At 43.3% G+C, this 71,820-nt stretch overlaps 1 protein-coding gene across 3 annotated transcripts; it reads left to right on the forward strand.

The window, feature by feature from the left end:
- The first annotated feature begins 1,507 nt into the window (after nt 1-1,507).
- WNT11 (Wnt family member 11) lies at nt 1,508-29,021 on the forward strand. 3 transcript variants are annotated; one of them, XM_041422380.1, is made up of 7 exons: nt 1,508-1,761; nt 5,335-5,555; nt 14,399-14,634; nt 15,186-15,299; nt 15,384-15,463; nt 16,929-17,221; nt 27,630-29,021. In XM_041422380.1, exons 2-7 carry the CDS (start codon nt 5,473-5,475, stop codon nt 27,802-27,804), a joined length of 981 nt encoding a protein of 326 aa, XP_041278314.1. In that variant the 5' UTR covers nt 1,508-1,761; nt 5,335-5,472; the 3' UTR covers nt 27,805-29,021. The 3 variants fall into 3 exon arrangements, with proteins under 3 accessions (XP_041278314.1, XP_041278312.1, XP_041278313.1); XM_041422378.1 differs by having other exon boundaries at nt 15,186-15,463; XM_041422379.1 differs by lacking the exon at nt 1,508-1,761 and adding an exon at nt 2,131-2,204 and having other exon boundaries at nt 15,186-15,463.
- The last annotated feature ends 42,799 nt before the right edge of the window (nt 29,022-71,820 follow it).

Here is a 71,820-nt window from a genome sequence, read left to right on the forward strand (position 1 = left end):
TAATAATTCAGAGGGAGGGGGTTTGCATTTTCATTTCAAGGGAGGCTCCTGCCTTCCTTAGCAAACACCTGTCTTTTCAAACCAAGATACTACTCCACACCATCACCTCTCAGCACCTATTAAGTTACCTCTCAGCACCAATATTAAGACCATGGAGATCCTATGGAAGGACTCATCTAGCTGTGTTTGCACAGTTCTGAGCACAGCAGGTGCCTACTGCATAATCATGAGTATTACAACTGCCACAACAGACTACTTCTACACATATTGACTAATAACAACTGCATTTTCCCTATTGCCCTTTAAAGATTAAGGTAATTTGGAAAAAGACTATTTATGCAGAAATCAGAGCATTTGCATAGCAATCCAGACTGCAATAGATATACCAGGTAATTTCCCCATGTAAATAAGTCCTCCCTGGAGAACACTGACAAAACCTTCTCCTTAGAGGTACACATTTTTGGATGTCAGTGGGATGGGAGAAGGGCCAGGGAAATGGAAGTTTGGAGCAGTTTGAGTATTTCTGGGCAACTGTCACACAAAGAAAAATGGACATACCGAGCAAAGCTGCTGGCAAAACCTGGTATTAAACAAATAATACAATGGCTTTGGGAATTTGGGATTGTGTACACAGGGCTCTTTGCAGTTCACACAAGACTTGTGTCTATGTATGCAATCAGCAAAGGGACAGAGATACAAAAAAATTATATAAGTAGCTGTCCTGAAAATAGACCATAAGGAAACTGTTCTGAGTGTCTTGATCCAAGGACTAAAGCATTTATTCTCTTCTTTCCTTTCACCTGAAACCCACAATTAAACCAAATGAAAAAAAATGCACAAGTACTTTTGCAACCAGCATTCGTTTTTTCAGAGCCCATAGCTGACAGATGTCTTAAATTCAGACTCATGAGGCCTTAAGTTCAGAAGCCAGTTGTGCTTTTCTTTCTTACAGGGTTTTTATCTTAAGGATTTTCTTATTTTGTTTTTCCAATTTTCCTTTTATCTTCCTTATTTTTCCTTTTTTTTTTTCTTTGCTCATTTGTCCTTTTTGCTGTTGTTTTCTTTTTTTTAAAATTTTTTTTCTTTTCCTTTTTATTAACCTCTTTTTTATTTTTCTTTTTTCTTTTATTTGTTTGATGTTCTCTTCTCCTTTTCTTTCCTCCCCATTCCCTTTTCGATTTCTTTTTTTTCTATTTTCTTTTAACTTTTAAATTTTATTTTTCTTTTCCTTTCATGTTTTTCTTTCTCTTTTTCCTTTTTATTTTTTTCCTCTTTTCTTGTATACCTTTGGTTTTTCCTTTCCCCTTCTTTTTTCTACTATCTTTCATCCTTCCCTTCCCTTCCCTTCCCTTCCCTTCCCTTCCCTTCCCTTCCCTCTCCTTTCCATTCCTTTCATCTCCTTTCCTTTCATCTCCTTCTCCTTCTCCTTCTCCTTCTCCTTCTCCTTCTCCTTCTCCTTCTCCTTCTCCTTCTCCTCTCCTTCTCCTTCTCCTTCTTTCTCCTTCTCCATTTTCCTTCCTCTTTCTCTTTCGTTAGCAGGCAATCACTAAGCCTCCAACTGGAAAGGAGTTGAAGGCAAGAACTGACCTGAAAGCAAAAACCAGACCTCAACATCTCTTTCTGCCGATTACAGACAGATCAGAAAAGAGGCTGTGGAACCCGCGGGCTGACAGCAGGACGTGCTGAGGCTCGACCTGAGCTGGGACTACCCGGGCAGTCCCCTACCCGCGCAGAGGAGCCAGATCTCCCTGGCAGCGCGCGGTAAGTGTCCCCCTGTCCTTTTCCGGGGCAGCGCTCACTCAGCTCCGAGCGCCGAGCACCCCCGGGAGCGCTCGCCTTCCCGCGGAAACACCGACTCGCTGTTTTTGTCGCTAATCATTGTTAATCATTAACCGCTCATTAGAAGGACACCGCTGAGTCCCGCCGGGTCCCGCCACCCCCGGGGGCCGCGGCCAGCCGCCTCCCCCCGGCGCGGCCCCGCTGCCGAGGGCTGTGCCGGGATGGGGAGCGGGAGGGGATGCACGGAGCCCCGCGGGGCCCGGGCCTGCCCGCGGGGGCATCCGCGGGCCGCGGAGCCTTTTGTTATGCTAATCCGAGCTGACATCACTCCGCATATCAAAGCAGAGGGGGCTGCATATAAGGCGGCTCCGGGGGCCTCCCCGCCAGAGCGGCCTCGGTCCCCGCGCAGCCCGGCCCGGGCGGAGGTAAGCGGGGACCGCAGCGGTGTGCGAGCCACTGTCGGGAGAGGTGGGAAGGGGACAGCGGCTCGGTGGAGCCCCTCGAAATGCCGAAGGTGCGGGGCTGGCCAAGAACTGGGGTTTGCGAGGCATGGACAGAATTCCAAGGAGAGGGGATGCATCCCGGAGGATGGATGGGAGTAGGGAGACGCTGGGGGGTTCGACGGAGAGAGGATTCTTAGAGGCTGCAAAGCAGACCGAGGAGATGCCAGAGAGGCGGCTTGGAGACTACAAGGAAGAAGGGAAACCCGGAGGATTGCAAGGAAAAGGGAGACCCACAGGATGCATGGGGCAGGGAGAACCGAGGGAATGCGAGAGAAAGGGGATGCTTGGAGACTGCAAGGGAGAGGGGATACCCGGGGGAAAACAAGGAAGGAGGAGACTCGGAGGCTGAATTAAGAGACCTGACACCCGGCATGGGGAAGTGTGAGTGCAGGAGCAGGGGAGGACCTGGGAGAGAGGGAGACCCAGAGGGTGGAGAGACCCGTGCCTGATGAGCTGCAGGGGAGAGCAGACGCCCAAGAGTTGGAAGGGAGACTGGAGACCCAGGGGCTGATGGCAGAGGAGGGATATGGAGCTGCAAATGTGCAGGGCAATGCAAGGAGCTGCAGAGGAGAGAGGAGTCCGGGAGGCTGCAGGGTAGTGGGGACACCCAGGAGCTGCAGGGAAGAAGGAAGGTCCAGAAGGCAGCAAGGGAGTGGTGAGACCCGGCAGCTGGAATCAGCTCCACCACCCTCTCTTCCTTTTCTCTTCTCCCACTCCTCACTGCAGGTCATCTGGGGATGTGCTACCCCTAAACCAGGCTACTGTGTTTTTGGAGAGAGTTGCAGGCTGGCAGCAGAGTCAGGTGGATGTCTTTGTTTCCTGGATTGGAAAACTGGAAAAATGTGAGCTGAATACTCACACTTCTATGTACAGTTAAAATCGCCTTTTCCCATCCCTGAGTCCAGAGTCTTGGAAGTATCTGATGGGAGTGTTTTCTGTGTGCCAGAGTGTGGCTGGCTGCAAACAGCCTTGAGGTGAAGAGAAAAGAGAGGTTGAGTTAAAAGCAGCTCCTGTTTTTAGGAGTCCACAGGCCACTTGCTGTTAGTTTGATCAGTGACCCAGAGCTCACCAGAGCTGTAAACATCACATCTGCCCCAAAGTGTGTCCTGCCTGTCTCCTTGCAAATTGCTCTTGAAAATGTAATCTGTGTTGGACTGAGTAGAAAAATGCATTATTACTTCTCCAAATAAAAGGGGTGCAATTGCATGCAAAGCTTGCAGTTCTTTGGGTAGGTAATTTCCCTTCCATTCCAGGGATCGAAAAAACCCCAGACTGTGGCATTTTCAAGGCGGGGGGAAGAGTAGAGAATGGTGTTGGCTGGTCAGTGAGAGTGTTTTAGATCATCTGAGACATTTAACACCCAATTCTTGTGTAGTCCAGCAGTTCACAGGGGTGAGATAAGGGGTCTGAAATATCTAAATAGACACTGAAAGGCATGGGCAGGACTAAGGGCTGAAAGTTTTCCAGTGTGCTTGTAGAGCAGTGGGAAGAAAAGGGCTCCCAAAGAGTAAAAGATGCAGAAATACTCTGAAACAAGAAGCAGGTATGCCTGGATGCTCATGGGAGCACTGCTTTCAAGGGATGCATCAAACCCAAATCCAAGTGGGCATTAAAGAAAAACAATCCATGGCAATGAAATCTTGCCTCCCTCGTAGGCAGTCAGTTTTGTCTTGGACTTCAAGGGAGCCAGGAACTTGCCCCTAGAGGTTATTAAAATCCTTTGTAATAACAGCACTTCTCTAGAAACCCTTTACACCAGGCGCTGGGGTTGGGACAGCCAAGAAGCAGCCTGAATAGAAAAATATGCTGCAGATGGCAGAGAAAATACTCAGAAATATTAATTCCCCCTAACCCAATTGTTCCCCAAATGGGAATATTTAGGCAGAAAGCTGCAGCTGGGCAAATCCAGAGCTGGAGATCAGGTAGGATCTCTTTTTCAGGGTAAGAGGTTTCCCAAAGTGAAGCTGACTGCTCCAACCATTCCCAGTCCCTTCCCAAACCTCTTTGAGGGGGTGTTATGGGGGGATGAACAGTTACAGTTTGGGTATGCCAGTGTGCTGTGCAATGAGTTGTGAGACTCCAGAGATGCAATGTGGTGGGCAGGTTTTTCTGTTTATTTTACTGTTGTCTTTCTCATGGGATGGGAAACCACTGCAAAGACCACAAAAAGCAGCCTGGAGCAGTGTCTGAAGTGAATAACTGAAGGGAAACCCATTTACTGCTATTAATACTGCTGCTAAAATAAGCAAGCCATGCCCTGGAGACAGAGAGGACTTCTCTAAGGATTTAAGTCCTGCATCTGGTTTGTTTATCTGTTTGGCCTGAATAAGAAAAAAACCCAACAAAAATAAAAGGGATGTAGGGGTATCCTTGAGAGCTTTTTTGTCTCCTCCAGGCTGCTCCCTGGAGACAAAAATGGGATTTTATGTTTACAAAGTTGCAGCCTTTTCTGTGAGCTCCAGGTGCCAAGGACTTAGAAGAAGTGAGAGGCAGAGTTAATGAGGTGAGAAGAAAAGCAAAATGTAAAGAGCAAAACACATTTATTGTAACAGATCAGAGGGAAACATCTGCAGGGCAAGGGCACCTGCATTAAGTAGGGAAATGCAGTTTTTATTATTTGTCTTCTCTGCAGATAGAGATAGGGAAAAGAAATCTGGAGAGATGAATAGCTGTAGATTTGAGCTAATCTAAAGATCTATCTTTCTTTTTCCTTCTTCCTCCTAAGCAGTTGCACAAACTTTTTGGAGAGGGGAAGAAAAAAAAAACCACTGAAGTGAAGCAGCAAATGAAGTCTTGCCATGTGCAGGGTTAAATGGAAACACACAATCAGACCATAACTCTGTGTAATTCAACCCATACGGTTTGTCTGTCTCTTGACTCGAAAGGTTGTATCAAGGCTTGGCAAGGGAGAGGACTGAGAAGGGATAATCCAAACCTTTTCCTGATTCATAAGCCACTCCTTTGCAATTTGGATAATAGATTTCTCTCTTCCAGTGACTCGCTAAACTTCAGAGTTAACCGTAGCTCGGGCTTTTTCTCTTTCTCCTTTCAGGCTGATCATCTTCAAGAACGAGCAATACCCAAACTGAAGGAAAATACATTGCACAAAATATTAAGAAAACTCCTTTTAAAAAAAAAAAATTCTTTGGAGAAGCTGATTTCCTTTGGCTAGCAGGAGAAAGCGGAGAAAATGAGGCCAAGTCTGCGATTTTTCTTAGCTGGTTTTCTGTTGTTGGTTCTGCAGACAGGGCTTTGCTATGGGATAAAATGGATGTAAGTATCTGGCTCTATCTCTGCATTTTTAATGTTTTTGTAGAAATTGCTGGTCTCTTACCTGTTTGTACAACTGCTGCTTGAGGCATGCTGTAAACTGTTTAAAGAGCGGCAAGCACTGCAATTCTCCAGGCACTGATTGATTTCAAGTGTGTGTACTGGGGGCTTATGCTAACAATGTCTCCATCTTCTTTCTAAAATATGCATGATTTAGGCTCATTTGGGTTTTTTTCTCCTCATTGATACCAAGGGAAAGGCACACACTTGAATGCTCACATGAACCACTTAATGAAGCTTCTAGCATTAGCTCCTGCTAATGGGGAAACTCTCCCACCAGGACCACTGGTTGTGCTGAGTAGGAGCTGAGAGCAGTAGGGATGGCAGCTGAGATAATGCTGCCCATCTCCAACCACAAGGGATGCTTGACAGATAACATGGTGTTTTTCTGGACCTTTTAACCTTTGGATTTTGTGAAGGGTGTTAAAAATGAGGTGAGGAGGGGGGAGGAGGGTGAAGAAATACCAGGGACTGCGGTCAAGTCAGGATTGAGTTTCCTTGGAGGCAATGTACTGCAAAGTGAAAACATCACCATCTCATTTCTTTGCTTAAACAAGCAATCAGTTAGTTGCTTGCTGCAAAATAAACAAACAGGCCACTCCAAAGCCAGTCTGGTTTCACAACCTTGATAAGTGATCTGTCTGTTCTACTTGGGTTTGGAGCTGGGCACAAAATAAGTAAGGGAATATGGGTTTGCCTCAAACATCTTTGGTAGGAAAAAAGGCACAATAATATACAATGTCAGGAAGACTCTGTAGTGCGTTGAAGCAAGAATCTTTGGGGTAGGTGGTGAAACTTGGACAAGAGGTTCCTGTTTTGCTGCTCCTCCTGCCACAGACTTCATGCTATGTCTAATTGCCATTCTGCTGTTCCAGTCATTGTCACGTGAAGCTCTACTCATGCCACCTTTTTATAAAGGCTTAAATTTGGATATCTGAAAATTAAGGTATCCCACTGGAGCCAGTGTTTTTATTCCCCATCATGCAGTTAGGGAAGAGAGGATCTTCCAGATGGCGATTCATCTTCTCCAAACAGAGACATCCAACAGAAATGTGATAGCCTCTGCTGATGCTGTGTACTGCAGGGAGATGCTAGAAACCACACATCTGCCTTTTATATCCATAAAGAGAAACATATTGAATCTCTCCATAGGTGTTTAAATGCATATGGTCAGGTGGGAGGAATAGTCACCTGCTCTAGGGCATCTTTCAAGGTGGCATGCTTGCCTATGGCAGGAAGATAGGAACTAGATGATTTTTAAAGTTCCTTCCAACCCAAACCATTCCATAATCTTTCATCTGCTGTCTCCATACTCTAAGGACCATCTTGGAAGTAGAGAAGAGTAAGGATCTGGTTTGCCCTTCACTGCCTTCGATTTACACCTTGTAGTAGTCAGTAAGAGCTCAATTACATAACCCAGCTGTTTCTTTCTGCCAACTTCCTCCACTATTTGGGCTCTCAGCTCTGCCTATATCCAGCACCAGGAAAGGCAGGCATCTCCTTTCTGAAGGACATTTAGCAACATGTCCATGGGACTCCTTTGCAATGTTTATTTCTATGCAGCACAGAAACAAAGCTGTTTTGTGGCACCCTGATTCAGCAGGGCTTTTATGTGTAGAACCATGACTGACTGGAGGGACTTGTCCATATGCTTGGCATTGGTGTCCCACTTAGTCAAGATACTTAATCATGAGTGAAGGGCTTGGGTTCCTTTGAAGGGCAGGGGTGGGATGAGCTCTAGAAGGAACCTGATAGTATGGTGACAAGCCATAGACATGAAAAATGCTGGGAGGCAGGGAAAGGTCCCTAATAGCTTTGCTGTCAAAAGCAGCCTTTTGGCTGCTAAGTGGTTAAGCTGCAAGGGTTGCTTCTGGGGATGAGTGGGGGGAGAAGCAGTTGGAGGCAAGACACCACAGTTGCTGCTTCTCTACTTCCCAGCAGACATATCCCCACTTTTTTGATAAAAAGTGAGTGGGAAAGATGAAAGCTGGGATTAAAGTGGTATTTGAAGCATGAATGGCGTGCAGATGCACTACTGAGCTCCCCTCACCTGTTTAAAACCTGGCAGTGATCTGCTCCCTCTATCCACAGCACTTTGCAACTGGGATGCTGGCAGCTGGAAAATCACAACATTATGTTTGATTTTTCTTTTGTTTGCTGTTTCTCCTCATTTCCCCACCCTTATTTTTCTATGGAAACACAGGCTAATTTTTCTCACTCCCCATCACTCTTTTTTTCTTGGGGCTCAGGGATTGCCCTGAGAAATTGCATGGATAAGTTCTTGGCAAACAGAGTACCAAACACTGAGTAATACCTCAGACCTGCTTATCCCAGCTCTGGGTGATGTACAATTGAAATCTGCTCCTTCCTTCTCTTGCTCATGAACAGAGAGGTGGAGAAAAAGAACGGGATGAAGAAGGAGGAAAGTCCTATGTGATGTTTTCAGTTGTGGCGTTTTCTCACTGGTCCGCCTGCTGCATCATTTTTGTACACATGGTGCCAGAGGCGAGCTTCAAAGAGGATATGGGAGGGGAAGGGAGAGATAAGGAGCTGGGTTTCACCAGCCTAGAGATGAGGGAGTGACTGATAAGAAAGGTGATAGGAAATTTAATTTTTATTCAGTGTGTGATGTAATTGCAGGGGGAGGGGCAGAAGAAAAGCACAGTTTTCAGCCATTTAGGATTTCTCAGTAACACAAATATGCCCTGAAAATTAGTAAAAGCAGAGAGAAGGTAAAAAAAGAAATTATTTATTTTATTTTATTTTGCTTGGCTTATTTTTGTGAGTTCTGTTGGAAGTTGGTGCTGGGCCCCACCAAACATCCAGCATGGTGTGCGGACAGTCAGCATCTTGTACACATGCTCTTGCTCTTGTATATATTTCTCTTGCTGGAGAAATTTCATATCTTGTGCTCTTTCATCTAAGCTCCAGAGAGCTACTCAGGTGTAAAGCCAGAGTATGGCTCCAGAGTATGGTTCCAGATCTTTGCTGGATCAGGACTGTTGTGGAGATACAGCCTTTCTGATCAATGTATATGAGACCCTGCATCTTATTTTTGCAAACATTTTCTCATCCTTAGAGCAAAGAAGGTATGTGGGGAGGTTACATCATTTTGTGGTGCCCAGCGTCGTTTTGTCACAGTGTCTGGGAAGGTGAGGCAGCCATTGGTTTCCATGAGATATGTCTTAGGGCCAATGCATCTAGTAATTCTATCACCTTCCCCATCTGCTTTTGCAATCCATTTAGCTTTCCCAGGAGAGTTTGGCTTTGACCAAGCAGGTGCTGGAGCAACTTATTTGGGTAGAACTGAAAAACAGATGAGCATTAGAGGGAGCTGCAGCCAGATGTGCATGCCCCAAAGGTGTGTGGTGTTGGGATGTCCAGGCACAGAGTAGCTTGTGAGGCACTTCTGCCTTGACAGACGGATTGGCATCTCCTCTGTCCCTGTGTATCGAATGTCCCCTTCAATGTGATTGTAAATACGCCAAACACAGCAAGTGATTTGTGCTGGTTTGCTTTGGTTTTGTTTTGGAGGGGGGTTTTGTGTCTTCTTTTTTTTTTTGTTGTTATTGTTGTTTTTTGGATTTTTTGTTTGTTTTGGTTGGTTGGTTTTGTTTGTTTGGTTGGTTGGGGTTTTTTGTTGGTGGTTTTTTTTTTTCATGGCTTGCAGAATTTGCCCAGGACGACAAGTGCTGGCTTTAGGAATACCATCATTTTTAGGTGGAGCTTGGTCACTTCAGGAAGTCTCTGCCTGTCCCCATTGTGGTGACCCAATTATGTCTCATGTGCTCTGGAGCAATCCCCAGCTGAGCTCCATTCCCAGCTATTGCTGCACAATTCCTATGGTTAAATTGCAGCCCTTCAGAAGCAAAAGGTAGCTCAGTCACACCTTTTGGTGATCATAGGATGTCCCCCAGCCCACAAACCTTGAGCAGCCCTTCTGCAGCCAGCAAAAAGCAGGGGAGAAAATGGAAAGATTTTGTGCTTCCTGGCAGCTCCTGCTTCTCTCCTCCAATAAGTGTGGGAGGGAGCTGGGATGTGGAGACACGGGCGCCTGTGAGGAGACTGTCTGCCTGGCAAGGGACTGCTAGATGAGCTGCTGTGAAAGAACTGCAGGATGGGGATGGCAGGAGGGGAGTAGGCTGGGGGTGAGGAAAGGGGAGTACCATGCCTTTGAAGTTTGCTCTTTGCTCCATAGGCAGCTCAGGAAAAGTTGACAAAGCTCCATGGCCTTCCTTGGCACTCAGTGAGCCAACGCACTGCTGGGATTGACTTCATTCAAGCTTGGGCATGAAGTCAACAGCCTTGTGCCCACTGCTGCCAGCACTGAATTTGGCACCATATCTGAAAACAGCTCTTATTTTAAGCTTTTAGTTCAGAGTTGGTTCCCCCCACACACACTTCTCTCCCTCTTCCTCTTCTTTCTTTCTTTTTTTTCTTTAAATCACATAAATCCTACTTGTCTGTTTGAAAAACCCTTGCAGAACCAGGGGAAGCATTTACCAGGGGATGTGATGTCTTTCCCAGGACTTGTGGTCCTCAGATTGGAACTGATGCAGGGCAGGGTGGCAGGGCCATGGACTGTCTTTGACTACCAGGAGTTTAGGCAACATTATTGTAACACCCCTGCAAGCCTTTTCCAGATGAAAACCTGAGAAAATGAGGCTTCTGAAGATTAAAAACCTTAAATGAGATCAAATACAAAAAGAACCCTCAATCTCTGCCTCTCTTTTTTAACTTTTACCACATACTTCACTCTCCACAGCCATGTAATTTTGTCTAAATCTTTTTGTGTCATCCACATCCCTGCAAGATTAAGGAGTTCAGGAATGGGCATTAAAAAATGCCTTTTCAGAAAGCAAAGCTGGTAATTTGGAGTTGAAGTCCCTTTGTGAGACTTTCGCAGATAATGTCATACAAGGGAGGGTGGGGAGATGCCTTCAGAGAGATTCTTCCACCCTTCAAAGGTGTTTTAAAGGACACCAACGTTTTGCTGCTCAGTTGAAGGAGTTTTTCTCCCTTTGGCTTGACCAGTAGTGTCCTACTCACAGGGTACCTTGTAAACCAAATAATATATGACTTTCATTGATATCTGCTAGCATCTGAAGGTGCTTCTTCCTAACCTGCACTTTCTATGAATAGTCTTCTCAGGGGGCCCAGACATGCAGGAATGGGCCCATACCTCTCAAAGGACCTAACACTGCAGAGCACTAATGTTTTCCAATGTCATGATCCATCTATGCATATTTCCTCTGTAATTATGTTCATGGTTTTCTGTCAGTATCCAGAACTTCAATTGAAGGACCTGCTGTGTTACATATAGATCAGAAGATGTTTGGTTTAGGCCCTGTTTATTTAAAGGGATGGATCAAATATGTATCTTTTTAAAAAACATGAAACAACCACCCCTTGGTTTTCTGGAGAATGAAGGATGGGGCAGGAGAATTAAGTGAGAATGTTATCAGGAGGAGACAGTGAATAGAAAGATGTTTGTCAGGGATTTTTTCCCCAGGTTGAGGCATGAAGGATGTTCTTCTAATTATGCCCTTGAGGGCTGGATTTTAAGGCTGGCTGTGCCCCATTGGCTCCAGTTTCCCTTCCAGTGCTGATGATCAGTAGAGGCTGCGTGAAGACAGGCCAGAGACCCACCACCAAATCCTACCATGGACAAGCCTCTCCTGGGGGAGGTTTTTCTTTCCACAAATGGATATTGTTTCTCAATAATGTCCTTGCAGGCAGTGGGTATCCATCCCCTGATGCTGCCAGAATTTAGAAAGCAGAGAGGGGTGGTGCATTTCCACAGGGAGGGTTTAGAGTGACATGGAGTGAAGAAGATATTCCTAAATGTAGGACAGAGACTGGGCAAACCTAGGTTGTCAGGGCATGGAATAGATGACCTAACAGGCTTCTCAAATTCCTGATCTGTGATTTATAAATGCACTTTTCAGTCTCAGCAAGTGACTACAGTAACTGAGTTTTCTTTTCCGTCTCCATTACCTTTTAATTTTTCCTCCCGATACTTGAAGATGTTTCCAATTATAGGTTCTCATAAGCAAAGACATGAAGTTTAGGCCTGGAAGATGCTCAGAAAACACCTTCCTGCATCTTGCACTTTTATTCTTGTAGGCTTCCTGGAGCTCAGCTCATTCTATGAGAAACAGCCATTGCTGCCATTTACTGAGTTCTCACCAATCAGAAGGTATTTTCCCTCTTCCATGAAGTAAATGGTTTTCTTGTTACACTATAAAACTGCTTCTCTTAGGGTGATCACTTCAAGCCATCTGTAATAAAACAGTCTCCTTGCATCACATCCTGTTTTTTCACACTGAGGATGAGTTTCAGTCTGAATTCTGCTTTCATCCCTACCTGTAGATGTGCTATTCATGACTTGTCTGTAACAGTGAGATAGGGGTACCTCCATGTAGCCTTCCAGGTCCTTTAAAGAGGCTGAAGACTTCTAGAAAGGATCAGAAAATGTAGTGTAGGACCTAGGAGATATATGCATCCTTCTGGAGGAACAGCCAACATTCCAAGGCCTCTCAAATGCCACCCTGATTAGAAAACTGAGCTGCTGCCTCGTAGTACAGCCTCTCTCAGACACTTGGAATGTTCCTCATTTGCCTGAAGCTCAGGTGTGAAGTTCTCTCACTGCTCCTGCCGCACCCTGCCTGTTTCACTTCCTGCTGGGACCTACTGTGCTGGAGTTTTTATCATTTATACTCGAATACTGATGAGCTGCTTTGGCCTCTTGCCTGATTTGTGTTTTAGCTCATTCCTGGAAGCTGCTGATAGGCTTTCTGGGATAACTTTTCACAGATTCCTGGTGTCAAGTGCTCATATCTCATTCAAACTCTGTGCTTATACCATTCAGATGTCTGTGTCCCTGCTCAGTATCTGGGTTTCCTATATAGAGCAGAAAATGAGCACCAATAAGTCATGATGGTATCTTACTATAGGTCTCAAAAGCACAAAAGGCTAACTGCTTCCTAGATGTGGGTTTTTGCTTTCCATGAGCTCAAGAAGGATCCTGAAGGACTACTGTGAGGTCCACAGTATAGAGGTTTGCAGTCAGGGGACAGTCATACTATTCAGAGACTCATGTAATTACCTTCAAGGACATGATCTCTCTGAGATACCTGAACACCCAGTATATCCCCAATAAATTTTTTCTCCACCAGCTCAGGTTCACATCTGAGGCAGGATGAGTTGCCTTCTGGAGGGACCCCTCTCCGAACAAGGAACATTGTATGAACACCAGTGTGGATGGGAATGAGATTAACTGCAGGACAGAATTTCTGATTATTAAATCATAGAATTATTTTGGTTGGAAAAGACCTCTGTGATCACTGAGTCCAACCAATAACTTAACACTGCCAAGTCCACCACTTTTTCCTTTCTCTTGAAATTCACTAGCAATGACTTCTGCTTGCAGTGTGTTTAATGGACCTGTTAAATATGTGTATGAAGTATATATTTATATAGCTTTCAGAACGGCGGTTTCCCTTCCAAGTTTGCCACTGTTTATCTAGTGCCAGAAATGCCAAACTCCCAGTCACCTGGGAATTTCTCAGTGTAGGCCTATTCATCCCCAGCAAGGATTTAATACCTCCAGTTTTCATTAGGGTTCAATTTTAGCTCTGTTTCCATCTCGTTTAACTTCTGAAGAATGTGGATGTTCAGTAATAAAGTGAAATGCACCCCACAATGTGTTTGCAAGTAAGCCTAACTAACCAAGATGGCTTGGGATGAATCTGAAAGCCAATACATTTAACAAGCACAGAAGGAAATATGTGTTAAAGTTGTTTTGCCATGATCAGATGCCATCAGATTATTGATTCAGCCTGCTAGAAAGTTGTTTTATGGGAATGAATAACTTTTATGACTACCCTAAGAAAGCCAAAAAGATACAAAGAGAGTTACACACTTGGCTTCTGCTGATCATTGTGGGTGCTCAGGGAAGAAGAGTACAGCCCTGTAAGATGCATGTCAGCATTTGTTCTTTTTTAACCTGGAAAAGTTGGCAATTGAACAGTAGAAGAACCACCACTGTGGGATGTTGTTCTTCTCTTCCTTGGTAACATATCTGCTGGTATTCATGGATCCTTTCTCAGATTTGACTGTGGTACTCTCTCTGCACATACTCCCACTGAGCTTTTGCACTATGGTTTTTGGAGACTAGACAAACAGACTTATCTATCTGCAACAGTGATTAAATCAGTAGAGGCCCTTGGCATTAACTCTAAGTGAAAGCATATGTTTTGCAAATTTGATGATTTTTCCCTAGGCTTTACAGGGGATTTTCTCCATAATTAATTACATGACATTTATCATAATCCTTTGAGAGTGTGTGAGACAGATGCTGAATACAAATTACTGATAACACCAATGTTGCTTTCTTTCCCAAATGCCACAGTCTTGGAGGATCCAGATTTCTTTTATCATGGAACTGATGGGTCATTTTTTACTCTGTTGGGAGGTCTGTGCTCTTCATTCTTCAGCAAACAACCTTCCCCATAGGATTTACACATCCGGTTACTTGCCATATACCCCTGGAGCTTTGTGCAGCCTTCCGTGCATAATGGAGAGAATTGCACACTGCTAAAGGGCGTTTCTTCCCACCAACTTCAAACACCTGCTTTATATGAGATAAATCACTCTTCATAGTTGCTCATCTTTCTCACCAGCTTTATCTAAGCACCTATTTACAGAAAGCTTTAATTAAGTCAGGTGAATGTAGACAACTAGATTGTGTTTTAATGTTTTTTTGCATGTCCTTTTCTCCTCAGAGCTCTGTCCAAGACTTCTTTTGCTTTGGCCCTGAATCAAACCCAGCACTGCAAGCAGCTTGAAGGCCTGGTGGTTTCTCAGGTGCAGCTGTGCCGCAGCAACCTGGAGCTAATGCAGACCATTATTCAGGCAGCACGGGAAGTGATAAAGACCTGCCGTAAAACTTTTTCAGACATGCGGTGGAACTGCTCTTCAATAGAGCTGGCTCCTAACTACCTGCTGGACTTAGACAGAGGTAAAACAGCACTGCTGGCTCAGCTGGGACTGGAGTCAGTAGAGTCAGCCTGTGTGTGTGTGTGTGTGTGTGTGTGTGTGTGTGTGTGTGTGTGTGCTGGAGATAGGAAGGGTCTTGCTCCTGAGAGACCATGGAGGGACTACAAAGCCCACTTGTCCTGCTCTCTGAGACCACATTCATCATTATGGTGCCAGTCATGCCCAGAGGCTCTTGGATCCAAGACCTTGTCTACCATAACTCTTACAAAGCAGACCACCATTCTGGTCTGCTCATCCCACTGGAAGTCATGCTCCACCACATGCTCCAAGAGCAAATCACACCACAATGAACAAGATGCCTAAATCCATATGACTCCTTGCCCTGCTGGGTGGGATATTGTCTTACATTGAAGAGTTCACTTAGATGTGCTCCAAATTTGTGGTGCCATAGGACATCTTAGCTGCAGTGAGTTGGTGTGTTGGCTGCTCTGTGGGACACAGACTGTGTGAATCTCTTTTTGGTGAACGTTTATCTGGCCCAGGAAGCTGAGCTGGAATTCTTGTCTCTTTCAGGCACAAGGGAGTCAGCATTTGTATATGCCCTCTCTGCTGCTGCCATCAGCCACACCATTGCCAGAGCCTGCACCACCGGGGACCTCCCTGGCTGTTCCTGTGGTCCCATCCCAGGTGAGACACCTGGACCTGGGTATCGATGGGGAGGATGTGCAGACAACCTCAACTATGGTCTTATCATGGGGTCCAAATTTTCAGATGCTCCCATGAAGATGAAAAAATCAGGATCACAAGCCAATAAACTGATGCATCTGCACAACAGTGAAGTAGGGAGACAGGTAACAAATCCACAAGAGTTATTGTACTTGTACAATCATCTGTAGTGTTGGTCACTTGGTGAGGTTCAGTGTCTCTATCAGCTAGAGAAAGGAGCAGGTTTCTCAAAGATTGCTCTGAAGTCCTTTGGCCTGCTGAAAATTGTAGCTGTATAACTCACCCTGTGACTCAGGGAGTCCCAAATGCCATTATTAGCCCTGTTTAACCGTGGGTGGGATGTCTCATTGCCACCTGTTGCACAGTCAGTGTTGGCTCTGGCTCTGCCTGCCCCAGGAGGTGTGGTGGGGATGGGTCCCATCGTGCTCTGCCAAGGGCATTGTGGGGTGAAGTGCTGTGTGAATGTGGAGGATTATCATCTGCCACATGCATCCAGCAGCAGTTGCCTCCAGCCATCACCTGCAGGCAGGAGGGAGGATTTTTTTCCTTTTTAAACTGCTATGCTAGTGATTATTCTCATGTCTGGCACAAGCTGCTTTTAACAGCTTGCATCCAGTGGAGAGATAATATTTACCATGTGCAGTGCCTGGTGTGCACTGAGGTGCAAATCCCTATAGCAGCTGTCCATACAGCTGAAGAAATGGGGTGGGCTATAAAACTGACCCCTGCACCCATCTCTGAGGCTCCAGTGGTTCCATGGACTGCTCCTACTGCACAGCTTGGTCTTTCCAGGGCTGCCTGTGCAGATAAACTTGGAGCATGCTGAGCTCATTGGGAGCTTGCTGTGTAGCTACAGGCTGAGTCTACCTTTGCAGAGCACAACCATGCTGAAGTTTCCCTCTCTGGCTCTTTTTTTTTTCCCTAGTATTTCCACACTATTTGGTTTGTTTTCTTTGGTTTGAGGGTTTTTTTAAAATTTATTTTAGTTTTGCAATGTCTTGATTTTTTGTTTCAATTGCAAAGGGCAAATTTTTGTTTGGGACATTGCGTTGCCATGGCTGGTGCATTCAGCACTTCCTGGCAGCATCCTGCCATGTCCCACTGAAATGAGAATAGTGCAGAATCAAAGTAAAAGGCTATTTTGGCCCTATGACCAGCAGAAAGGCAGGGTGAGAGTGCACTGAATTCAACAAAGTCATGACATCTCTCTTACCAAAGCCCAAAGCTGCTGGAGGTTGAAATTTATCTTAATTATCTATTTATGGAATGCTTTTATATTCATCTCCTTAGGAATTTAGAGGGTGGAAATGCAGCCCAATACAGATATCTAATCAAAATTCAAAATACTCTTCTGTCTTCTGGCTGCAAAGGAGTCCTTGTGAAAGTAGTCCTGGACAGATAGTGATCACCAAAGAGCTGTAGGATCTCATTTGCTTTCAAAGCAGCTACTCTAGACTGCCTGTGTAGAATTGAGAACAGTAGTACTTTTCTATAGCAGTTCCTGCTAAGGAAGTTCCTTCACTAGCAAGCTTGTGGGATGTTTGGCTGTAAGAGAAGGGCATTTCCTAACTCCTGCATTCCTTTTTGCAGGTCTTGAAAGCCTCTCTTGAAATGAAATGTAAGTGCCATGGAGTTTCTGGGTCATGCTCTATCAAGACCTGTTGGAAAGGCCTTCAAGAACTGCGAGACATTGCATTGGACCTCAAAACCAAATATTTGTCTGCCACCAAGGTTGTTCACCGGCCCATGGGCACACGCAAATACCTTGTGCCAAAGGATATTGATATCAGGCCAGTTAAAGAGACAGAGCTGATTTACCTGCAGAGCTCACCTGATTTCTGCATGAAGAATGAAAAAGTGGGGTCACATGGGACCCAGGACAGGTGAGGACTGTACTCACTGTACTCTGACCCCAAAGAGGAAAGGGCAAGAGGGGAACATGTATGAATAAGGGACAATCAAGGAGGTGACATATACATGCACCTCTCTAACATACAGTATGGTTTACCATACTGTATGTTAAAAGCATACAGTAAAGGACATCTCTAACATATAGTATGGTTTACCAATTCCTAGCCCTATTAATGATGGGCTTGCTGACACATTTTTGATTACACAATCAGGCACAAGATACATTTCAAAATTCCCTGTGCAGCTTACCTCCATGGGAACTTGTAAGAACCAAGCAGCTGCTTTATACTCTGTTGAGTCTCAGTAATTTCTTGCAGTCACTGCTGATTAGAAGAGTTGTTACTCTAAGGCTCCCTTAATTATGCAAACGTTAACCCAGTTAGAACTAGCATTCCTAGATTGTCTTTAAAAAAAAACACCCCAAAACTGCAAAGATGATATAAGTTTTTTTCTTCTACTGCATCCAGGTGTGTTTGTATTGCTTATGACTCTGCAGAGGAATTTCTTTATTGCATTAATATTGGGGATTTAAGGTCATTATGGTCAAGTGCAGCCTCCACTGGGCAGCATACTATCCCCTTTCACAGGTAGCACACATGCCTTTCTCTTCCCACCATCTGTTTCATTTCCTCCAAGACAAACTAATTCAACATTTCAACAATCTGAGCATCTCTAGGTGGGCAGACCCATCTGATCTCTCTAGAGCTGAACCATCAACAGCCAAAAAAGTGTGTGTTTCCATAATTTTCCTAATTTTTATTAGGTGGCTGCAATGGCTGGATTTCAGCCTCTCTTTCTGGTTTTCCTTTCTTTAGATAGCTCTCATAATCCTTCTTTGTGCTTTCTGTTATTTCATGGTGGAGACTCAGGCAAGTGGCAAGGAGTATGTGCCTGGCCTATTTTGGGATGCCTTCCTTTTAATGTAGTGGACATACTTGTATTTGGACCATTATGGTTCAATGGAAAGAAGATTTTGCTGAAATGAAATGACCCAAATGCAGACAAGATAAACTGTATATGCATGTGGGATTGTAGCAGCTGGGGACACGGGTCAGTGGTGGGCTTGGCAGTGCTGTGGACTTGATGATTTTAGAGGGCTTTTACAGCCTACATGAGTCTGTGATTCTGCATCAGCATGTACCTGGAACTGATCAGTAGAGAAGACAGCTGAATGAGACAAGACTGTCTTTTTTGTCCCCTGAGCTTTATGACAGTTAATGTCCTGTATCCTCTTGACATCGATGCCTGGACCTGGACTGCCCTACAACGTCACGTATCTGACAGCTCTGTGGTGGGAACACCAGGCTGATCTTTGTCACCAATTCAGTGGTGGAGCATTAATTATCAAGTGAAGATGTCTATAAGTCACTGAGAATAGCTAGGAAAAAGCATGTATTGAAACAGGTTTCCGAAAGAAAATGTCACCTTAGTGGAAGTGAAGTTTTTGTGGATTTGCATGGATTTTGATATATTTGTGCCTTGAAAATGACCTCTTTGTTCTGCCTTTCTGTTTTGCAAGGAAAAAAATTGGTGATGATTATTTGGAAATTAGTTTTATAGGAATTGCATTAAATGAACAGGTTGTGTCAAAACAAATTGACCTGTTAATTAAATTCATTACAGATTTAATTAAAAACCTGTTAATTGAATTCATTACAGATTTTCCAAGTAAAACATTTTCCATGAGCTGAAATCCTTTCAAAGGACAGGGAGGTGTGACTTCTTCATCTAATCTTATTTTACAGCAGATTTCAACTTTTTATCCCATCTAGGGATGAAAAATATGTCAAGGTCCTGAATGATTTTTTTTTTCCTTCTGAGGAAAGGAAAATATGTCTTGCAGGCGTCTGTTTATTCCGAGCTGGATGACAGCCATGGTTGTGAACCTGGCAGCCAAGGGTCCACAGGAAGTGAGATTGAGTGAGGATTTAGAAGACCAAGATATTAAGGCAGAGGGGGATGACTTTCAAAAGGAACTTGTCAAAAAATACTCCTCATTCTCAGATGTGCAAGATGGTGATGGCCATGGGAGGGAAGGAGGGTGAGATAGTCCTGTGCTGAGCTTCAGGCATCACTCAGGCCAAGTTTTAAGGTCATGTGTGATTGGGCTTGTTTTCATTACAGTCCATCTGCAGCCTCTTGAGAAGGTGTTTCAAAATTGGCATGTGTTATACAAGCCATAGCAACTCCTTTCCTGAACTAAATTACTAGAGGAAATAAATGTAAAATACAAACAGTGTGTTTGAAGATTGGTCCATGCTTTGTGGGGGGAGCAAGGAAAGGGAGATCTTCCCTAGTCTCCTCCTCCTATGGATGCCTTTTTCTCTTTGCAATTTTTCTGTCATGAAGAGGGCACCTAAATGCATTTTAAATGTGGTGCCTCTACTCCAGCCTGCCACAGGGCTGCAGAGATAATGTCTAATTACAGGGATAAGGTAGAAGGAGCACAAAAGGAATTCTGTTAGAGAGAGGGCATGGCAAAATGTGGTTTATGCTGCAGAATGATGTAAAAATACTCACATGGTAATAGCTCAAGCATGTTTTTATTTAATGAGTCATGTCCTGGAGGCATTTGAACATTTTATCTTTATGTACATAAAAATTTTCTGAAGGTAGGTCCCACTGTTTCCAAGTAGTCTAGTTTTTAAGGCCAGTCATGCCAATGAAGTAAAAAAGGTGTTTGGTTTGGTGTTTTTTTTTTGTTGTGGTCCCTCATTTGGTCTACTCTGTCTTCAGCCACCTTCCGTATCCCTTCTGGCCTTTTTCTGGGTACAGAGGTCAGTCCATGCCTGGGCTGTGTAGTGCAGTCCTCTATGTCCACAGCTCAGGAGACTTTGATCTGGCCATCTTCGGTATTTTCCAGCCCTGCTTTCTGCCTCCAAAGGGATTTGGAGGGGGGACTATGCCACTAACACCCCCTTTTCCTGTCCCTTGATTAAAATATTCATATTGGTGCATTTTTGTGTCAAAAAATAAGCAGTTTTGCAGCATATCCAGGGGAAGTCCTTTTCCTCCTCCCTCCCCCAAGGTCTGGTTCTTGCTCATAGCATGCTGGAAACAGAACGGAGGTTGATGGTTGCAACACATTGGATGTGTTGGAATTCTCTGTATGCTGTAGGAAACAATCCTGCACTGCCAGGTGGGTGGAAAGGATAATCTAATTGGGGATCCCTCTAATGTGAGGGATCATGTTATGTAGACTTACTGTGTGTTTTTCAGGCAGGCAAAGGAATTACTTTGTAGATGAACTATATGAAAATCCACTCAGAAAATGAGCCCCTGATTACTCAAAAGCTTAGAGCTCTTTCCTGAAAGGATTTCAAAGCCTTCTTCACAACAAGCCTGAAACATTTTCTAAGACACTTTGGACATTCTTAGCTTGTTGCAATTCAGAAATAGTTTGGAAATCTGCATGCCTCCAAGTGCTCAGGGTATGTCCAGATTTCAAAGTCACGGAACTAAACTCAAACCTGAGGTTTGAGGCCTCTTTGAAGTGCTGAAAAGCTGATTGAGGAGCTGATTTTTGCAACCAGTATCCAAGTCTCCCGCAAACAAGACTTACTGCCACACTGACTCCAGCCAAACTCTGTTTATATACCACCATCAGGCTTTCATAACCAATTAAAAATGGTCTGGAGAAAAGTCTAAAGAAGCTGCAAGTAAAACTTTCAATACAACAAATCAACCACTGGGAAAGAAATGTAAATATTCCCCTTCTCAGAGATTTCTTGGACAAAAGCACTTTTTCATCTTTTAATGAAGTAGTTCAGTTGCTCCTGCCTGAAAAAATCACTACCAGCTTTGAGTAAATGAAAAATAATGTCAGATTATAAAATTGAATTCTCTTTTGTGAGAAAAGAAGCAAAAATATGAATCTTCTTTTTAAGCAGGGTGCAATGTATCATGTTTCACAGGCTATTTAAGTCTCCTTAATGAATCCAAGGAAAGAGAAATTCTGCCATGCATGCAAAAGCATCCAGCCCCTGAAACCTTGCAGAGATAACAGAGCTGTTTATTACTGATTTTTCCCAGAGCAGTCTTGGAATCAAGCCAAATGTGGGAAGGCGTGCTCTTAGGCTGCAGAAATCAGGCTGCAACAAACTATGTGCTGCAGCCTAGCTGGGTTGATCAGTCACCACTCCTCAGCTGGGTCACTGTGTCAAGAAATGTGGCCACTCTCTGATGGCTGCTCCTTTCCCACATATCCTTTCTTTACTCCAATATTAAATATTAGTCACAAATGTCTTAGGCTGGTATGCTTTCTTGGATATGAACATACATGAAGTTGGCTGAGCATGCATCTGCTGCTCAGTTTTCAGTGTTTAGTGGCAGCCCTCGATACCACTTCTTTCCTGCTACCTCAAAAATATGCTTTGTATTGTGTATGGGGATTGTTCAGCCTGTGGAAGAGAAGGCTCTGGGGAGACCTGAAAGCCCCTTCCAGTGCCTTTAGGGGCTCCAAGAGAACTGGAGAGGGACTTTGGACAAATACCTGGACTGACAGGACAAGGGAGAATGTCTTCCCACTGCTAGAGAACAGAGTTAGGTGGGATATTGGGAAGAAATTCTTCCCTGTGAGGCTGTTCACTGGAACCAATTGTTTAGAGAAGTTGTGGCTGCCCCATCCCTGCATGTGTTCCAGGCCATACTGGGTGGGGCTTGGGACAACCAGTGGAAAGTGTCCCTACTCATGGCATGTGGGTTGGAACAGGCTGATCTTGAACTACATTGTCACCCTGTACCAAGCACAGGTGAGGCTGCACCTTGAGTACATTGTTAGTGTTATTGTCCTTACTCCAAGGCAGACTTTGAGGTGCTGGAATATGTCCAGAGAAGGGCTGTTTGAGGGGTCTGGAATGTAAGTCATACAAGGAGTGACTGAGAGTACTGACATTGTTGAGTCTGGAGAAGAGGAGGCTCAGGGGAGACATTATCACACTCTACAAATCCCTGAAAGGAGATTGTAATCAGGCCGTGGTTGGTCTCTTCTCCCAGGAAATCAGTGGTAGGACAAGGAAATGGCTTCAAGTGGCTGAGGGAGATTAAAAATATTTTCTTCAGTGATAATTCATTCAGCATTGAAACAGGCTTCTGAGGGAAGTCACTGGCCTTGGAAGTGTTTAAAAAATGAGTGAACATGGCACTTTGTGATATGGTTTAGTGGACTTGGTGGCATTGAGCCCAGGGTTGGACTTTATGATCTTGGAGGCTTTTCCTGACCTTAGTGATTCTATTCCATGATGCTATGATCTCCAAGGTTCCCTCCCAACCCAAACCACTCTGTGATTCTTTGTTTATGTAGGAAATTAAATGTTTTGGCTGAAGCACTCATATGAAGCTGGGGAAGAGTAGTAGTTATGAGTAGACAGCAGCATTTGATGTTTGTTTTTTGTTACAGCTTCTTTTACTTTCTGTTAGTGAGGGCACAGGATAGGATGAGCTTTGAGTGAGTTATAATGTGTTCAGTGATAGCCAGTTTTGGAACAGTTATCAGATGCAGTACCATTTTTTTAATGAGATCTGACAAATTCTGAATAATAAATAGCAAATAATGCTTTTGTGAGTGTCCCAGGAGAACTGGAGGAAACCTGCTCTAGCTAAAGATGCCTTTGTACGTAGCAGAGGGGCAGGTGGACTAGATGGCCTTTAAGGTTCCTTCCAACCCAAACTATTCTATGATTTTATGAAAGTCAGAAAAACATTCACTTTCTGTTCCTCCCACCTTATTTAGGTGTTAGTCATTCTTTCCCAGGGCAACATGCTTGCAGCTGGTGCCCATTTCAGTAAGTAGGTGGCCAGCTATATGTTTTTTTGTTATCTTAGTTAATGTGTGGGGAAGATGGAATTCTTTCTACTTTGAGAGACCTGGATTTGATCATAAAGTTTCCTAAAGAGGTTTGTGAATAATTAATTTATTTGTAAAAACAATAATTTCACACAGTAAAATTGCAATGGATAATGAATCTAGCTCTCTTAAACATATTTAGTCCCTCTGCAACCAAATGGCATTTGAGTTAGAGAAAATTTGGTCTGGGAATTATTTTCCATGGACCTTGATCTTTTCAGGAGCAAGACTGAGCTGACACCACCTAGGCTGTTACTGAAGACGTTTCTCTACTCCGGTCTTAAAAGCAGTTTCCCTAAACAACCTGATCCAGGGTTTTACTATCCTCAGTGCTAGGATTTTCTTAATCGAAATTTAACTAAACATAATCTAACATAAAACTAATAATTTCTTGTCCTCTTTCCTTAGCATATAAATAACATTTTTTCTCTCCCCTTGTAGCATAGTCTTTTATAGAGGGGAAGACATCTCTTTTAACATACTTCTCTAAATCGGTTCCTTCATTGTTTTCTATTTTTCTGAGCTACTCCTCTGGCTCCCCTGGAAACATTCCACATTTAGCTGGATCTTTCTCAAAGTATGTTGCTTACTTTGCAATTTAATCCCCTGTCACAAAATATCCTCAACTCCTTCTTCCCTAGCATTATCCCCAAATTTTTAAGCTCACTCTCGACTTCTCATTAATGAAAATACAGGCTAATTCCAGGATCTCTCTTAACATCTCCTCACTGACATATGCTGATAACTCTTTCTCATACAGTTGTTTAGTGTCAGTCTCCAGTCATTCCTTGTGGATGAGAATGCAATTTAAAAGTAGATAAGATTCTGCCCTCAAAATTTTACATAAAGCTGTGACCTTGACATATTTTTAAGAATGTCTATTGTGTTATATATCTCCTAAGGGATTTGAATTATTTTTCTCTTTCTTTCTTTTATATGCTGCTGCATTATTTGACATTACTAGAGCAAGGGGCACCAAAGAAATAAATAGGAATTTGATTTAAAAGAGAAAAAAAGCATTACACTGCAGTACTGTGTTCTGGTATTTGGGACTGCCGGAGTTCATGAAGGCAGATTGTTTCCCTGTGGTCAGAAAGGGCTGAGGGAATCACACAGCCAAGGGGATGAGATGTTAAGGAAGGAACATCCCTTCTATCATCCCTAATGCAACAGCCCAGGTGCTGGCAGTGTATGAGAAAAAGAACGACAGAAAGTGCTTAGATTTATGTTTTACTCCTGTAACAGCATCTCCCTCATCCACTGGGAGATGCACTGGCCCAGGAAGGCAGTTGCTGTGCCCCAGAATGACTTTTTAAATAACCTCATTAAGAAGTCCTTATCAATAGGACTGATGGAGTGAGGTTCCAGCGGGTATCTCATCCCTGTCATTATATGTCATAATCGTAGGTGGCAGTACAGAGTTGGCCTCAGTTTGGATCCCAGGTGCCAGCTGTACAACCAAACAAAAAAAATGTATCCTTCTATCAGCTGATGGGACAGAGTAAATAGGGATTCACAATGAAGTTGTGTGACATTGCTAAGATGGATTTCATCAATCTTAGAGGTCTTTTCCAACCAAAATAATTCTATGATCTCCCCCTTTTAAAATTAAAATCCCTACTCATCTGGGGGAAGACTCTTAGAAGTTCTGGGGTGTCCTTCACCTCTGCTGAGGAGCCACCCCCATGATGAGGCCATATGGTGTATTGCAGTCCTTCTGCAAATGAGGGCTGGAAAGGGGACATTTTGGACAGGAATACTGAGTGGGATTTGTCTAGACAACACTGCTGACCTTCTCCCTTCCTAAAGAAGAAATAAACACTGTGACAATGGTAAAAGCCTGTTCTTGAGCCAGAACTTTGATTGGGATTGTGGCTGAAGCATAATTTCTCAACAGTCTTCCAAGTGCTTCTAGAGGTTACAGTGCTGTGTTACGATGCAGTCATCTGCCTTCGTGTTTTCTCTTCAAGGCTCAGGAGAGGGCATTTCTCTGAGCTGCTGTAATTGTGCTGGACTAGGCCCAAAACAAATGAGATTGAACTTAACCCATGAGCGGGGAGCCTGGTGAGATCACAACTATAAGCTCTGAAAGCTGATGTTCAGGGCCGCTTCTGTGGGTAAACTGGTCTTTGGAGTTCTTTGTCTTCCCCCACTGGCTGAGAAACTGCTTCATCTTGTTTAATGAAAAATGAATCTAACTCATATCCAAGCCTATGCTTTTAAACAGAAAACAAAATCTCTGCTTAGTAGCATTGTCAGTAAATTTTTCTAAAAGCCCACACAGGTTTATGAGAGTGTCAAAACTTTGTTTTGGCTATTCAACCCACCCATTTTGAATGCCCCCATTTCCTGATACCAAACTGAGGGAAGTTTGAGGATTTCTTTAATAAGATTTTTCTTTTTTCCTTTCTTTGTTTCAGACTGTGGGCAATGGGGAAGGTATATGGGAAGGCATATCTTCTACTAGAGTCACTTTTTTTTTTTTTTTTTTGGCAAACCACAGGAGTGGATGGAGGGAAAGAGAGAATCCCAGGTCCCAGTACAGCAGGTAGAAGAGTTTTGCTTTCTATTTGAAGGGGCTAAATGTCACTGCTGTGTGCTTTGTATATTTGGGGAGTGAATGTCCTCAGTGGTGAGCTGGAGTCAGAGTGGACCGTATTCCTTTTCTTGGCCATTTCAGTGAGCTCCCAGCATGAGGTGACATGGATGCACTGCGCATCCCTCACCACACTTCTGCAGATTCCCCATCCTCCCTAGGTGAACCTCCAGGAAACAACATTTCCATCCACTAGGAAAGCTGAGTAAGGTTCACAAATGCCGTCCCCTCTTCTAATGTCAACCTATATATTTGAACCTTTGCTCTGAATACTTAATGCATTTATGAATACATTAATACTCCACATTTATGAGGAGTCATTTGGAGATTTCTTGTGGAGGGGCCCCAGTTTACAGGGGCACTACCAAGGCTTTTGGTTCAGCTTTAGGCAAACACATTCAGTGTGGCTACACACTTCAGCTTCAGTAGTGGCTTTAAAAGATTTTTAAATATTTACACACATTCCTGAATGAGAGTGAGTTTGGGGGCCTTTAAACACTGAACTTAAAGAAGAGCAAGAACAAAATCTCAACACTTCACTAATCCCATAACTTCTCCTAAAGCATTACCTCATGAGCAATTCCTATAATTGTCATGGATTTGTTTTCATCTCTTAACAGTTGCTTAGCTTAAGGGTCCAACTTATGCTCCTCTCTCCTCTTCCTGCCCCAAAGCAGCCTTAGAGTGTTTCTGTCCAAAATAGCCACAAAATAGCCACACAGAATAAGATTTAGGAGAGATGGCAGCAATTACCCACTCAATAAACCACCTTTCTTACAGTCGTTTCAAAATGCCATCAAGTTCACAGCCCCATGGTGTTGGGTACACACCAAAAAAGTGCAAGCGTCTGACCAATCAGGAACACTTCCATCCTAGGTAGTCTTTACAGTCTGTGGAAAAATGGTGTCTCTAGGACATGGTTCACTGCATTCAAAATTCAGTGTCTGGTGCACTTTCATGTCCAGTGAATATTGGAGTATTTTAGGAAATGGGATAGATGTTTTTTGAGGACAGATATGAAATGATAATCAATGGATCAATGAAAGATATTCCTCAGTTAAGGAGTTACTTCTGAAAACCTCAAACCATTCACTGGCAAGCAGACAAAATGAGGGCACCCAACACAATAGCTGATTTATCCCACTGAGTCTGTCTTTAATTAAAAGCAGAAGCAAAACAAGCTGTGAAAGTCTGTGTGACACTTGGTGACTTGTCATCCTACCCTGTGCTCCTGCCACACTTCCTATTCCTGGGTCAGGACTCAAGGTGTTGTGGGGCCAGCCGCCCAGCTGCTCATGACGTGTTGGGAGAAAATCAAAGGGAAAAAGGTGCACAGTCCAGCCCTGCTAGTACTGATTGTGATTTCCCTGATAGGATCAGTGCTGCACAGTGGCTGTAACAGCCTGCTCAGGATTCTTCCCAGCCTGGGATCCTTGGCATGGAGACTGTTCAAATCCTATTTGGCTGTAGGGCTCCTCCTTTGCCCTATTCAGGTTAGGCAGTGGTAGACAAATACCAGAGTTTGTTCTTTAGGGTGTCATCTTCTTCCAGCCCCTTTCAGACAGTTTTGGAGCCTGCCTGGGAACACTGATTGTTTGGAATGATTTATTCTTCTTGTGGAGGTATTCCAATAGCTCTGCTTGTCTGCTCGGATGGGAGCAGGCTGGCCCAGCGGACAAGCAGCCTGGATGCTGCCAGGCCCAAACTGAGAATCAGAACAGGAGTTTAATGTAATTTTGGGTGTCATAGCAGGTGATGTGATTGCAGCCCAGGGCTTCCCCTGCACCCTTGCAGGCATAGGGGGCTGTTGGCTAGGTGCTCGCTGTGCTGGCTTCACCCTGTGCCTTGCAGAGCTGTCAGGCCCAGCAACGCCACACAGCAGTGGTTTGGGAAACCCAGCAGGAATTTGCACTTGCTCACAGCATTTTCCTTCTTCCAGACAATGCAACAAGACTTCCAATGGGAGTGACAGCTGTGACTTGATGTGCTGTGGCAGAGGCTACAACCCCTACATGGACAAAGTGGTGGAGCGTTGCCACTGCAAATATCACTGGTGCTGCTACGTGACCTGTAAAAAGTGTGAGAGAAGTGTCGAGAGATATGTGTGCAAATGAAAACTCTCCTCTGCACACCTGGGAGCTAAGACAGCAGCAGCACCCCAGCACTGTTCAGAGAAGACATTTCCTCGACTAGACGTCATTTATTTTGTAAAGACACAGACTTGAGGAGAGATGGTAGGAGGAAAAGCAACAATCACACCAGTAAAAATGACAACGTAAAGAAACCTCCCAAAAAGCAACAAACCTACAAATGTTTCTCCTCACCAATAAAATGCTCTCTGAGAAGACAAAACTTCATTTGGGATGGTATCTTCTTCCAAAATATTTCCTATGGTTGCCAATGATGTCCAGACGTCAAGTGCCTTAGTATTCTGAGGAATAAATATAGAAACTTTCCCTGGGGGGGAAAAAGGTACCATTTGTTTGACAGTAACTAAGGCTCACACCTGCCTGTGCCTTCTAGCACATGTTCTGAGTCTCCATTAGGATCATCCCACAAAGGAAAATGCTACAACTTTTCAGCAATAACTGCCTTTGTTGCCAAAGACTTAATTTTCAGCAAGGAATCATCCACTCTGAGTGATAAAAAAGTGAAAAGATTTCAGGTCAATCCCCTGCAATGAGCAACTAATTTAAATCTTTCTTTTACACAGGTCTGAAACTTTGAGCTGATTGCTGAAGGAAAATATATCATTGATTTGTCCAGGCTGGACAAAATTCAGCCATGAAAAAAATCCCCTGGAATCCTGGAGGCAGTGAGAGTAGGGTAGGCTGAGAAGGACTTTATGGGGTCCACAAGACAGCAGTGGAGCCTTTAGGATAAAATAACAAAGTGAAATCCAAGTCCAGTGGGAGAGTAAAGAAAAAAAGCAAGATCCTGCTCTCTATCTCTTTGCCCTGTGGGTGTGATACTCTTAGTCACTGACATTCTTCCACACTGACCCACCAAATCCTTGGGGAAATATGCCACTGGATTCTTCCCCCACAAGACTGTTGGTCCAACCTCAGGAAACTGCAGAGAGTGGAGCAGTCCCAGCTGTAGGTAGTACATCCATGGAAGTCAGCAGCTATTCACAGCAGGAAAGAATGGGAACATGTCAGTCCTTCACGTGGCTCTGCCCTGACACAGCAGAGAACCACTATCTGTGGCTGTACATATTTTCTTTTGTATGCAGATATACAGAAATATTTATGTCTTGTGCTTTCGTCTACTTTACTTCCTACATAAATATATCCTTATATTATAAACAAGCATTAACAATAGTATGAAATAAATGCTGAAGTTACTGGTGCAACAGCAAAATGTTAGATCATTGTTTCACACTTCTGCTTGGAAAACAATTCTGATTTTCCTCCCAAGGATGGGAAAAGAACATGTTTTGAGGCACTCACTGGCATAGGGATAGATAAGTTTCTTTATTCCCTGCCTCTCCAGCCTCTTAATGTTGAGCAGAATTAGCCAAGACACAGTCAAGATAATGAAAAAGAACACTTGGAGAAAGGAAGAGTCACCATTGCTATTTTATTTTTTTAAATCAGCAATCACTCTCATTGGTAAAATTTCCTAGTGCCCCTGAGGAGCTTAATAACAAACATGACTCATACCTCTCATGTCGTGGGTGGTTGGCTTCTGGCTCCTGCACATGGAGAGGAATTGCTGTGCAGGGGGTTTTTAACATAGCCTAGGCTCCCTTATTTGCTTTTTTGTTTGTTATTGTTTGGGGTTTTTTGTTTGGTTTTGTTTGTTTGGGGGTTTTTTGTTTGGGTTTTTTGTTGTTGTTTGTTTATTTTGTTTGTTTGCTTGGGGGGATTTTTTGTTTTGTTTTATTTTAGTGGTGATCCAGCCCTGTGTACTGATTAGAAAAAGTGATGTTGGAGAAGGATGCTGCTCCAGGAACAGAAGGCAGCAGAGCTTCTGATGTCTTTCAGATCATTCTTGAGCATCCCAACCCAATGCAAAATACTAAAATCAGCCAAAAAATCCTACACAAACATAGCGGGACTCTGTCACTTTCCTAGGGGAAAATATGTCAGTAACACCACAGTCTTTCTCCAAATCCTCTTTTTTTCCCCACTCAGTCAATCCCCAGGGGGCAACTGCCTCTGACATGTCTGTGAGCAGTCCTGGGGAACTGGAAGAGAAAAGCATCATGTGCTATAAGAGCAAAATTTGAGGTATTTTGTCTCTTCAGCTATTTTGCTTTGCTGTAATGGGTTTGGTCTTGTTGCCTCCTTCTGTCCCCCTGTTATGAGCAGGCAGAAAAAGACCTTTTGTAGTTTAACAGTGGTTTGTGTTATTGTCACCTCATAAAAGCTGATGGAGTAAAACATCTCTGCAGTGCAGTGATGAGTGGTGGGTGTCTTTAGGCTAACATGCAGACAGGCTGGTGGCACAAATCCCACTGCTCTCCAATGCCAGAATTTGGCTTCACTTGATATGTAAAGAAACCGTCTACTCTCATTCTTTTAAGGAATTTTATTTTTATTTCCAGTTTCTGATGATGCCAACAAGGCACGGATGTTCTGACTGAAGAAAAATTTGAGCATTTCAATACCACTCTGTAATGACTCTATTTCTTGCTCCCTTGCTGATGTCATGAGTCTTTCTGCTTGGTGAAAAACTAGTAAAAAGGAAGAAATGGTCTATACATACACTGTTTTCAGCAACATTTCACTCCTCCCATGTCAGACCTGTGATCCTTGACTGGCTTTCTCATGTCAGAAGAAATCATCACCTGTAATTAAAAGAAGTGAATAAATCAATTAGTCATCTGCAGGTCTATCAGGTGGGAAATGAGCTCACAGCAGAATTTTTGCCATGGTGGTAACTCACACTTTGTCATCTCATGCCACAGATATCTGTTACTGAAGATGTTGACCTGAAATGGCTGAATTGTTTGGAGTTTTGCAGTTTGGGGCAACCACGTTCAAAATCTCTGCTGGCTTCTCAAGATAATCCATCATGGTCTTCATCTGAACTTCACTTCTTTGACAAAAGAGTCTGTGTGTCCCCAGCCCATGTCTTAGGCTGTTAGTCTAGGAATTAACAGTGTTACACTGCTTTTGCCACAAGTTCTAAATTTCAGGACCCTTTTCTTCTCTGGAGCAGCTGCACACTGTATTAGGAGTGTGCCCAGGGTGATGTACCTTCCTAAGGTGAGAATCATGCACAGGGCAAGGTCTGATAAACTGCAGCCTCCCTTGCTACACAGGCCTGCTTCATCCAGCAAACTGGGGTCATCTCATCAGTTTCATGGCTTTAAGCTGAAATAAGGTAGATTTAGATTAGATGTTAGGAAGAAATTCCTCCCTGTGAGGGTGATGAGGCCCTGGCACAGGTTGCCCAGAGAAACTGTGGCTGTCCCACCCCTGGAAGTGTCCAAGGTCAGATTGGACAGAACTTGGAGCAACCTGGTCTAGAGGAAGGTGTTCCTGCTCATGGCAGGGGGTGGAACTTCTAAGATCCACCACTTCTAAGGTCTTATGAGCTTCTAAGGTCCCTTCCCCCCCCGTAACCATTCTGTGACTCTACGATGCCCCTCTGGATGCTCTGGCATTTCCAAATTTTTTCAGAAAATGTCTTTCTATGAGCAGTAGAGAGTACTTTCTTCTTTCTTTTTAATAAGAACTAGGAATAAAGAGAGTGCCTATGATACAGGGCTGTGCTGGCAGAACCACCCACAGTACATCTTTCTCCTTGCTGTCTCTTATGCTTCACTCCTTGCATCAGCAGAGACGCCAGAAAAGTGTCACATCTCTCAATTTCAATTATTGATACAACAGGGATCCAAAACAGAATGGCCAAGTCATTTTGCAGTCTAGAGGAAGGTGTCCCTGCCCATGGCAGGGAGCTTGAACTGGATGATCTTCAAGGTCCATTCCAACCCAAATCATTCTATGATTCTATAATTTTTTGTGCATGTGAAAGATATTTGGGAGAACATTTGTCACAAACCAGCTTTGCAAGGAAAATGCATTCCTCCTTCCCTTTCTCAGGCCTTCAGCAAGCAGTTTTCAAGGCTTTGCTCTAAAACACTGAGATCCTTCAGGTACTGCAGGAAACAGCTTTAATTACTGTGAATGTCTTTGTCAGGTGATGCTGTAGTTCCCTTCTTATAACAGGTCTTTTCCCATCCCAGCAGCTGATATAATTTGGCCCAGCTCCATGTCATACTATGCAGTACTGTTGATTTACACTAGCTGGCAAAATACATCTGATTTATTCCCACAAACACTATTTCACAGCTTTACAGTATTACTCCTGATGGAAACAGCCAAGCTATCCTGAAGAGTATTATGCTGGTGGCCTTGTAGTATTTATTAATTTGAAAAAAAATTATGATTTAATAAAACAGTTTGGACTTAATGATATTTTCAGATCTGAGGTTTTAGACCCCATATACATCTGGCTGATTTAATATTTTTTGATTAATCCCCCCCATCTTTACCCCTTCCAGTTTTATATCATTTAGGTTTCGCCATAAGGGAGGCAAATGCCATTCATTATAAAAAACTCCCATCTGATTGTGTATTTTATTCTACAAAAATAGAAAGTATCTTAATTATACTAAAGTAAGCAGCCCACAATATTTCACATGCAGCTAGAAAAGCCCTTGGTGAGAGGAAGGGGGGTGAGGGAAGAAAACAATCTGAATACAAGTGTCTCTGTCAGGAAAGTGATAAAAGAGTCCCTGAGGGACCATCCCTCTTCCTGCTAGAAAACAGATCCTTGTAGACAACCATTATCATCCTCCAAGAGAGACAGACTTGTGCTGCATAGCTCTGGGCTACCTGTTTGGGGAAGGTGCTGGGAGGAGGCTCTGGAGTTACTTGGGAATATGGGGAACAAGAGGAAAATTCTGGCCTGGGATCGACTGTTGTCAGACCTCCACCCCGTGACAAAGGATTTGCCTTTCCCTGCATCAGACAGGGATTGTGAAACACCATTGTTTTGTTCCCAAGAGCAGATCAGAGCTATAACAGGCACGACTTTCTCCTCTGCAAGGGAGATGGAGCAGAAAACAAGGTTTGGGAGAGGGGGAAAAAGAACAGGAAACTTAAAATCCACCTGAGATTAATGACTTTAACATGTACAGCATATTTTGTTTTGTTTTACTCTCAGGACCAGTTTCATCAGTCAGACAGAGTTTGATTAAATATCTCAGCAGAGCTTTGGTTTATTCATCTAAAGAACAAATTACCCTCTCCTCATGAAAACAGCATTAACTGTGCTTTCTAATTGTGAGAGCAACAATAATAATAAAAATAGTAACAATAGAATACATTGTGGATTGGGTTTATTTCCTCTTTTGTTAAGAATAAGTGGACAGTATTTTGTCTGTATTGTAAATTAAATTAGTTTTAAATTTTAAAGATACTTTCTGGGCTGTGTGGAAAGTTTTCTTTTTTTTGCTCTTTTAAGTGGAATTTTTCAAGGTATTTACCAGAACCACATTTTCTTGAAATTTCTCTTAAGGCAGAAGAGGGTCTCACATAACTGCACAACTGCAGGAGCTGGGATATAAAGGGATATGCTGCCAGGACTGCAGAGCTTAGGAGAAAGCCACTAGGTCCATAACATAGTGCCAGAACTCTTGTGCTGCTGTCAATGTAAGGATGATATTCAGCTCTAAAAATTTTCATTGGTTGAGTGACTCTCTGAAGTCTACCCACTCTCATGATACAGCAACAACTCAAAAAGGGATGGCTCGCATGCTTAAGGCTAAAAGTGTGTATTACAGTTTTCCTGTATTAGTGCCAAAGCACTGAAAAACTTGGATAACCAAATCTTATAAATGCCAGTTATCAATAGATCTCTATAAGTGGTAACTGTTGACAAATGGGCTTTTAAAAATAGAGACCCATGTTTCTTTCATATTTTCTAATTTGCTCAGGCCGGGATGAGGTCTGGAGTGTTGCTCAGTGGTGATGAAATGATGAACTGGAGCAAAGATGGAACTATAAAAATTAATCCAGGTAAAGTTGGGTGCTCACAATCCTGTGTTTGTCTGAAACTCTAGGATGTGTGACAGCATAATTTCAACATCCTTGAGGATTGGCTACTTTCTCAAAATTCATGCTGTATTTCAGAGGAAAGAGGGATTTAAGATCCGTTATTCTAAGAGGCATCTTTCCTTCTCCATTGTTTCTCATCCTAAATTTCAAGTTTTAAATTATCCTAAAATAAATATAATCTGTGCCATTATGAAAGCCATTAATAACAGCAACTGTGTCACCACCAGAGGAAACCAACTGTTAGGCATATTTCAAATCATAGAGTGGTTTGGTTTGGAAGGGATCTTAAAGCTCATCTCATTCCAAAGCCATTCCTGCCCACGGGCAGGAACACCTTCCACTAGAACAGTTTGCTCCAAGCCCATCCAACCTGCCTTCGAGCACTTCCAGGGACACTTCCAGCTGAAGCTTCTCTGGGCAACCTGTGCCAGTGTCAGTCAAATACCCCCGAGGTCAGTGAGGTCCATCATGCACTGGGGAATCCCAAACTTTCTCTGCTGCCTGCAGACACTGAAAACACACACCAGCTGCAGCTACTTTCCACTCAAGATGCAATCAATTTTACAAAGTGCTGCACGTGTTGACCAGGGTCAGGCTTTGGCAGGAAAACTAATGTCTGCTCTGCCCAGCAGACATTAATGTCTGCTCTGCCCAGGGCTGCTCTCCTCACAAGGCTCAGACAGATTAAAACCTCATCTCCATGCTCACCTCTGCAGGTGCTTTATTCCTTGCTGCCAGCAGTGTGTGAACTGTGGGGGGTGGGAGCTGGAAGTACCTTTGCTTTTGGGGGAAGTGGGAGATGACAGCAAGCAACTCCAAGCTTGAGAAGCAGCTCTTGGGTATGACATATAAATTGTTGAGATGACACCTGCAAAGAATGGCCTGATTTAAGACAGCAATAGCTCCCCAGCTCACCCTGACTCCCACACACAACTTTTCCTCCACTGGGTGGAAGACTTTTCTCAGCAGTTTGCACTGAAGCCTCTGGTGCCATTTGAGGCACTTCAGAGTGACCTTGTCCTCCTGAGAATTCTCTGCCCACCAGGGCTGGAAGAGGAACATCCAAGGGACACCCATGGCATTTCAAGTAGTACTGACATTTAAGCAATTCAATTGCACCCCTGCATCTGGTGATGCAAGGACTTGAGGACTGTTTATTTCCTTCACAGCACTGGTCCCAAAGGCTCTTCCAGGTCTACCATGAACCAGCAAACTGGATGACACTCAAATATTAGCTGTGCAAAGCCATCAGACTCATCCTGGCTCATAAGTGCCATTGGCACCCACAGTCTGGGTCTGACCTCCAGATCTCACAACCCCAAATCACCAAGAGGGGTCTCTGAGTTAAACAGGGCCTTAGTATAAAGTCACAAGTTGTTGAATGAACTGCTCCAGCATTGGGCAGGTTTTGGAACAATCTGTTCTCAGCTCTCTGCAATAAAGATATTTTCAGAGTGTAGAGATCTGGAATGCCTCCAAAGAGAGGACTGGGATAAGATGAATTAGGTCTATTGGGAGTTAGTGTGACCCATTTCATGTAGATATCCATTAAGCAGATTTTGGAAGTCAGGTGGGGCTTATCCTTAGCCTGATGCTTGTCATAGGGGTCCTTTTGTTTTGATGTTTGGTTTTGTTATAAACTAAGCTAATTAGTTATTAAGTATAGCTGGACTATTAGCATCAAAGATTGAGCCTATGTAACTCCCATGCCCAAAATTATTACAGCTGGTATCTTTGTGTTACATCAATTGCTTAACAACACTTCCAAATTAAACAATGAAACTCAATGAATGACATCAAACATCATAAACATATGAATTTAGCTGGTTAGACTTACTTTTTCCTTTTCTCTCCATTGGAGGGAACATTTTCATCTTGGGATTTGCACAGAATTCCAAGGAAACTAAAAAAGTTACTTTTCATGGAGTTTGTAAAGAAAATGAAACCATTCAAGCACACTGCCCACTTCACAGTTGCAATCAAATGTCAGATTGAAGACCCCTGAACTTGATTCATATTGATAATTGCATTGGTACAAACTAATTTTTCCCCCCAGCCATTAAGGACGATATTTCAGATAATAAAGCATAACCAAAGAAACTTCAAAGAACAAAATGAATGCCATACAGTGACTGTGTTTTACATGAACACTGAATTGCTGGCAGAGGATTTCTCCTTGCAAAATATTTTCTATTACTCTATATCATCTGGTTAATAGCCTAAGTGCCCAAGCTTACCTTCAGGATATTTAGATAAACTGAGAGATCTTCCTGCATAGAAAGACACTAACCATTCTTTCAACATCATGCTTTTTCTCCTCAAAATGATCTTAGCCAGTGTAATGACATTGACCTTCTTTCCTTTTGATATCTTGCTGGTGTTTCTGAACATTTCTGTCAGTGTTGTATGCATTGGATGAAATACATGAGAATAAAGGAATCATGAAGAATCATGATAAAAAACCTTTGGAGCTGTCAGGGGTTGATATACTTCAAGTGCCTTTTAGACACCAAAATTCAGTAGTGAGAATTGAGTCTCATGAGATATATTTTGGCTTGGTTTAATCCAGAACAATTGTTCTTTCCCAGTTTTATAACTAATACAGATGTATAAATAGGCTAGATATAAAGAAATTTGGTATGGGAATTCACCAACATTTTTATTAAATAATACTCACACCCCCTTTTATCCCATCCATTTTCTCCTTCTGTACCATATCCCACATATTTTCAGCAGCTCACATGCAGAGAGGCACCTGGAGTGAGGATCATCTCATCTTGGAGACCCCATACGTGAGCTAACCTGGCACTGTCTCCACGATGGATGGGTGCAAGGAAGGGATGAACTGGCTGTGCTTCCTCTGCCATTCTACATTTCAGCCCAGGCTAGAGTAGGAACACATGATTTGTGTTTTAGCTGGTTTGCCTCTGAGATCTCGCCAGCCTCACCTAATTCTGGTGATAACTGAACCCAGGACTAGCTCTGCTGGGTTTTATGTTAAAGGGCTTTTCTCTGTTCTAGCTGAGGGTAGGTAATGGAGTTATGTTAGAAATACAGTGGAGGTGGGTTTATGTTTATCATCACCCTGAACTATGACTGACACAAAAAAAGATTAAAGCAAAAAAAGCCCAAATTAGAACATCTTGCAGTTTTCAAGGGGTTTTTTTAAGGCCCAAGTTTTCAGCTAGGATTTGCCTTGACAGAATAAAGTACATTTTCAAGCTCAGCTTCTTAATGGGCTACATCTGCTTAATGTAATTTTGCATCTGAACTGTGTGTCTTGTCAGACACAGGCACGGTCAGAGCTGTATTCAGCAGTACTCACTTTCCCTGTAATCAGATAAACTCATCCCAATAAATCAGTTTTAATGCTCTTGGTATCACCCTGTTATCATTGTGAGTTATTCAGTCTAGGCTTCCCAAAATTTCCCATTCTTTCACAATGAAAGAAACTGAACTCTCAAAATATATAAATTAGTTTCTCTCACTTTTTCTTTCTGTCTTTCCTTATTTTCTTCCCTTTTCTTTCTTCTGCTCTCGCTTGCTTTTCCTGGCTTTTTTTTTTTCTTCCTTCACTCTTTCCATCAAATGGCTGTATAAAGTAATTCACAGTTATACTTCTATAAAGTCTAGCTTTCTGCTCAAAGAGAAGTTCTTTAATTAGGCAGTTGTGACCTGCCTCTCAGTGTAAATCAGAAGCAATGATTTATACCAGTTGAACACAGGAATTCTGGTACTTGGTAGCAGGTTTTTGAGGGCCTGTCTTGTAAAGTGCATTGGACTGTGTATTATATTAGCTGGAAGAACATTTTGTAAAAATACAGTTGTATTTTATGCCCTGATTGTTTTTGGTTTTTTTCCTTTTCCCCTATCCTTTATGTTCCCACATTGTTTGTATTATTTAAAAAGTGAAAAGATGGACCTGTCTTTGCAGAACAGACAGGAGCTGTGTGATAATGGCCTGAATTGCCTTCTACATCATGGCCAAGCTGAATATCCCATACAAGGCACTGACAGCTAGAAGGCCCCCTGGAGCCCACAGTGCTTTACAGGGATCTAAGGGGCCTCCAGAGACATCTGGAACTGTGATGGATGGATGCAGCCCACAGGCTGGTTACTCAGGTGGTAAGAAGGTGGAAATAAGTGTCCAACCAGCATAGGAAAGGATGGGAAGGACAGTATAGTATGAAGGAAAATAGGATGTAGCATTTGGGGTATTTAATTTTCTCACCAAACTGATGGATCGGTCCATGGGACAAATGAATTCAAGGAGCGAGATTCGATAGAGGTACCCCTGATTAGGAGCACCTGAGAACCCATGAGAATTTTCTGCTCCTCTCATACGGTAAGCCTAGGCCTGGCAGAAGGTTAGGAAAGGCATGAACTTTCGGGAGTGGCAATATCCTAAATCTCCCATCAAACTTGGCCAGAGTTTTCCTCTCAGAGCCAGGAACTGTAGGAGAAGTGGCAAGTTCTGGTAAGTCAGTAGAACTGCACTTTGGACCCTAATTTGCTGAGGATATGAGTATTTTTTTAACATTCTTCTTCCATCTTCATGAATGTGGACTGTTTGTCCAACCTCCATCCTTTCAGATGCTGCCTTTTCTCCATGTCCAGTTCCAGCAAACTTCAGCAGTGAGTTGAGATTTCAAGAATATCCAAGGTGGACAATATTCTATCTGCCTAGATATGCTAGTTCTGCCATTGAGCTGGTTTATCCTGGATTCCCTTTAGAAAATGGCATCAGGTACATGTTTCATCCTTGTGTAAAATAGCCCAGATCTTTACTGATTAAGGTGGCACACTGCCAGAGAAGTTCAGCATTAGTCTTCTAAATGATCAATTATATTTGGGATACTTAGAAATAAAAAAACAAAGTACTTGTATTCCTTGTGGAGCTAGGTGAATTAACTTCGTTATTTGAATTAATTTAGTGATAGTAACCCCAAACTCTTGGACCTGATAAACTTAGAAAATTCTGTCTAAGTCACCTTTGAAACATGTTAAATTGTATGAGCATAGAAAGTCAAAGAAAATAATTTCTCTGAAACACCAATTAATTTTCCTGCTATCCTTTGTGCTTGGTTACAACCAGGACTTCAAAAGAGTGTGCTTGAGAGTGGAAAACCACAATATCCTTTAAATATGGTGTCCCAGCTACGTCTGAACATTCTGTTTGGACTTTGACCAAGCTGCTGGGCTTAAATCCCAGCTCTGGAGCTACCAGATGGACCACATTATTCTCACTGGCAGAAACCCCATCAGACAAACTGTTTCTACCAAAACAGGTCTGTTGGCCATGGAAGGTGTGAGGTACTAATGGGACACTGTTCCTGTCACAGGTGCCATGTTCCTTTGTGTAGCCATCCCAGCTTCTATTCTACTTATTTTTAAACTTCCCTGGATCAGAGAAAGAGGGAAAGGTCTGCTGGAGACACAGCCCTGCAAGCAGATGGAGCAAGGCCAGATGGGCATGGTTAAATGAGGACCACTGATGCCTGAATGAGACATCTCAGCATCACAGCAGCCTGAAGTGTTTCACAGGGGAATGTCTCAGTCCAGCCAACAGGCACTGCCAAAGAGAGTGACACGTGTTGAAAATCACACTTCTGTTTTAAACTCCAGTGCCTGTGCACAGCTCTGAGATACCTGCATCTCTGGCTGCCTTTGACTAGTAAATAAACCAGGCTGGATCCTGTCCACTGGCTGCCCATGGCAAGTGGCACAGCAGAACTTGCAGCCAAATGGGTTTTATCACCTAAACAGATTACTTAACCCCCACTGAGTTTTGTCAATGGTCCTTGACTTTTGCTAGTATCTAACATGCCTGGATGTTGTCTGGGACTCACTAGTGCTCAGCCACAACAGGGAGTAAGGTTTAAGCACTCTTATGTAGTCATGGAACAGAGCTGGAGACATTGTTCTGACTCTAGCTGACTCTTTAATACAGACATAGCCTTGGAAGCTGAAAGAATTTGTAACCCTTTTATTTCCCTTTTCTGAAATTGTACGTTCTCCCTTTGGGCTCCTGTCACCTTCTCATATCCCAACAGATGTTGGCTAAAGACCTAACTACTTTGTGTGTCCTGAACCTGTCTCCCAACAGTTTTATATGTTGTCCCTCAGTCCTTCTTCTACAAGAGAAGGTTCTTGTACTGAAACAGATCCCTCTTCATCCCTCCTGGATGTCCTTCCCAGACATCCTCTCATTTTCATGTAGCTATCACCCTTATAATCCTCAAGGATGCATAACAGAGGCAGAAAAGGGATGTCCTGTTATAGCTGTGGTCTGAAGTCAAGCAGCACACAGGTTGAACATCTGCACCTCTATTGCGCTTGTTCCTCCTTTGTGAAATCCCTTTATATGCTGTTCAGAGAGAGGAGAACAAAATGAGGACCAGGGACTGATCACAAAATGCCTCAGAAGTGGTTAGTTTCCTCGTCTCAGGAGCTCAGCTAACTTTGAGAGCTGTGGTTTCAAGAAGAAACTTCTGAGAGTTTCATTGCAAGAGAATTGCCTGGGCCACAGAGGTCTGGGCCTCAGGTGGAGGAGGTCTTAGCCCCATCCCTGAGTGCACGGAGAAGTTCAGGTTTCACAAGAAGAAGTCTGCAGGGAAAGTAGAGGCCTATCTGTCTTGAGAACTAAGCAGGAGGCTGGTGAATCAGTCCGCAAGACCTTCATGGCACCATGAAACCTTGCCAGTTTCTAGCACCCTCCATTCCTGCTGCATGGATAGGAGAGAGAGGAGCTGAGCTCCTGAAGCATCTGGGGAAATGAAAAACCAATTGGATTTTCTGGCTTAATATCAAAACAGAAAACAGATGGGATCTTTGTACTGCGGTTTTCTTCCTCACTGGCAAGCAGATGTTGTGACCTTTTCTAGAGTGGGTTGGAGACATGGGCCCTCTTCTCTAAGATCTGGCCAAGTTCCCTGTCAAGAGAAGGAACATTAAAAGTTACAGACCTCTTCTTAGCCCAGTTTGCAGCCTGCAGATTGCCTGGGCTGCAAAGCAGGTAGGAGAGAGTGATGGTGGGGGGGCACTGACACCATTTTATCACTGCTTTGTATCCCTAGGAAAGGATTTGTAAAGGGAATCAGGAGTGCCAGTTGGCTCAAGGCAGAGCTCCTCACCAGGCAGAGCCTGTGTGGGGTTTTGCTAAGCATATGCAGTTGACTGTGACCTGGTTGTAGAAATGAATGGGAATTCTGAGTCCTTTGTGTGCACAAAAAGGTAGGCAGTAAGTTTAAGGGCAGTCTTGAAGGCAAAGGATTGGAAATCATGGAGAAAACTAAGTGGAACAACCAAGGAAAAGAAGGGAATAAAGTCACTGATTGCTTCTCAAGCTGTACTTTGAAATGTCATCTGATTGGTTTTCAAGCCAGAAAGGTTTCAGGTCCAGTGGGTTTCCAGTAATGATGGTAAAATAAGGAGGAGCATTGAGAGGAATTTGTAAACTTTGTACTTCTTTCCCAGTTTTTAAATTTTCATGAAAAGGACTTTTGTCCTTCCTGGCCTAAAATCAAACTTAGGAGTGAAAACCTGTCTATCTTTACCAAAAGAAAAGACCTTTACTCAGAAAGATTTCCAATACTAGATTTGTGACACTGGAGACTTTTTTTAAGGAAGAAACATTTCTATGTTTTTAATGGTGTGACACATGGTATATTTCTTGGGGTGCAGGGCCAGGAGTTGGACTTCAATGATCTTTATGGATCCCTTCCAACCGAGGTTATTCTATGATTCTATGTTTTGCAAAATTTCATGTTGTCTTCACTGATCTCTGTATCTTATGTGTAGAAACCGCCTTTTCACAGGCAAAGTCCCCAAAGTCACATGTTTTCAACCTCAGGAACAGACTGAGACATTTACAAAGAAAATTTGACCCTGCAACCCTGACCATTTGAAAGATAACATTACAAAATGCATGAACATCTTCCAGTTGATCTGTGCTCAATCGACAGGAGCAGTGCAATCACAGGTCAGGGGTTGTTCAGGGTCTGCTCTCTTCCAGCCACAGCTACTGCCAGCGCAGCCCACAAAGGTGTGTGTTGGTGACGTTCTGAGCCACCATTAAGCCATATCAGTGTATTGGATTATGGGCAATTCATTGCAGCATTTTTACCACAGAGCAAAGGCAACTAGAAAACAAGAAGAGGAATTAGTGGGCATCTCAGCTCATGAATAAGAGGGCAAGTTTAGACTAGACTTAAGAAATTCTTCTCTGTGAGGGTGGTGAGGCCCTGACACAAGTTGCTCAGAGAAGCTGTGGCTGCTCCATGCCTGGCAGTGTTCAAGGACAAGTTGGACAGGGCTTGGAGCAACTCGATCTCATAGAAGGTGTTCCTGCTCATTGTAGGGGTGTTGGAAGGTGATCTTTAAGGTCCCTTCTAACCCAAACCATTCTGTGATTTTATGATAACTGGAGAGCAAGTCCTTATTAGCACTAAAACAAACATTGGAACTGTGTCTTGATCTAAATCACTGTCTTTGTTTGAAAAGACAAGTGTCTGCTAAGGAAGGCAGGAGCCTCCCCTGAAATGGAAAATGTAAATCCCCTCCCTCTGAATTGTTATAAATTTGAAATTAAGGGGGGCTCTCAGGCAAAGATATGGGAGTAGGAATAACAGTTCTTTATTAGAGAAGAAAATAAAAATAAAATAAACAATGCAGTAAACCAAACCAACACTGACAGAGTCAGAACACGACCCGACACCCTGTTGGTCAGGGTGTTGGCAGCAGTCCAATTGGAATTGTGGCTGCAGTCGTCCTGCAGTGGCAGATGTGGTTCTGTTGGAGTAGTGATCCTGTAGAAGGGTGTAGTCTTCCTCTGAAGATCCAGTGGAAGAGGCAGCTGCTCCTCTGGGAATCCAGGGGAAGGGCTGTCTTGCTGTCCCAGGCTCTCAGATTATATCCAGTTGGGAATGCTTGGCTCCTCCCTCTGGGCAGAGCGTCTCACAATGGGATGCTGTAATTTTATCAGTCATGCAGTGACACTCAATGGCCCATTAACAGCAGATGTCTCCCCGGAGGGAGGATTGGTCATGGAAGAGATAAAGAAAAGCTACCCAATTAATAGAAGATAACTGCCCCACCTCTAACAGTTGGCAAACAGAATACACATTGCCTTGCAATCTAGGACAATTACTTGTTAAATAAGTCACAGTCAGGCTTGGTGTTTCTTCCTTTCTAGAGCAGAAAATATGACTTTATCATGCCAGCAAATACCAGAGAAGGAATTGTGCACTGGGGTCCCAGGGGCATTCAGGAATTCAAAATGTGCAGAGCCAGAATAAGGGACAGAATTGCTGGAATAGGGAAAATTGTGTAACTCCAACCTGGCAGCTTGATCCAACTCCTGGAGACTCACACATAAACAAAGTGGAGCACCACTACTTGTGCAGACCCTGAAACAGAGGGAATCAGCTCTTATGTGCTTGGTGTGGAATGGCTTGCAAGGGATTGGGTGAATCCAGCTTAATTTCCATGTGTCTTCTGATGAAATCTGTATTGAAGTCATTATGATAGCACAGACTTTTCCAGATGTGACAGTAAATGTCTGCAGGCATACATTTTAACAGCCTGCAGGACTGGGAAGACATTTTATGATCTAGGTGGATGAGGCTGTTTAATATCTGAGCAAAAAAAATTAATGACTAAGAGCCGCCCAACAAGCCTTTTTCTGAGTGACAGCTAGCCAGGCTAATGTGTATTTGATCATAAAACATCTGGAACATTTGGGATGTATTAGCCAACTTTTGCATAGCAAAGAAGAAAGATGCTGAGAAGATATAATGGTATGCTATGATGTTGTTTAAAACTGTTGAGTTACATGGTACAAAATTTGAGTTTCTTCAACAACGAAACTTTGACCTTTGTCAGTGGTGTGGCCAGGATTTACCTGAAAGGCACAGATTATTGATGTGACATTTTCTTATGTATTTCATGTGTATTTCCCTTTATTCCCTACCTTCAAGATAACATTTTTTGCTTTCCTATGTGCTTGAGGATCATTCAGCTATAACAGGAATGAGACACAGCCACCTCCAAGAATGTGGGTCCACTTTGTTTTAGTGGCAGGAGATCAGTGAATGCTTTTTCATTATCTGAGAAGTTCTGAGTCTGAAACTCCCATGTGAAATTACACTTTTTAATTATAGACTTGTTTAGTAATGGTGTGGTCTGTGTGAATGACCTTTGTAAAGGGCTATCAGAAGAAGTGATGGTCTTCTTTTCTGGAGTGTCCTGTGCATGTGAACAGTGCTGCTCCTATTGTGTTTGATGAAGGAGAGCTGGGCAATCATTAAGTTTCAGATCAAATTTTATAACACAATCTGAAGTCCTTAGCAGTCCCCATAAGAAGGTCTTTGCTGCTTCTAAGCCATAGAGGATCTGGCTTAAATATCCCTGAACTCATTCCTGGCATTTAGAGTGTATCCTTACTGCTAAGTTAGAGAGGTTCCAGGGTGTAGGCTCAGGTCTTGGAGCACTAACTGTCCAAGTGGCTTTGCTGTTAGCTCACTCCCTAAGTCTGCTCTTAGTCAAGAAGAGCCGAGGTGTTTGGACACAAGTTAATCTGAGGCCTGTGCCTCAGGGCCAGCGAATCAGCCCCAGTCAGCTTTATTTAGTAGAGTAGGTGTTGCTAATGAGACCATACCAATTTTGGCTCCCTCTTGGCCTGCACAGTCCTTCAGTACCGTCCCAGCAAGCTTTGCACCTTCAAATACCCCCACAAGTCTTTATGCCACATCTCAGAGCTCATAACACCTACCCTCAATTTCTTGTTATAAAAACATAGCTCTGGCAGGCTGGAGCACAGACCACTTAATATTTCAGACACTTTGAAGTGAACCTCCCCTCCACTCCTCCTTCAATAATTACTATGAACTAGAGCCATGAGGCACCACACAGGACTTGGAGGAGGCCAATTGCCAAATGCCATGTGCTGTGGACTAGGCAATCTGCTGGCAGCCCTGAGCTGTGTATGACAATAAAAACCAAGCTGCGTGAGTGGACTTAAGGCAAATGGAAGCACAACCCTTTTTGCTTTAGCAATACAGAAGAAATTATTGTGGATTTAGGAAAACCATGTCCTTAGAAGACAAGAAAGACTTTTGCCAGGAAAGACACTGGAAATAGTTTGTGAGATGTATATTCATCCAGTTTCTCACTTCCCTTTTATGTGATGAAAATTGTGGCTTCAAGAAATCTTCCTTTGATAAGACAATGACAAAACTATAAACCCAACTAGTTTCCACAAATACTCCTCATTAAGTCCTCAGCACAACAAAGTTATATAATAGAGTTATCAAATGCAGGATAAACTATGGCAGCCAAATGTGAGGTCATTCACAGCAACCCAGCTTAACATGCATAAGTGTCCTACTTCTGCTTGTCTTGCATGGAGAGTATGCACTGGTACAGTTCCTAGACCTCAGCCAACCTGTGACAGTGTCATATAGGCTCCCAAAACTGGGTGGTGACTTTGAGCCTCAGCACCAAACTATTCACAAATGGAGAGTTTCACCTCCACAAAGGGGCAGTAGATATGGACTGCTCTTCAAGAAAGAAAACCCAGCTTGTCTTTAAACCAGAATGCATGGGTTTAACATTCTAGGTGTATCTTGACATTGCTGCAGGTCTTATAGCAAACCTTGAGGCCCCATGCAGAAAGAGCACAGATATGCTATTATATATGTGAATGGACCTTCTGCCATAGTGCTTATTATCTAAATTAGTTCAACAGCCTGGATGTGTTCTACAAGAAGATGAATGACTTGACTATGAAGGAAGAGGCAGGTGGTTAGGTAGGAGCCTTAGGCAATGGACTGGTATAAAAACATGGACACAATTTTGGGGTCTGTTTGCTTAATGAGCAAACGACTGAAAACTCACCACTGGAAAAGCAATCCAGGCTGTGACTTGATCAGTTTGCATCTTTTGACACAATGTTGTGTGCCTGGAAGACCCAGCCTGTGGAGGTGTGAAAGCTAACAATTAATCTCCAGTCAGTCTGCTTCATGATCCTCTTCTTTTCCCTGAGATTACAAGGACACTGCTGTCCCACTTCTGCAAGTGTTGGTATGAGACTCCTAAAACTTGCATGGCCCACCTCAAAGCTATGCCCATATTTTATCTTCAGGCATCCTTGTGGGAAATGTCTCTGGAGATCCCTGGTCAGATAGGGCATACAAGGCTGCTTCCCAGCTGAGTTCATCTGCAATGGTCAGAATGATGTGTCTCGGTCAAACAAAATGAGAGGTTTTATATGTCTTCAGAAATAATGTGAAAGAGGAAAAGCCTCTTTTGCCTGAAGGAGCCTGAAGAAAGCAGCTCCTCCAGCACCCATCTCTCTGCTGACAAGGAGATCGTGCAGGGCAACTCTGGCTTTTATAAAATGGACTCTTTACTGACTCTAGGTAGTGAGGGGGTGGCAGGTTTTCACTGCTGACAAACCAGGCTGGATTTGAACTAGCATCCAAAACATGTGCCAGCAGAATTACGAGCCCCTGAATGTCTGCTTTCTGTACAGTGCTCTGCTCTTGGAGGCCATGTGTTACTACTATAACAAACATTGTTCATGCTCCATCTGCCAGGTATGTTGCACTTCAGAGATGCCACACGTATTCCAAGTCTTTAGGAATCTCCTCAAATCCTACCCATTCACAACAGATCCCACAGCTGTTTCCCCTACAAAAGTCCAGCTGTGTCTTCTATTGTGCCTTTACAGTGATTATCAGACTTTCCTCCATTTTAGCAGAGCTGCAGCTTATACAGTCTTGGCCTCTGAAGCATGAAGAGAAAGGAGCAAATAACAGGGCACAGCATTTCTTTTGGCTATTATTCCACCAAGGCCAGCCAGGCTACTGAAAGGGAAATCCCTGCACAAATTAAGGAAATTCAGATATTTCTTTTATATTAAGAGGCATTCTCAAGAGACCCAGGACTTGTTTCCAAAGACATGACTGCATTCTAGCATCAAAAAGACTTTATTATGCTAATATTGACCAGCATTGAAGGAAACAGCAATAAAAGCTGTCAAAGATGACAAAAGTTGTTGCATTTAAGCTGCAATATTTGAAGCCAAATTTTCAATGCACAGAATCTTTTTATTGTCCAGGGCTTAGTCACACAACAATCCAGACAATGATATGACATGCAGATTAAAACTAAATAAAGGCCTACCTGGCAGGAGCATGAAGAGGAATATTATGCATTATGGACTAGTTCCAGGAATTACAAAGCTGGGTGGAAGAATATTGGAAAAAATGGGAGCTCCACTTCCAGTAAAGCAGATGGAAAAGTCCAAAGGAGGCCCAGGAATGATGGGACAGAAACTCAGTAATGATATACAAGTTGTAAGGTTTGAGGCAAAATTCAGGGGTCACACAGATGAGGGTTTAAGCTACACATCAGTGAAGGAGAGCCAAGAAGTCTAAATATTGGCAGCTTATGTGCAGAGGGCTGGAGAAGACATGAGCATACAGCACATCCCTGCAGGTTTTGTAGGTGCGGGCTGGAGCTGACACTTTCTGGGCTGACACTGACTTCATCTGCCTCCACAGGAGAATGAAATTAAATCTTCACAAGCTGGGGAGAGTCACTTTAAAAAATAATCTCTACACAGAGCCTTGTCCTTACAAAAGTAATGATCCAAAAATGACTAAATTAGACCCTATATACACAGTTAGTGTCCTACCCAGCTATTGTCAGAAACAATTGTTTGCAAAAATATTCATGAAGGTAAGTAATGACTCTTTCCTTTGCAACACCATCCTGGCTTCTGACACAGGCAAGTCTAGGGTACAGTTCTATTGTATTCAAATCCAAAAGTACCAGACCTACATTTCATTCTCTGGAACTCCTGCTGAAGCTGAAGGAGCTTTAAGCCTTGAGATAAGAGCTATTTTAACAAATATTCCCCTTATTTTGCTGCTTATCTCCCTTTGTTAAATATGTACTTCCTTATGTCTCTGTAGGATATCCTCATTTATTTCTAAAGAGATCTCTTCCTTTTTCTTTCAAGTTCCCCTCATCATATATTATAAACAGCATGGACAGTGTGAAAAATAGTTTATATCACATCCCTGAGCTGGCATATAAGTGAGAAGCCAAGGACAGACATTGCTTCTAAGCATTGGCATATAGACAAAAATGTTCTCCACATTCACCTAATATCTTATCTTCACTATTTATCTGCGGTGAATAAACTGTCCTCTTGCAATTGTCCTCTCCTTCCATTGACTGTAGAAGCAATGTAGTTGGTGCTGCACCATATGCTAGTTTGTCAAGACAATCAGAAAATTGCTTCAAGAATTCACAGAGGACATGAGTTTTCCATGACCCCTGTACTCTCTGTGCAGGCAAGGGTGCTACCTTGGTCAACATACAACATATCTCTTTTGGGTTTGACACCTGGGAGTGGTGTCTTTACAAAATGTTAAATAGAGCCTTTGGGAATGTCACAGGCCCTTCAAAGGTCATGGGGTCTGGCTCCAAAACTTATGTTGTGGTTTAATGTCACTCAGCAAGCAAGCACCATACAGCCAGTGGAACAGGAGAATGAACTGGAAAGGTAAAAGTGAGGAAACTAATGGATTGAAATAATAACAACCCTTCTAACCCTGCCCTCTGTCAGCAGGAAGCCATTCCCCTTGTCCTGTCACTCCAGACCCTTGTCTGAAGTCCCTCTCCAGGTGTCTTGGAGCCTCTTTAGGCACTGAAAAGGTCTCTAAGATCCCCCTGGAGCTGCCATGGCTTGTCTCACCTCACCTTCCCTCTCCTCTTCCCTCTACCCTCATCAGCCTGTCTCGATAAGAGAGGTGTTTCACCCCTCTGTAATTTTTGTGGCCCTTATACTCCTGCCATTTCCTTTTTCTTCCCCCAGCTTTATATGCTGAGGATGATGCCATATGGTCTGGGATATCCCTTAGGTTGGCTGGGACCAGCTGTCCAGGCCATGTCCCCTCCCAGCTCCCTGTGCACCCCCAGTTTTCTCACCAGTGGAGTGGGGAGAAGGAAAGGTTTTAATTCTGTCTAAGTCCTTCTTGGCAATAACGGAAACATCCCTGTGTTATCAGGACTGTTTGCAGGACTAATCCAAAGCAGTTTGTGCTACTATGATGAAAATTAACTCAACCCCAGCCAAACTCAGCACATTATAACCGAGGTGTCCCTGCCCTAAAAATCTGAATCAAGAGTTCACCCCTGGAAAATCCTTATCTACAACTGTGCAATCACTCTGTATTCAATTGTATTGAATTGACCAAAGAAAGCTTTGATCTGTCTGGACTGGTGCACAAGTGAGACCTGTGACTTGCAGCACTGAGTATCTCATAACTCAGGAAAATGTGAAAAGTCAAACAAGTGCAGTAAAAGAAAATACATATTGTTCCTCCTTTTCAACTTCCAGTATTTCTCAGTGCTGCACCTTCTGAGCTGGTGAGTGGAGACCACATGCCAGCCTACCTCCTTACAGCTCCTCCTCCCTCCTTTTGTTTATTGAGGTATAAAAAGCTGATGTGACTCTGAGAATTTTGCCTAACCCAATGTCTGAGATGGGCAAAATATTTTACTTTACACTTGATGGGAGGCAGACACTGAACAAAACCCACTGAATGACCTCGTCCAAATGGTCTGTTATGACAGCAGGCACCAAATCAGCAAGTATATCCCCAGGACCATGCAATTTGGAAGGGAAAAGGTTGTAGTATGTGTATTGCTTCTTCCTATGTACCAGGCACAAAGTGGTCTAGGGAGATTTAGCAGTAAGAATAGCACACACACACACACACAAAGTATACAGTGGAATCTAGATTTGTTAAAGCTTTTTCCTTGCTGGCTCTGTCTGGTAGAGCCTGAGTTTTAAAATACCAATGCCTGTTCTTGTCACTCTCAGCTTTAATTTATTATTTTTTAAAATCAATAAATATCCTTCCACTCCTCCATCTGGAGGATTCTATCTTCATCCCACCACTGTAAAGCTGATCAGAGCCACCTATGCAATGCCATTTGTTCCAGAACATATTTAGTCTTGGCCCGTTCTCAGCCTCATAAATTCCTGACATGATTCAGGAGGCGTTTCTGTTGGAAAGTGCTCTCTGCTCCGCTGTCATATTTCTAGAGATTGCTGCTGCCTCTGATCTGAGGCCAAGCATTAGGAATAATTGCAGCAGGAAGCAGGACAAGGCTCGACATATTGTTTGTCTGGATTGTTTTAATTTTAATAGTATAGAAGTACCCCCACTTACTGATGTTAGAAGAAAAGTGAAATATTTACAGTTAAAAAAAATTGCTCAGGAATTTTCTAATTTTTTTTTATTTTATTGCTTTTGTTAGAGGCAATGAGGGAATCATTATGCTTGCTGTTGAGGACAGGGAGGTGAATTAGGTTTTGAAGACTTATTAATTCGGGAATCCTCTCCCTGCAGATTAGACCAGAGGTTCCCACTTTTTATTTTCTGCTTGTTGAAACAAAGCCACGAAATGCACACAGCTCTGCATACACATATGTGTCTATATCTGTATATGACAGGAGAGAAAGGGGGTGCAGACCTGTAATTTGGGCCCCCAGAAAACTCGCCCACATTGCAGCTTCAGTCCTGACCAGCACAGCCACACTGCTGCACTGAGCAGAGTTGAAGTTGCATATGGACAAGGTGCTGATGCTGGCAGCTCGGATGGAGACAGTCATTCAGCCAGATGATGACCTGTACTCAGGATATGAAGTCCTTGGCTACAAGGCTCAGAGATGAACAGCTTTTGCTGCAGTACATGGGTGCCAGGAGCTTTCAGACACACTGTCTCTGAACTGGGGTAGCTGTGTTTGGAAGCGAAAGACACATATACTGGAAGCCTGAGCTGAAGCCTGTGGAAACTGATTAAAAAACATGTTTAACTTCAGTAGGCTTTGGACAACACTGGAGGTTCATCTGACAGGGAGGATGGTTAAAAGAAGAGCAGAAGTATACCCACTACAAGGATGCCAGGCAATATGTGAGGTGGAACCATGGGGCTCCTGGTGCTCAGAAACACAACTGTAAACATCTCCCACCCCTGTCTGACCATTGACAAAACTGCCAGGTTATCTGGAATGTCATTGAAGCACAGAGTGACAAGATGAATTGAGACCCAAAGAGGGACTACAAGAGAGTTGGAGAGGGTCTTTTTACAAGGACATGTAGTGACACGACAAGGAGGCATAGCTTCAAATGGACAGAGGGCAGGGTTAGATGGGATATTGGGAAGAAATTCTTCCCTATGAGGGTGGTGAGGCTTTGGCACAGGCTGCCCAGAGAAGCTGTGGATGCCCCATCCCTGGAAATTTTTGAAGGCCAGGTTGGACAGGGCTTGGAGTAACCGACTCTAGTGGAAGGTGTCCCTGCCCATGGCAGGGGGCTTGGAAGGCGATTTTTAAGGTCGCTTCCAACTCAAATGATTCAATGATTCTATGACCTTACAGCAGAGAAGTAATAAGCTTCTCTCACGGCAGTGTTTTCTGGGTAGCATTAGTCTGATACAGCAGGGATTTAGCCTTGCCTCAGTCTTAATGCTTTCAGAAGAGAGTAGTTGAAGACTCGCTTAAGTACCCATTGTTCTGGTAAAACACTTAAGAGTCTTCCTTAGTCTTGAAATATGTTCATGAGTAGAAATCCTGAATTTATACTATTGACTCCTGAGAAAGAAAACTGACTGTGAGTTCATTGCTGGGTAAGAGCTTTGGGAAAAAAAGCACATCTCTTCTGGCAAATTCTGGGCTGTGCTAGTTCAACCTACCCCATTTTGCTGATTATGGAACTCTTAATTGAGCATGATATGGGGTAAGAGCTGTCATAAGGTCAGAAGAAAAAACTGCTTCCACACTTGCAGCAATAGCAACATCATATTAGCCCAACACAAGGAGATAACACAGGGCTTTACTAAAAAAAAAAAAAAAAAAAAAAAAAAAAAAAGTAGCAAGAGCCAACAGCTAGGAGCTGAAGCCAAAAAAAATATTGGTTACAAGCAAGTGAGCCTTGTAAATTGAAGGGGGATGTTGACAACCTAGGGTGATCTATCAAGGAATGGTTGAAGTGTTAGCCAATCATTAGGGTGCCTTCAGGAAAAGATACTTTAAGCAAATCCATGTCACTGGGCTCAGTCCAGTTTTGAGGTGAAAGCATCTGCTCTGCAGTACGCTCAAGTTCAAATTAGGAGTTCCATAGTTTCTGCCACTCTTAACATCTCTGAATAAAGAAATGCCAGGAGCAGTCATGCACTTCTTAAGCTGATAGAGGAAATAGAAATCAAGTCACCTCATATTGTTTCTGGGATGCACAGTGATATTGTGCATTTGTATTTTGCCCCCAGCAACCCATTAAATAGTTCAGACACAGTTTTGGAAAATACTGCAGTGGTGGAAAAGAGATCTGGAACCAGCTGTGCTGTATGTCTGGCTTGAAAAGTGATGAAAGCAACTGACCAATCTGGCTGCTGACGTGAAGGTACCTTTGGAACTCTCCTTTACACTTCTTACAGGAGCACCCAGCAGACAGTCATAGACTCTCCCTGAGTTGAAAGGGACCCACAAGGATTATTGAAGTCCAACTCCTGCCTCTGCAAGGATAACCTGAAAGTCACACCATGTGTCACAGCCATTTCCTCAGATGTTGAGTCTACTGCCTCAATAAAAAATGCCAACAATGGAAGGAGGATGGAAAATTAGTGTCTTTTAAGGTCCTGGAAGAAAAAGAGGGCAACATCAAAATAATTTTTGCTGTATTCATGCTTGATCATTCTCATCATGAGTTCCTACATCACAGAGATAGGAAAGAAAGAATAACCCAGTGCAGCCTTTTCTACATTATTATTTAGGGAAAAACTCATAGATATGCAGTAAAAAGTGTGGATGAAAGGGTGGAAAAAGGATGGATTCATTCTGGTTTTCATCCAGCAGAAGATATAAAGGCAAGCTATAGAAAATGGGGAATGAAGCAATTATTTTGAGTCTAACCACATCTCTGTGATTCCAGTGGCACCTTCTCATGGAGTTGTCCACCTCAGCCCAAAGCTGTGGCTGACAGCTATGCTACCCTGGAGTTTTTGCCACAGTTAAGTCACAATAACTTCCCTCTGGGAAAAGAAGTAGCTCTGAAAAAGTTAACAAGCTCAGCATTGCTTTGAAAAATTTAAGTTACTCCAGACATGTTCAGTCTCCCTCAAAATCTGATGCTGCTAAAAAATATTCTTTTTGTTTGAAAAACCTTAAAGATAATTGGAAAATGGAATAGCAGAAAGAAAGAATGGGACAAATGCCAGAAGATTTGATGGTAATCTAATCCAGATAATGCCCTAATCCAGTATCACCTTCCCTGGGGGCCATACCCGGGACACAGCGCCAGGAGAATGTCAGTGCTGAGACTCCAGCGCTTGCCTGCACCATCAGGGAAAGGGAATCTGCTAATATTTAGTCTGCCAGAAAAACTATTCCAATTAGTGGATGTCAGATTAAGGCTTGAATGTTTCTGAAACACGTAAGGGTTTGGACAAGGCTGGCTCAAGTCACACAAGGGTCATCACTTACGTAAAATAATTAGTATTTGACAAGCATGTACATCTCCAGTCACTTAAACCAGAAACTGTTAAATTTACGCTAACAGTTGTGGAATGGATCCCATTTAGCATGAATTTCTGTGTCCCCAAAGAGCTGAGGCTGAGCTGATTTCATTGCTTCTTGTCCTCTGGAAACTTGCTTATTCATAAATAAAACCCCCACCATTGTTACCTGAAATGAGGGAAGGAGCCTTTGTCACAGAAGACAGGGTGTCATCAGTCAGCTGTGTCATTGCTGGCTTCAGTCAGACACGTGTGGTAATATGGTTACAGTTAATACTTTCACCAACAGCTGTGGACAAGCCAAGACTTTTTTTGAAATGAAGGGAGAGTAGCCACAGAGCCCAGTGTGAACATTCAAGCAAAGAGAGTCATGTCAGCAGATGCAGCAATGCTGGCATCACACTGGTTCTGGGAAGGGTGCTCCTCAGATCCTTTGTATTTTTCCACACTGCAGTTATTTCTTTTCCTTCAAGTAAGGGCAAGGATGAAGGATGCAGATGAAGGAAATTACCAAAAAAAGAGGCCAAGAGCAATTGGCAGGGTAGAATTTAGGTCTCAACCTTAAGTACAGACATCAGTTTAATTCCCGTCCTAGCTCCAGAAACAGTCAGAATGTTTCAGCCATTATCCATTGTCCTGTCCCTCCAGGCCCTTGTCCAAAGTCCCTCTCCAGCTCTCTTGAGCCACTGACAGGGGCTCTAAATTCTTCCCAGAGTCTTTTTTTCTCCAGGCTGAACACCCCCACCTCTCCCTGCCTGTCTCCAGAGCAGAAAGGCTCCAGCTGTCAGACCATTTTTTTGGCCTCCTTTGAACTCACTCAGCAGATCCATGTCTGAGATATTCACTCAAGAAGTTGAATACTTTGTGACATCAGCTCTTGATTTTACTATCATTGTCCCAGAAAGGGAATGAAGATGAAGCCCTTTGGCCAAGGTCACCCTTGAAGTGAATGACAAGGTGAGACATTGAGCCTGAATCTTTGAAATACCAAGCTGGTCTGCACCATTCTAGGTGCAGAAGGAGAGCACTGGGGAGATGGAAAGAACCCTATTTTAGTGGTGATGTTCTGTCCAGACTACAGATAGTACAGTGTGTGCTGAGCTTGTTTTCCAGTGACTGCCTTTCAGGCAGATCCTAGCCATGGTATTTAAAACCAGAAGTTTTAAATAGGCTTATACAAAATGCCTATTATGAAATATTCTTGCTATGCCTGAGACTGGAAGAAAACCATCCAAAGGTGATAGCAGAAGCTGTTCAAACAGAACTAGACCAGGGTGTAGCTGGAAGAAAACCATCCAAAGGCGATAGCAGAAGCTGTTCAAACAGAACTAGACCAGGGTGTAGCTCTACAGGCAGCAATGCAACCTCCCTGCTTCATATCAGTGGGAATATGGACCATCTACGAACCTCTGCACATCACCACCACCAACTTCTCCCAGCTAGGAGCCCCCAGAAGTATTGTCATAAACAGAGACAGAAATGGACAACAGAAATGGACAACAAACTTCTCCCAGCTAGGAGCCCCCAGAAGTATTGTCAAAAACAGAGACAGAAATGGACAACAAAGGGGTAACTCCACTTTTGCCCATGTCAGCATTGTGTGTAAATCAAAGTTGGGCATTTCTCATGTTCTCTTGGAGAAGCTCTTTGGAAAACATGAAATTTATAGGCTAAAGCCCACCAATTTTATAAAAAACAGAACTGAATGGATCCTTTGTGCCAGATAATGTTTCCGAATATTTCACTCAATGGAGTTGCATGAAGTAAGTGTGGAAATGTTACATTGTGGTTTTTCAAGATGATTTGGGGCCACTGGATGCACAAGACTGGCAGGGACAGTCCCTTCTACCTAGAAAGCATGAGCAATGCCTAAAAAGCGTCCCTGCTTTTGTCCAGCTGGACAAAAACAACAAGGCAAGGAGGATGACTGAGGAGCACAGATTTGCCTGAAATTAGTAAATTAGCAGTAGGTAGGAAACAGTTTAATTCCTTCTTCTCTGAAGTCAAAACAGGTTTTGCAACTATCTGTTGTATGACCAGGGCTTCATCAGTGCTGCTGCCCTTTGGCATATATTGCCTGTCTGAAATAAGAAGGTCAATTTCAGAAGTCTGGTTTTAGGTTCAAGATGTCTGCATTACATGGACTTAATTGAATGAAATGAGTAGAGCCAAACTGGAGAGACAAAACCACTGCTGTTTGAAGGTGCATCAAGTTTCAGAGGTGGAAATTTCCTCTTTGTACCCTGTGAAAATCAAAGCGTCTTAAATGAGCGTGAAAAATCATCATTCACGGGTTTGCAGACCTTTGCTTCTTCCCTTTCATGGTAGAGTATACACAGTCCTAGAGAGGAGGATTTTCTGAACACAGTGCTTATTAATGGAGCCAAATCCTAGCTCTGTGATCATCACACCAAGTAACAGCAAATTCTTTCAGGTCCCGTCACCATGCAGGCTTTTGGTGTTTGTGAAACTGAGACATCCAGAAAGGAAACTTTCATCTGAATTTCCCAACAGATGGGACCCAAATGTGTTTCATATTCCATTAGTACTAAACACACACAGCCAGGATGATGGATTCAATATCCTTTCTGGTCCATCAATCTAACAGATTGGAAGGGAAAGGGATTTTTTTTCAATGCCATGCAGCTTTCAGTGCCTTGCAGATTATCACTTTCCTGTGCATCCCATCCTCCAACTAAATAAGGAAATTATGTTTAGATCTAAAGACCATGACTGACAGTCAGGCAGATAGATGCATATACAAAAGCCAGACAGAGAGATGAATTGTTTTTCTACACCAGCCTCCAAAAACCTGCACTTGGAACAAGGAACTTCAGGGAAGGAATCTGTCAAATCTCCTTAATCTTAAAACACAAGCAATAAATTACTCCCAGATCATACATTTTTCCTCTTCTTTTGTACCATAACCTTCATTTACCCTCCAGCAGTCTGCTATACTAGATGTCAGAGTTCAAGTATAAACAGGGAGTTTCAACAGTCAGATCTAATCCTTTCTTTTTCCATTGCTGTCCTTCCCTATTTGACCATTTCCAACAATTAGAGATCCCTCCATTCCCAAAACTGGTTGAAGAATGCTATCATGTTACATTCTCCTGGGCAGATGTTACCTTTGGTAAAGTCCACTTTTCCATGTGATTTTGGGTTTGGAGATGTTTTGTTTTGTTTTTTTTTTTTTTTTTTTTTTTTTTTTTTTTTTGTCAAGAGGAAAATTGGAAATACAAACAGGTGATAGTAGTAAATCTCATACATCACATTTAACCATGCTCCCTTTATTATCTCTTTTAATGTTATGCATTGTTTAAAGCAACAGCCTTTGGAGGAAGATCAGCCAAATACTTACGACTTTTGAATTATTACATTATTAAATGTCAAGTTCAGAGAGGTTTCTCTGTCTCTACCTAGTCTATGGTTTAGCTATTGAATGTATAGGTAACGTAGGGCCCATAGCTTGCTCACAGAGGGGTAAGGTCTAGCAGTGGATCAGCTGGTCTAGTTGGACCCGAGACTTTACTCTTTGATGAAAAGACCTTGACTTTTTTAATGAATTTCTTAAAGTGAGCTGGGACTGACCTTTGCTTTTAGAACAGGAAACTCTCCAGAATGTCTTTCCTGTGGGGGTATTTTGCATATGTTCCTTTTTCCACTCCTATCTCATGGCCCATCTTTCCTTCTCTGCCCCTCTGGTAAAGTCTCAGCATGTCTGTAATCTCTTATATCTGCATCTGAAGCTTGTATGTGCAACATGCAAATATACTTGTGGCTTCAAATAACTGCTTTCTTATATGCCTTTTTTTGCATGTCAATATATGAAACTCTCTTACACATTCATGTTTTGTTCCAAGAAAATGGTCTGGTCCTGGAAAGGACCCCAAAAAGATATTCTACAACACCTCTAGCTTGTCAGAAAGGTAAGCTCTGGGTTTTGGCTGTCTCCTTCCCATCTTGTACTTTCTTTCACTCTCTCTGGTTCCTTCAAGCTATGCAAGTATTTGGACTCTGATGCTTGGATTGAAGAGTCATGCTACCCTTCAATAAGAGTATTTCTCTCCTACAGAATGACTCACCATGCACTGTCTTTGCCTCCTTCAGCACAAAATTAGCAAATAAAACCAGTGGTTCAGCTTTGCTGTTTGGTCATGCTTGGAGGACGACATGCCAGGACAGAATTTCTCTTCTTGGGTAAGTTACTTCAAGTCAAACAAGGTGCCTGCCTGAAATGCTCCTTTGCTTTCTTGTTCACCTTCTGCCTCGCAGTCTGAACACTTGTCTGCAAAGATGAGGTAGTTTGTGTGGCTTGTGGTGAAAAGATCCTTTCCTGGTTCCTTCAAGAACCTCCTGGGGATGCTGTATATTTTGGTTGTCTCTGTTAGTTGCTTGGCCAGCATTTCCTTGCTTGTATAACAACATCTGCTCACCAGACTTCAAATATCCTTGATTGCATTTGGCCAGCATAAGACACTTCTTAATTTCCTGGTGTGTTATTGAGAGTACATCTGTTCCCAAAAATCTGGGCACAGGGATTCAGCTGCATTTCTGTCTAAGCCCTCTGTCCCATGCAACTAGCTAATCTCTGTATTTCCAGCTAGTACCATCTCTCTGTCTAGTAAATTTTCCATTACTTTTTTGGCATCCTGTTGGTATCTGGTAAATTTTCTATCTGTTCTGCACTTTCACATAGGTGGGAATTCACTTTTCCTATTCTCACAGCTCTTGGTGGAGTTCTCATGGGAGCACAAGGGTCCACAATTTAGAGATTTGGACATCTGGGGATGGCTGTGAAGAATTGTTGTCCTGTTTACCCAGGAATTCACTAAAGGAGCTTTGCCTCCTGTATCCATCATTACCCAGCCACATTATCTTCCTGATTCCACTTTTATCATTCCTCTTAGGACCCCCTCCTCTTCCAGCCAGTCAGTGACCATTTCCACCTCCTCTGCTCTACCTCAACTTCTGCTTTAGTCTCTCAATTTAGATCTGTGGATTTTAGATATCATTTTACACAAGATCTAGCAGCTAACTAAAGTCAGGAGCACCCTTGACCCAACAAAGACAGCATCAGAGAGCATTTCAGCCCATTCCTTCTGAAAACACCTCTTTCTTTCCATGAACCACAAAATGGACTCTCCAGTGATGTGCTTCTGTGTATGAGCTTTGCTTCTGTGCTGAGCATCAGAGGACAAGCCCAATCCCTGTGCTTCACTGTGTGTCAGACAGTCTGGCCCTTGATGCAGCGGGCAGAGTAACTTCTTTCAGCATCTCTGGGTCACCATCCTCAGCTTCTTCACCTGTTTTTCATAATTCAGAAACTCTCCTCTACAAATTTTACCTGCTGGGGAGCAATACTAAAATCTGAACTGACCAGAGGAAAACCTGACTCTTGGTAAATAACCTGAGCCTTTTATTTCAGACTCCTCCTTTTTCATTCCTATTACAAATTGTGTGTCATTTGGCAGTGGTTTGACCCATCATGTCTCCAGATTTTTGACCTGTGTCACAAATATTTCATGCATAACACTTTCTGTGTGCTGACAGTGATTTTGGAGTACAATAAACATTAGTTTGGGTCCTCTGGTGAGCTGTGGATGAATGCAGATGAGCATGGGACAGCCGTTGCCTACTAGAAGTAGTGCTACAGCAGTTTGTATTTAGCTGCATTTTTTAACCCTTGCAATGCCAGGGCAAAGAACATCAAGGGGCTAAGCAGGGTTTGTTGGGGGCTGTCTTAGGTATTCTATTCCAATCTGTTAGAGGAGGAGCAGTTATCTTCTATTAATTAAGCAGTTTTCTTTATCTCTTCCACAACCTATCCTCCCTCCAGGGAGATACCTTCTGTTAATGGGCTATTGAGTGTCACTGCATGACTGATAAAAATTACAGCATCCCATTGTGAGATGCTCCACCCAGAGGGAGGAGCCAAGCATTCCTACCTGGATATAATCTGAGACTTGGAACACCACAAGCAGACTTTTCCCACTGGATTCCCAGAGGAAGACCAGGCCCATCTATTCCACGACTGGATCTTCAGAGGAAAACTACACCCTGCGACAGGATCACTGCTCCAACAGAACCACATCTGCCACTCCAGGAGGACTGCAGCCACCATTCCAATTGGACTGCTCCCAACACCCTGACCTACAGGGTGTCACGTCATGTTCTGACTCTGTCAGTACGTTTTTTTTGTTTGTACCATGACATTTGTATTTTTAGTTTTCCTAGTAAAGAACTGCTATTCCTACTCCCATATCTTTGCCTGAAAGCCTTTTCATTTCGAAATTATAATAATTCAGAGGAAGGGGTTTACATTTTCCATTTCAGGGGAGGTCCTGCCTTCCTTAGCAGACACCTGTTTGTCAAACCAAGAAAGGGGCCAGGGCTATAATGCAGTGCCAAGAATATTATATCTCTCGCGTTTTCCCACTTTGAATATTCTAGATTTGCTCTTAGGACCACAGTCATAATCTAAATAGAGAAGCAGCAACCCCAAACAATAAAATAAGATACAATCTTATTTTATTCCTCCTGCCTCAAACACAGACCTAGCTCATGAAATACTCCAGGCAGAGCTGCCTGCATACTCAGATGTTGTCTGAATGTAAGTGTGCTGCAATGGCCCCAGAGGGAAAAACACACCGTAACCCTCCAGAAGTGATTTTTTTTTTTCTTGCCTGGCCTTCCAACATCCTGACTTCCTTACTCCCCTGTGCACAGCCGGGATTCCAGCGACTCCTGAGGGCTAAGAGTGTGTTGGAGAGGTTGGAAATTACCCACAAGAGATTTCCCAGGGAACAGATCTGGGCACTCTGGCTGCAAAGTCAGTCTATAGATCAACTTCTAGCTCTTTGAAGGTGATGAGGAAATGCAATTTCAACTTCCTCTGTATAGCCCTCTACTAGGAACTAGAAGCCATGAGATTGCTGTTCTATGATTTTAAGACCAGCACCAGACCAGCACCAATATGTATCCAAGGCCCTGGAGGAAGTGTCTACCTAAACTATGCAGTCCTCTAGAAGAACCAGCCTCCAAAATAGTAATTTGATGGTTTGATAATGCTGTGTCTGGTTACTTAGGATATTTTGCAAATTCTGAGGAGTGAATCATTGTTGAACACAGCCATAGCTGTTTCCCTGGGCAGTTTTAGAGGCACAACACACTGTGCACTAAAAAGTTTAACTCAAGATCATGCATAGAACACATACTTTACACTTGTAGGTGCGTATTTCCTCCAGAAACCCATGCTGCTAATCAGCCCAGCAAGGGAACAACCACCCTTGATTTCACTGACCGATGGTAGCAAGAGTAATACAAGTTGTCTTTAAGAATCCTTGTCATTTACCTCTTGGCACAACACCTTTCACTGTTAGAAGCTCCTGGATATGCAAGATGTGGTTTGCATAGAGGTCTAAATTCAAACCCCTCCAAGCTGTGTGAGAATTCAGAGTTCAGACTGAACCTATCTCAAAAATGAATCCTTTTTTAATAAACCAGCAATCTCCAGCTGCACACAAACAAAACCACCAGCAAGCTCTTTTGGAGGAACCTCTATGCCCCTCCTTAATTCTCACCTCATTGGTCTCCATCTTGCCATCTGTTAATCCAGTGTAACTAGATCATTGCTTTGTTTCTTGCTCATGCCCTGACACAGACCATTCCTACTTTTCAATAAAGGTAGAAACACAGAGGATGTGCACTAATTCTGTTTACAACCCACCCCATCCTTGGGGCCCCATGCAAACCATGCTATCAATCTGTCAGTCTCTGATAGTGGAGCCCACATGGGAACGTTAGATAATGGATTACAGTGGAGAACATCTATTTTTCAATGTGTTTAAGATATCTGCTAGTTTTTTAAGAAGCAAGAGAAGAAAAATAAAGTCAAATTAAGGAGAGAGAAATGTACCCCTAATTCATGAGAGCTTTTCAGAAAGAGAACAAGAAAAGTCCTCTTTCACTCTCTACTGCTTCACTCATCCCAACACTGAAGTGAATGGCAAAAGCATCCTTAAAGTAGAACTCCCACAGATGAGGGCAAGGAGACAAACATTATAAACTTTACACATGGTTTAAATTATCATTGGTAATAAAAGCATTCATCATCAACCCCTATGCTAAAGATTGGGATAGCTATTGCTCCTGAGGCTCCAGTGACTGAAAGAATGAAACATTTGCTGCTTTTTTGCTCTCTTGTTTTCTCTGGCCTCCATGTCTCTGGCTCAAGGTTTTCTACTCACTGAAATAAGGCATCCTCTAGCATGAGGGCTGAATTAGTTCTCTGGAGCAAAGGCTAATCACTCAGCATCACAGCTGACAGAGAGATGGATATGTCCTATGGGTGATTTCCCTGAAGTCTGGTGCTGATGGCAAGTCCCATACAGATCTCGAAAGGTTGAGGTTTACTCAGTTGACCATGAAAATTCTGCTTTATATGGTATCTTTGTGTTATCACGTGTAACTGAGGGTGGCAGTTTCTGGGAAGCAGAGTGAGATTACCTCTGGAGATGGACACTACCAGCTTCTGCTCACCCTGCATGATCTCTCAGAAGTTCAGAAAACAGGGCAGAGTCTGTGTTGCCCACTGCTTACAATCATAACTCAAAAACTATCCATTAAATCCTTTCCAGCTGTGTCTAGCTCCTCATCTCCCTTATATGCCCCCTATCACTTCTCTTCCAAATTAATTGTCTTCACTCATAAATCCATGTGTTCACTTCTTCTTTCCAGCTTGGTGAATTTGTACCTCTCTTCATGTAGGTTTGCCCAAAGCAAAATCATTCTGGTTCAGCATGGAGGGCATGCAGGGCTCTCCCCAGTCATCAACCCAAAGCTGGACTGGGAGGATCACTGTCAGTTTGGTGTATGTGTTCTGTCAAGGCTGGGGAGAGAATAAAATGCTTGCCCTACTTGTGCTGGCTGGAACCATTTCAGGTTTCTTGCTTCATGCAGTGGTTTCTTTAGGTGGTTTGGAACTGTTTGAACAATAACAATAGCAGATTGCTGTGCTTGACTTCTTTCTGCAGCCAGCAATGCTCTTTGGGTATCCTTTTACCTCCTTCTCCACAGAAGAAGGATACATCCTATGCCATGTCACAGAAAGAAAAGTGAAAAATATGGTATTTGGTTGCACCATGTGAGGGTTTGGGTGCTGTATAGCAAAAATATTAAGCAAAACTGCCTAAAAAGAGATGCAGTCCTATAGGTATCACTGACTGTAAGCCATTTTTGTAGACACTGAGAGTTTTGTATTATTGGGTATTTTATTGCAGATGAGGACATCATACACCTCAAATACTTTTCACACAGGTTTGGGGGTTTTTTGTTTTGTTTTGTATTTTACAAATAGTTTCATTTGCTTCTTTCTTTGCATCTGTTTTACACTGCTGCTTCTTTGCAATTGAATATTGTTTAAAGCAGTGATGATCCCTCTGCTGCTGGGAGCGCCACAGTCCTTTGGAGGTCAATGCTGTGCACGTTTGACCCAGCTGAGAGCTTGGCCTAAGGCCATTACAAAGCTGTGATGCTGGGACAAGTGAGGTTGGAAAAAGGCTTGTGGTCATCCAGAGGTTTACTCTGTTGCACAACTCGGATAAAGTACAGGTGAGCTCAGACCCACAGCAACACCTGGAGTACTGCAGGAGCATGGTGACTGTGGACCTGAAAGGGGAGGCATATAGACAGTCAAACAACAGGAGCACTACATCATGAAGTGCAAGGCTACCCTTGCCATGTTATATTAACTTCTCTGGCTTCAAGTTGGTGCAACAGCACATGGACCACATCTCGTTGCTGGTGAGAGAGGACAGGAGGAGAGTGGTGTCTGGTGTGGTGTCCTCTGTCAGCAAATCCGTCTTTACCCATGTCTGCCTGGCAATTTGTTCCATTCTTATCATTTCAGCACTGCAACAGGTAGGGAAATAAACAATAAAACGATGGTCATAAAGGGCTACAGAGTTGCAGTGTTGTGTCTGGTCTCTGCCCAGCTCCACTATAAAACCCCTCACTGCTCTGCCTCAGACAGCAGGTCCCAGATTTACAGATGTCAATGCAGAGCTTTTGTTTCAGTGCTTTATTTGGTATTGAAATTAGTAAGAAATAAGATGGCTAAACAAGAAGTCAGACACAGAAACATCTTTGTGGATTTGGCCATGCAACTCTGGCCAATAAATACCTGAAATGTCCCATCCTATGTTGAGAGTCTGCTCACACTTCAGCTCTCTGAGCCCTTGGTGTTGCTGCTGTCTGCAACAGCAGGGTCTGGGTACCAGGACAAGAAGCACTTTCCAAAAATCTGCTGCTTAAAAAAAAATAGTGATTATCCAGCATTTCTTTATGATTTGTATATTTGATGTTATTTAAAGCATTGTCAATCCTGTAACAAACTCCACACAGCACAGCAAGATTTGCAGTAAATTTTATCTAGCAAGTGAAAAGCAAGTGGTGGGGAGATAGATTGTTTGTTGTCTGTAGCAGTGAGGTTTTTTGATGGCTTACCTTTAGCTGATGCTTCCTAATCTGAAGTCAGAAGGGTGAACTGCAGCTCCACTGGGCTTGTTCAGATGTCAAAAAATTACAAAAATTGTTACAATAGGGAGTGTTTTTTCCTTGAACAAATACGACTGAAGCAATGACATCAGCTCCCAGGGAGGACTGCTACCGCCTTAGCAGTGCTATTTTTTGGAGCAGATACAAAGCTGCAGTCTTGTTCTTTGAGATTTTACAGACACTGCCCCATTTTATTTTCTGACTTTTAGTGCCCCAAATGTCCTGGGAGAAAACCACTTCCAGTAGGTACAGTGGACATGAACAGATAATCTAAAACAGCTGCGATAGATAAAGATGCCCCTAGTCTCAGCTTTTCCTTTCCACCTGTCCTTCTTATCATACATATTCCAGTATTCTTACTGTACATATTCCAAGTCAGTGCAATGCCAAACCTTTTTTTTATCCTGTCCTAAGTGGGCAGGAATGATCTTGCCCAGGAAACCCCTCTGCTTCATGAAGGGTATTTCACTGGAGCCATGTAACTCTTGCACCTGCAGTTTTGCAATAGCTTAGGTCTGAAATCCCTCCACTCACTGGAAGAGATTATTCCTGCATTTATCCTGGTGTTTTCTCTGAGCCTACACTGAAAGCAGAGAATCCAGGGGCACTTCACTCTCATATTCATCTTCCCCAAAAATTTCAAAACACAAGACTTGAAAAAAAATTTTCAAGCTTAAATTTTCATTAAGGCATTTACCTGTGACCCACCAACTGCCTTCCTGAGGTTCAATTATCCTCCTCTCACCTTCCTTTTATACCATGTGTGATTTGCCAGAGGGTAAGGCAATGGCAACTTATCACTGGATGATGCTACCTTTCAACATCGTCTGCTCAGGCCTTAGGAAAAAGCTCCCCTCCCATGGCCAACCATGATCTTACTTGCCCTGTATGTGCTATGGCTGCCAATCCTCCAACAGGACACGAACATGATAGATGTTCTTGCAATTGAGAGACATTCTGCTCCAAAAACTTTTTTTATTGTTATGATGATTAAATTAAAAACTACTGAAATTTTTGTGTTGGAGTCTGACAGGTCAGCCTGCTCCCCAGTGTTAACCCACTCTGCTGTGATAATTTTTTTTTTATTTGTTAAAAAATTAGGGCTTGGTTACAAGAGAAAGAATTCCAATGTGGATATAACTGAACTATTTATTATTGGCGGTTAATGGTGTGTCATTTGCAACAGCCACTGAGTGTGCACCCAAACCCTGCAAGGCAGTGCTTCCTCATCTTCACAATGACTCAGCTGTGACACCAGCAGTCACACACGTTCTGAAGGGGGTCGTCCCTGCTAATGGACCATCATGAACTCACAGCTTCAAGGACTCCAAAAATATTCTGTGACTCATAGAATTACGTCATTCCACTGTGTAACTCCCAGCCCTGGAGGAGGTACCACCTGAACCTGACCTCATATAATCTTGAGGTTTGGGGACTTGGGACACCCCAGCACTGGACATCCAAAGGGGAACCTGAATTTCCACAGCACCACTGCTTTCAACAAGACCACAGCCATCATTTCAACAGCACTGCAACCATTGCTTAATTGGACTGTGACCACCACCCCTGACCAACAGTTTAAGACAGTGTTTCTGTACTATCACCTTTATTGTAATTTTCCTATTAAATTGTAACTCCAGCTTTAAATCTCTCACAAAGTATTTGTATGGGGTTAATTTCTCCCACTGGTTTACCTTCAAACCAGCACATATTTGCAGAAGGAAGAAGAAACAAAAGGACCAATGACCAAACTATTTCTCAGCTTGTAGAATGACAAATCTGCAAGTGTTTCCCTTAGACTCAGCAGCAAAAATCCTATAAACTCCAGAGGAGAAGACTATCTCTGAAGAAATTGAGATTTTGGGAGAAAGAACAAATCAGAAAACAAACTCTACAGAATTTAGATCATCCTCTTAAACCCCAACTCCCTGCTTTACAAGGATCTCTCTTCTTGTTCTAGCTTCATTTTTGATGCACCTCAGATGATGCTAGACCTGGAGAGGTGTTTCTTCACACCCTCACCAGCCTCTGTGACCTCCTCCTCCCCACCTCCACAGAGAGTTTTCATCCAGTGTATTACACCATGTGTCTCCCAGGAAGAGGTTCTCAGTTTTGACTGAGAAGGTAAAGGTTCCCATCAGTGTGACAATACTACTGCTGTTCAATTAATAAGTAGTCAAGAGTTGCAATATTGCTATGTGCGGCCTTCGCTGTGTCATAAATCAGTATTAAGTTTCAATTACTCATGGTAATGAAGGTTTTCAAGCTCCAATTTTTATTTCACTGATCAGCATCCTATCAATCATGAACCTCAGGGAACCGGAGGTTTCATTCCCTCAGTGGAAGGGAGAGAAAAACAGCCCTAGCAGATTCTCGAGGTTCTATCAGTAGACCTCTAGTTGGCATATGGAAAGTCATGGAAGACACTCTCCTACTGCATGTTGTCATTAAAAACAAACAAACAAACAAACAAACAAACAAATGCCTGAAATCCATAGAGTTCAGAATACCTGGGAAGACACTTTGGATAATGTCAGACACAGGGACAGAACATGGGATCTCCAGAAACTCTCTGTCTCTTTGGAAAAATTTTTTGTGAAGAGCCACTTTGGATGAAGGTTTGCATTTCGGTGGTGATGAATTCCAGAACAGTGGCCCAGCCTCCTTCCCCTCCAATACCCCTCTGACTTCCACAGCCCTGCTCTTTCTTGCAGTCATTAAACCAAGACAGGTTTTTCAGCAAAAACTGCTGTCGTGGTTTGACACTGGCCCAATGCCAGGCAACCACGAAAGTCACTTGCTCACCCTCCACTGCCACAGATGGACAGAAGAGAGAAAGAAAAATTAAGAGAGGCTTCATGAGTTGAGATAAGGACCAGGAAAAACACTCCAAGGGCAAATCAGGCTCAACTTAGAAGTACAAAGTGAATTTATTACTAACAAAATCAGACAAGGGTAATGAGAATAAGCCCTTAAAATACCTTTTATTTCCCCAACCCCTCCCTCTTTCCCACTTACCACAGGGAGACAGGGTGGGGGTTTTGGTTAGTTTGTCAGTTGAGTCCTTCCACTGCTCCAGGAGAGGAGTCCTTCCCCTGTGAGACCCTGCAGTCTCTCCCATGGGAGACAGTTCTCCGTGAACTTCTCCAATGTGGTTCTAATCTCACAAGCAGCTGTCCTTCCAAAACTGCTGCAACACAAATTCCCCCCCGTGTGTATTTTGAACCTGATTAGCATAAGAGATTTGATAATCAGGATGCCTTGGCAAGAACAGAGCCTTGAAGATTGCAAGAGTATTGGGTCAGACTGGCAACAGGAAAGAAGATTGAATCAATTTCTGCAAGTAGAAGAGATGTTGCAAAATGTATAAGTTTTTTTTGTGAAATGATTAACCCAATCATTGTAGTAAAAAATTAATGGCCTTCCTAAAATGGTATATAAGGATATGTAGCCCACAGTAAAATTGGATTCTGATCACCAGTCAGTTGTCCCCATCTCTCTCCATCACTGATACCCATGGGCAGACAATCCTCCCAAAACTGCTGCAGCATGGGTCTCTCTTTCCACAGGGTGCAGTCCTCCAAGGAAAGGCTGCTCCAGCCTGGAATCACGACCCCCTCTCTCCACTGGGTCCCTCACTGGATCCTTCAGGCATCCTCTCCCACGGGCTGCAGCCTCCACAGATCCCCACGGGCTGCAGGGGGACAACCTGCTTCTCCATGGTCTTTACCACGGCCTGCAGAGGAATCTTGGCTCTGACACCTGGAGCACCTCCTTCCCTCCTTCTCCACTGACCTTTGTGTCCCCATGTTGTTTCCCTCACATATTCTCACCTCTTCCTCTTCTCTGACTGGGAAAAAAGATTGTGCCCCCTTTTTTTTTATTTACCACCATCTCTAATTGGCCCAGGCTTGGCCCGAAGCATGCCCATCTTCAGAGCCATCAGGGATTGGCTCTGCCATCCCTTCAAGTAGTGGAAGGCAGCAATTAAGTCACCCCAAAAGCTTCTCTTTTCTGAGCTAAGCAATCAAATTTTCTTAGCCTTCCCTCATAGGAGAGGTGCTCCATCCCTCTAATCAATTTGGTGGCCTCCTCTGGACTCACTCCAACACTTCCATGTGCTTCCTGTCATGGGACCTCAGAGCTGGATGCAGCTCTACAGGTAGGTATGACCTGAGCAGGACAGAAGGGCAGAATCCCCTCCCTCCCCTACTGCTCACATTGCTTTTGAAGTGCACATGTCTGGGGCATGTCCAGCCTCTTGTCCAGCAGCATCCCAATGTCCTCTTTCCAGGACAGATCCTTGCTCTGGATCTGTTCATACCCTTCTCAACTGATGCCAGGGATTGCCCTGATAAGCAGAACCTTCCACTTGGTCTTGTTAAGCCCTATGAGATTCCCATGGCCCCAGTTCTTGAGCCTATTCAGGTCCTTCTGGATGGCCCCATCCTCCAGGTGTGTCACCTGCACTACTCAGCTTGGTGTCATCAGTAAACTTGCTGAGACTGCACTCAATCCCTTTGTGTCATTAATGAAGACATTAAATAGCACTGGTCCCAGTACAGACCCCTGAGGGACACTTCACTATGAGTGACTACTGGTCACCCATGTCAATCAGGATTCTGAGAGATTGACTGCTATGCTCTGGGTGTGACCATCCATCCAATTCCTTACCCATCTCACAGTCCACCTGTTGAATCCATCCCTCCAATTTGGAGAGAAGGATGTTGTGGCGAACTGAGTCAAAGGCTTTACAGAGTCCAGATAAATGACATCTGTAACTCTTCCCTTGTCCACTGATGTAGCCACCCCATCACAGAAGGCCATTGGGTTGGTCAGGCAGCACTTTGCTTTGGTGAAACCATGCTGGCTGTTGAATCACCTCCCTGTCTCCCATGTGCCTTAGCACAGCTTCTCAGAGAATCTGTTCTGTGATGTTCCCAGGCTATCACAGAGGTGAGGCTGACAGGATGCCAGCTCCCAGGGTCCTCCTTTCTGGTCTTTTTAAAGATGGGTACTGTGCTTCCCCTTTTCCAAGTGTAACCTGACACTTCACCTGACTGCCATGATTTTTCCAACATCATGGAGGGTGGCTTGGCAACTAAATCAGCCAGATCCCTCAAGACTGTGATGCATCCCATTGGGTCCCATAGACTTGTGCACATTCTAGTTCCTCAGGTGGTCATGAACCCGCTCTTACAGTTTGAGGGGCTTTGTTTCCCCATGTTATAGATGAGTAATGCAATGGTTGGCTCTCACAATTAAGGGATTAATATTATGTGTATATTAAGAGAAGTTTTATTCATGTATAGTTATGTTATTGTGATATGTTCTCCCCATACTCCTCTTCCCCCTCCCATTTTATTGTTGTCACAGGATGGCCTTGGTAGTCAGGGCATTTGGGGGGAGGGCAGGTTTGTTGCTGGGGGGCATGGCATGGCAACACCTGACCTTCAATCAAATTGCAAGAAATTAGTCTCCTACAATGGACAGTGAAGAAGAGTTGACTGACTGACTTTGGGACAGGTTAGGGTTACCTGATGCTACACCAGGACTATAGCCATTTTGTGGGTGAGCACGTGGCGGTTTAGTCCCACACTCCCAGTGCACTGTCCTTTTTCTTTATTTGGTCCTTTGCTGTATTTTGTTAAGGTGTTTAATAAACCTTTGAAATTTTTAAAAGTGAGCATTTTTTTCTCATACCCAGTCCCCATCCTGCTGTCTATCCATTCAAGAGGTGCAGGAAGAGAGGTGCATTGAAGACTGAGGGAGAAAAGTTTCCAGGCATGGGGCATCTATCACCTCTCTGGACAACCCATGTCAATGTTCTACCATGCTTATTATAAAACAACCTTCATGCTGGTATCTAGTCTGTATCTACCTTCTTTTAGTTTAAAAACATTTCTCCTTGTCCTGTCAGGTGCTACTAAAAACCCCATCCCCAAAGGCTGCACAGTTTAGGCGTTCAGCTTTAGGGTGACTTCAAATCCGTCTCTTCCTGCATCAATGCTTGATGGAGATTACTTCCTTCCTGTGGCACTTTGAGGTCTGACCATAGACCTCATCCTGTTATTCCTTCTGTTTTGCATGTGCACAGGAATCTGCAAAGATACAGGATGAAGCATACCTCAGCACAGCACAAACAGGGCAAACATCCAATGGCAGGAATACAGACACTTCATATAAAAGTATGAAGCAAGAGAACAAGTGAGAGAAATCATTCCTGAATTTTCCTCTCTGCTGAGAGAGATGGTTGCAAATAATTAATCAATTTGGGCACATTTTGCAAAATAAGACATTACATGTTTCTTGTCTGGTCTCACCCGTTGTTATTTCTAATGTTTCCCCTTCCCAAGATGAGGCAGGATTTTGCATTGAGGTAACATAGTTGCTGTCGTGCAAGAACCAAACAACCTTCCCCATTCCATAACCATGACTTTGTCATAAATGAACAAACATTTGTTAAATTGAACTGTACTTCATGAGAGGCTGGTTGTAGTTTTGGGTTTTTTCTTTTAAAAGGAAAATCCACCAAAATAATGGAATATGTGATCAGCAGGATATACTCAGGCAAAGGCAAGGAATTGGGTGATTGTTGTGGTTTAGTGCCAACTGGCAGCTTAGTCCCACACAGACATTCACTTCCCTCCAATGACATGGGAGAATAGGGAGGGTAAAAAAGAGAAAACTTGTGTGTTGGGAGAGAGACAGTTTAACAGGTAAAGCAAAACAGGGAGTTCATTCACCACTTCCCAGGGCAGGTGGGTGTTCAGCCATCCCCAGCATAGTAGGGCTCCATCATGTGTGTCAGTGATGCCATCACTCTGAAGGCTTCACCATTCCTCCTTCTCCCCTCAGCTTTAAATGCTGAGGATGATGCCCTATAGTCTTAGTCAGTTGGGGTCAGCTGTCCCAGCCATGTCCCATCCCAGCTCGTTGTGCACTCCCAACCCCCTTGCTGGTGGGCTGGGGTGAAGAGCAGGAAGGGCCTTGGCTTTAAGTCCTGCTCAGCAATAATGAAAACATCCTTGTGTTACCAGCATTGTTTCCGGCACAAATCCAAAATGTAATTGTATACCAGCCACTATGAGGAAAACTATCCCTATCTCAGCCAAACTCAGCACATTGATTTACACAATTTGCAACACACATCAGTTAAGTGTCTGAAAGAGAAAGCACGGGGAAAGAGGCTGGACTGATCTGTTCTTCTAATGAGTTGTGCTGTGTTCCAGGGGATACGCCTTCATTTCAGCTCAGCTCTTTACAACACAAGACAGCAAGAGTTTTTAGGGAAAAGATGTTTTTCAGGACAGGTCAGTGAGTGTTAATTGCTCAGAGATGTAATATTCTTGTCATGGTTCTGGGTTTTTCAGCCACAAAATTCCCTCAGTTCTCAGGTTCATAGCTGGTGAAACTCAAGAACGCTTTCAGGATAACAGCACAAATTTTGTACCAGCTGAAAAACTGTTCACCCCTGGAGGCAAAAAGATTAAAAAGAGTAATTCTGAATCAGATGTATACACGCACAGATAATTAGCTCTTTGCAGTTCAGGCCCATAGCAATCAATAGCAAAGCTATTGATTCCATGGGCAATACAGCAGTGTGAATTTGCTAGCCCTGCTTTAATACTATTTCCAGAAAATTGTTTTGTATTTTTCATAAGTAAATCTCCGTCAGGTCTTTCCTGGGCTCCCTGTAGTGCATCTAACAGCAGCACTGCAGTTCAGTGACCAGTTTGTCCTACAAAAAACTTAGTAAAAACTTTGTACAAAAAAAAACCCCAAACAAACCTCTTTCACCTCATCTTGCCAGAACTGAAAATCTCCTAATACTGCCTTAGGCACAAGAAATCTGGTAGATAATATTTGAATCTCACCTACTGGAAAGGGGGAGGCAGGGAGGTG

Source organism: Onychostruthus taczanowskii, unplaced genomic scaffold (assembly GCF_017590055.1).
Source record: "Onychostruthus taczanowskii isolate IOZ18803 unplaced genomic scaffold, ASM1759005v1 scaffold73, whole genome shotgun sequence".
NCBI lineage: Eukaryota > Metazoa > Chordata > Aves > Passeriformes > Passeridae > Onychostruthus > Onychostruthus taczanowskii.

Excerpts from the sequence above, each read along its gene's own strand:
- WNT11 (XM_041422378.1), top strand. The coding sequence starts at position 5,473 with ATGAGGCCAAGTCTGCGATTTTTCTTAGCTGGTTTTCTGTTGTTGGTT. Across the intron at positions 5,556-14,398 it reads TGCTATGGGATAAAATGGAT|AGCTCTGTCCAAGACTTCTT; the intron begins GTAAGTATCTGG and ends TTTTCTCCTCAG. Across the intron at positions 15,464-16,928 it reads ACAGTGAAGTAGGGAGACAG|GTCTTGAAAGCCTCTCTTGA; the intron begins GTAACAAATCCA and ends TCCTTTTTGCAG.